General features: G+C 46.4%; 1 protein-coding gene across 1 annotated transcript; it reads left to right on the forward strand.

Moving 5' to 3' along the window:
- Positions 1–28868: 28868 nt before the first annotated feature.
- LOC144888511 (glutaredoxin-related protein 5, mitochondrial-like) lies at positions 28869–58597 on the forward strand. The gene is made up of 3 exons (XM_078766643.1): positions 28869–29255; positions 32797–32932; positions 57579–58597. The coding sequence occupies exons 1-3, from the start codon at positions 29127–29129 to the stop codon at positions 57746–57748; spliced, it is 435 nt and encodes a 144-aa protein (XP_078622769.1). The 5' UTR covers positions 28869–29126; the 3' UTR covers positions 57749–58597.
- Positions 58598–72089: the final 13492 nt, after the last annotated feature.

Here is a 72089-nt window from a genome sequence, read left to right on the forward strand (position 1 = left end):
AGTGGTTTTCAACGCCAGCTTAGTGTGGAAATTGGTTTTTGCACACTAACACAAATGCGAATAATGGTTTACAACAGTAGCACGAGTGCGGAAAGTGGTTTTCAACACAAGCGCAAGTGCGAAAAGTGGTTTTGCAACACCAACACAAGTGCGAAAAGTGGTTTTTAACACCAACATAATTGCAAAAAGTGGTTTTCAACACTAACCAAAGTGCGAAAAGTTGTTTTCAACACTAACACAAGTGCGAAAAGTCTTTTTGCATGACAAGCACAAGTGTGTAAAGTGGTTTTGCAACACAGGCATAAGTGCAGAACGTGGTTTTCAACACGAGCGCAAGTTTAGAAAGTGGTTTCAAAACACCAGCTCAAGTGCGGAGAGTGGTTTTCAACGCGAGCACAAGTGCGAAAAGTGGTTTTGCAACACTAACACAAGTGCAAAAAGTGGTTTTGAACACTAACAGGAGCGCGAAAAGTGGTTTTCAACAATGGCCGTAGTGCAAGAAGTGGTTTTCAATGCCAGCACAAGTGCGGAAAGTGGTTTGGCAATACGAGCACATGTGTGTAAAGTGGTTTTCAATGCCAGCACAAGTGTGGAAAGTGGTTTTGCCACACTAATACAAGTGCAAAAAGTGGTTTTCAATGCCAGCACAAGTGCGAAAAGTGGTTCTGCAACACCAGCTCAAGTGCAGAATGTGGTTTTCAATGCCAGCACAAGTGCGGAAAGTAGTTCTGCCACACTAGCTCAAGTGTGGAAAGTCGTTTTGCAACACGAACACAAGTGCGGAAAGTGGATTTCAACACCAACTCTTGTGCGAAACGTGGGTTTCAATGCTAGCACGAGTGCGAAAAGTGGTTATGCAATGCTTAACCAAATGCAAGAAATGGTTTTCAACACGACCACGAGTGCTGAAAGTGGTTTTCAATGCCAGCATAATTGCGAAAAGTGGTTCTGCAACACCAGCTCAAGCGCAGAAAGTGGTTTTCAATGCCAGCACAAGTGCGGAAAGTAGTTCTGCCACACTAGCTCAAGTGTGGAAAGTGGTTTTCAACACCAGCACAAGTGCGGAAAATGGTTTTGCAACACTAACACAAGTGCGGAAAGTGGTTTTCAACACCAACACTTGTGCGTAACGTGGTTTTCAATGCTAGCACGAGTGCGAAAAGTGGTTTTGCAATGCTAAACCAAATGCGAGAAGTGGATTTCAACACGACCACCAGTGCTGAAAGAGGTTTTCAATGCCAGCATAAGTGTGGAAATTATTTTTTGCAACACTAACACAAATGTGAATAATGGTTCACAACACTAGCACGAGTGCGAAAAGTGGTTTGCAACACGAACACGAGTGCGGAAAGTGGTTTTGCAACACTAACCCAATTGCAAAAAGTGGTTTTCAATGCCACCACAAGTGAGGAAAGTGGTTCTGCAACAATAACACAACTGTGGGAGGTGGTTAACAACACTAACACAAGTGCGAAAAGTGGTTTTGCAACACTAACCCAATTGCAAAAAGTGGTTTTCAACACTAGCACGAGTGCGGAAAGTGGTTTTCAATGCCACCACAAGTGAGGAAAGTGGTTCTGCAACAATAACACAACTGTGGGAGGTGGTTAACAACACTAACACAAGTGCGAAAAGTGGTTTTCAACACTAACACAAGTGCGAAAAGTCATTTTGCATTGCAAGCACAAGTGTGTACAGTGGTTTTGCATCAGGAGCACAAGTTTGGAAAGTGGATTTGCATCACCAGCACAAGTGTGGAAAGTGCTTTTGCAACACTAATACAAGTGCAAAAAGTGGTTTTCAATGCCAGCACAAGTGCGAAAAGTGGTTCTGCAACACAAGCTCAAGTGCAGAAAGTGGTTTTCAAAGCCAGCACAAATGCGGAAAGTAGTTCTGCAACACCAGCTCAAGTGTGGAAAGTGGTTTTCAACACCAGCACGAGTGCGAAAAGTCGTTTTGCAATGCTAAACCAAATGCGAGAAGTGGTTTTCAATACGACCACGAGTGCAGAAACAGGAGCGCGAAAAGTGGTTTTCAACACTCGCCGGAGTGCAAGAAGTGGTTTTCAACGCCAGCACAAGTGCAGAAAGTGGTTTTGCAATACGAGCACATGTGTGTAAAGTGGTTTCCAACACTAGCACGAGTGCTGAAAGTGGTTTTCAACGGCAGCAGAAGTGTGGAAATTGGTTTTTGCAACACTAACACAAATGCGAATAATGGTTTACAACACCAGCACGAGTGCGGAAAGTGGTTTGCAACACTAACACAAGTGTGGAAAGTGGTTTTCAACATGAGCACAAGTGCGATAAGTGGTTTTGCAACACCAACCAATTGCAGAAAGTGGTTTTCAATGCCAGCATAAGTGTGGAAATTGGTTTTTGCAACACCAACACAAATGTGAATAATGGTTTACAACACCAGCACGAGTGTGGAAAGTTGTTTTCAACACGTTCGCAAGTGTGGAAAGTGGTTTTGCAAAACGAGCTCAAGTGCGGGGAGTGGTTTTCAACGCCAGCACAATTGCGAAATGTGGTTTGCAACACGAAGACAAGTGAGTCAAATGGTTTTGCAACACTAACACAAGTGCAAAACGTGGTTTTGAACACTACCAGGAGCGCGAAAAGTGGTTTTCAACAATGGGCTAAGTGCAATAAGTGGTTTTCAATGCCAGCACAAGTGCGGAAAGTAGTTTTGCAACACGAACACAAGTGGGAAAGTGGCTTTGCAATACTCGCACAAGTGCGAAAAATGGTTTTGCATTGCTAGCACAAGTGTGGAAAGTGGTTTTGCAACACCAACACAAGCGTGGAAAGTGGTTTTCAATGCCGCCACAAGTGCCGAAAGTGGTTCTGCAACACCAACACAACTGTGAGAAGTGGTTTACAACACTAATACAATTGTGGAAAGTGGTTTTGCCACACGACCACAAGTGCGAAAAGTGGTTTTCAACACTAACACAAGTGCGAAAAGTGGTTCTGCAAAACGAGCTCAAGTGCGGAAAGTGGTTTTGCAACACCAGCACAAGTGTGGAAAGTGCTTTTGCAACACTAATACAAGTGCAAAAAGTGGTTTTCAATGCCAGCACAAGTGCGAAAAGTGGTTCTGCAACACAAGCTCAAGTGCAGAAAGTGGTTTTCAAAGCCAGCACAAATGCGGAATGTAGTTCTGCAACACTAGCTCAAGTGTGGAAAGTGGTTTTCAACACCAGCACGAGTGCGAAAAGTCGTTTTGCAATGCTAAACCAAATGCGAGAGGTGGTTTTCAACACGACCACGAGTGCAGAAACAGGAGCGCGAAAAGTGGTTTTCAACACTTACCGGAGTGCAAGAAGTGGTTTTCAGCGGCAGCAGAAGTGTGGAAATTAGTTTTTCCAATACGAGCACATGTGTGTAAAGTGGTTTTCAACACTAGCACGAGTGCTGAAAGTGGTTTTCAACGGCAGCAGAAGTGTGGAAATTGGTTTTTGCAACACTAAAATAAATGCGAATAATGGTTTACAACAACAGCACGAGTGCGGAAAGTGGTTTGCAACACTAACACAAGTGTGGGAAGTGGTTTTCAACACGAGCACAAGTGCGATAAATGGTTTTGCAACACCAACCAATTGCGGAGAAGTGGTTTTCAATGCCAGCATAAGTGTGGAAATTGGTTTTTCAACACCAACACAAATGTTAATAACAGTTTACAACACCAGCACGAGTGTGGAAAGTTGTTTTCAACACGTTCGCAAGTGTGGAAAGTGGTTTTGCAACACGAGCTCAAGTGCGGGGAGTGGTTTTCAACGCCAGCACAATTGCGAAAAGTGGTTTTGCAACACGACGACAAGTGAGTCAAATAGTTTTGCAACACTAACACAAGTGCAAAACGTGGTTTTGAACACTACCAGGAGCGGAAAAAGTGGTTTTCAACACTAACACAAGTGCGAAAAGTCGTTTTGCAACATCAACACGAGTGTGGAAAGTGGTTTTGTATCACTAGCACAAATGTGGCAAGTGGTTTTGCATCACCAGCAGAAGTGTGTAAAGTGGTTGTGCAACACTAACACAAGTGGGGAAAGTGGTTTTAAACGCAACCACAAGTGCGGGAAGTGGTTCTGCAACACCAATACAAGTGTGGAAAGTGGTTTTGCAACACGACCACAAGTGCGAAAAGTGGTTTTCAACACTAACACAAGTGCGAAAAGTCGTTTTGCAACACCAACACAAGTGTGGAAAGTGGTATTGTATCACTAGCACAAGTGTGGCAAGTGGTTTTGCATCACGAGCACAAGTGTGGAAAGTGGTTTTGCAACACTAGCACAAGTGGGGAAAGTGGTGTTCAACGCAACCACAAGTGCGGGAAGTGGTTCTGCAACACGAATACAAGTGTGGAAAGTGGTTTTGCAACACTAACCCAATTGCGAAAAGTGGTTTTCAACATGAGCACGAGTGCGGAAAGTGGTTTTCAATGCCAGCACAAGTGTGGAAATTGGTTTTCCAACATGAAGACAAATGCAAATTGTGGTTTTCAACACTGGCGCAAGTTCGAAAAATGGTTTTGCAACACTAACGCAAGTGCGAAAAGTTGTTTTCAACACTAACGCAATTCCAAAAAGTGGTTTTCAACACTAACCAAAGTGGGAAAAGTTGTTTTCAACCCTGGCACAAGTGTGGAAGTGGTTTTGCAACACTAGCTCAAGTGCGGAGAGTGGTTTTCAACGCCAGCACAACTGTGAAAAGTGGTTTTGCAACTCTAACACAAGTGAGACAAGTGGTTTTGCAACACTAACACAAGTGCAAAAAGTGGTTTTCAATGCCAGCACAAGTGCGGAAAGTGGTTTAGCAATACGAGCACATGTGTGAAAAATGGTTTTCAATGGCAGCACAAGTGTGGACAGTGGTTTTGCAACACTAACACAAGTGCAAAAAGTGGTTTTCAATGCCAGCACAAGTGTAAAAAGTGGTTCTGCAACACTCGCTCAAGTGCAGAAAGTGGTTTTCAATGCCAGCACAAGTGTGGAAAGTAGTTCTGCAAAACTAGCTCAAGTGAGACAAGTGGTTTTTCAACACCAACACAAGTTTGGAAAGTGGTTTTGCATCACTAGCACAAGTGTGGAAAGAGGTTTTGGAACACTAACACAAATGGGGAAAGTGGTTTTCAATGCAACCGCAAGTGCGGGAAGTGGTTCTGCAACACTAATACAAGTGTGGAAAGTGGTTTTGCAACACGACCACAAGTGCGAAAAGTGGTTTTGCATTGCCAGCACAAGTGTGGAAAGTGGTTTTGCAACACCAACACAAGTGTGGAAAGTTGTTTTCAATGCCACCACAAGTGCGGAAAGTGGTTCTGCAACACTAACACAACTGTGAGAAGTGGTTAACAACACTAACACAAGTGCGAAAAGTGGTTTTCAACACTAACACAAGTGTGTAAAGTGGTTTTGCATCAGCAGCACAAGTGTGGAAAGTGGATTTGCATCACCAGCACAAGTGTGGAAAGTGCTTTTGCAACACTAATACAAGTGCAAAAAGTGGTTTTCAATGCCAGCACAAGTGCGAAAAGTGGTTCTGCAACACAAGTTCAAGTGCAGAAAGTGGTTTTCAAAGCCAGCACAAATGCGGAAAGTAGTTCTGCAACACTAGCTCAAGTGTGGAAAGTGGTTTTCAACACCAGCACGAGTGCCAAAAGGCGTTTTGCAATGCTAAACCAAATGCGAGAAGTGGTTTTCAACACGACCACGAGTGCAGAAACAGGAGCGCGAAAAGTGGTTTTCAACACTCGCCGGAGTGCAAGAAGTGGTTTTCAACGCCAGCACAAGTGCAGAAAGTGGTTTTGCAATACGAGCACATGTGAGTAAAGTGGTTTCCAACACTAGCACGAGTGCTGAAAGTGGTTTTCAACGGCAGCAGAAGTGTGGAAATTGGTTTTTGCAACACTAAAACAAATGCGAATAATGGTTTACAACACCAGCACGAGTGCGGAAAGTGGTTTGCAACACTAGCACAAGGGTGGAAAGTGGTTTTCAACACGAGCACAAGTGCGATAAGTGGTTTTGCAACACCAACCATTTGCAGAAAGTGGTTTTCAATGCCAGCACAAGTGTGGAAATTGGTTTTTGCACACCAACACAAATGTGAATAATGGTTTACAACACCAGCACGAGTGTGGAAAGTTGTTTTCAACACGTTCACATGTGTGGAAAGTGGTTTTGCAAAACGAGCTCAAGTGCGGGGAGTGGTTTTCAACGCCAGCCCAATTGCGAAATGTGGTTTTACAACACGAAGACAAGTGAGTCAAATGGTTTTGCAACACTAACACAAGTGCAAAACGTGGTTTTGAACACTAACAGGAGCGGGAAAAGTGGTTTTCAACACGAACACAAGTGCGAAAAGTCGTTTTGCAACACCAACACAAGTGTGGAAAGTGGTTTTGTATCATGAGCACAAGTGTGGCAAGTGGTTTTGCATCACCAGCACAAGTGTGTAAAGTGGTTGTGCAAAACCAACACAAGTGTGGGAAGTGGTTTTGCATCACAAGCACAAGTGTGGAAAGTGGTTTTCCATCACTCGCACAAGTGTGGAAAGTGGTTTTGCAATACTAACACAAGTGTGGAAAGTGGTTTTGCCACACTAACACAAGAGGGGAAAGTGGTTTTAACCGCAACCACAAATGCGGGAAGTGGTTTTGCAACACCAACACAAGTGTGGAAAGTGGTTTTGCATCAGGAGCACAAGTGTGGAAAGTGGATTTGCATCACCAGCACAAGTGTGGAAAGTCCTTTTGCAACACTAATACAAGTGCAAAAAGTGGTTTTCAATGCCAGCACAAGTGCGAAAAGTGGTTCTGCAACACAAGCTCAAGTGCAGAAAGTGGTTTTCAAAGCCAGCACAAATGCGGAAAGTAGTTCTGCAACACTAGCTCAAGTGTGGAAAGTGGTTTTCAACACCAGCACGAGTGCGAAAAGTCGTTTTGCAATGCTAAACCAAATGCGAGAGGTCGTTTTCAACACGAGTGCAGAAACAGGAGCGCGAAAAGTGGTTTTCAACACTCACCGGAGTGTAAGAAGTGGTTTTCAACGGCAGCAGAAGTGTGGAAATTGGTTTTTGCAATACGAGCACATGTGTGTAAAGTGGTTTTCAACACTAGCACGAGTGCTGAAAGTGGTTTTCAACGGCAGCAGAAGTGTGGAAATTGGTTTTTGCAACACTAAAACAAATGCGAATAATGGTTTACAACACCAGCACGAGTGCGGAAAGTGGTTTGCAACACTAACACAAGTGTGGAAAGTGGTTTTCAACACGAGCACAAGTGCGATAAATGGTTTTGCAACACCAACCAATTGCGGAGAAGTGGTTTTCAATGCCAGCATAAGTGTGGAAATTGGTTTTTCAACACCAACACAAATGTGAATAATGGTTTACAACACCAGCACGAGTGTGGAAAGTTGTTTTCAACACGTTCGCAAGTGTGGAAAGTGGTTTTGCAACACGAGCTCAAGTGCGGGGAGTGGTTTTCAACGGCAGCACAATTGCGAAAAGTGGTTTTGCAACACGAAGACAAGTGAGTCAAATGGTTTTGCAACACTAACACAAGTGCAAAACGTGGTTTTGAACACTAACAGGAGCGGGAAAAGTTGTTTTCAACACTAACACAAGTGCGAAAAGTCGTTTTGCAACATCAACACAAGTGTGGAAAGTGGTTTTGTATCACTAGCACAAGTGTGGCAAGTGGTTTTGCATCACCATCACAAGTGTGTAAAGTGGTTTTGCAACAATAGCACCAGTGCGAAAAGTGGTTTTGCAACACTAACACAAGTGCGATAAGTGGTTTTCAACACCAGCTCACGCACGGAAAGTGGTTTTTGCAACAATAAGACTAGTGCGAAAAGTCGTTTTGCAACACAAGCAAGAGTGAGAAAAGTGGTTTTGCAACACAAATGCAAGTGTGATAAGTGGTTTTCAACACCAGCACGGGCGCGGAAAGTGGTTTTGCAATACTAAACCAAATGCGAAAAGTTGTTTTCAACACAATTGCAAGTGTGATAAGTGGTTTTCAACACCAGCACGGGCGCGGAAAGTGGTTTTGCAATACTAAACCAAATGCGAAAAGTGGTTTTTAACACCAGCTCGAGTGCTGAAAGTGGTTTTCAACGCCAGCTTAGTGTGGAAATTGGTTTTTGCACACTAACACAAATGCGAATAATGGTTTACAACAGTAGCACGAGTGCAGAAAGTGGTTTTCAACACAAGCGCAAGTGCGAAAAGTGGTTTTGCAACACTAACACAAGTGCGAAAAGTGGTTTTCAACACCAACACAATTGCAAAAAGTGGTTTTCAACACTAAACAAAGTGCGAAAAGTTGTTTTCAACTCTAACACAAGTGCGAAAAGTCTTTTTGCATTACAAGCACAAGTGTGTAAAGTGGTTTTGCAACACAGGCACAAGTACAGAACGTGGTTTTCAACACGAGCGCAAGTTTGGAAAGTGGTTTTAAAACACCAGCTCAAGTGCAGAGAGTGGTTTTCAACGCGAGCACCAGTGCGAAAAGTGGTTTTGCAACACCAACACAAGTGAGACAAGTGGTTTTGCAACACTAACAGGAGCGCGAAAAGTGGTTTTCGACAATGGCCGAAGTGCAAGAAGTGGTTTTCAATGCCAGCACAAGTGCGGAAAGTGGTTTTGCAATACGAGCACATGTGTGTAAAGTGGTTTTCAATGCCAGCACAAGTGTGGGAAGTGGTTTTGCAACACTAACACAAGTGCAAAAAGTGGTTTTCAATGCCAGCACAAGTGCGAAAAGTGGTTCTGCAACACCAGCTCAAGTGCAGAAAGTGGTTTTCAATGCCAGCACAAGTGCGGAAAGTAGTTCTGCCACACTAGCTCAAGTGTGGAAAGTGGTTTTGCAACACTAACACAAGTGCGGAAAGTGGTTTTCAACACCAACTCTTGTGCGTAACGTGGGTTTCAATGCTAGCACGAGTGCGAAAAGTGGTTTTACAATGCTAAAACAAATGCGAGAAGTGGTTTTCAACACGACCACGAGTGCTGAAAGAGGTTTTCAATGCCAGCACAAGTGCGAAAAGTGGTTCTGCAACACTAGCTCAAGTGTGGAAAGTGGTTTTGCAACACTAACACAAGTGAGGAAAGTGGTTTTCAACACCAACACTTGTGCATAACGTGGTTTTCAATGCTAGCACGAGTGCAAAAAGTGGTTTTGCAATGCTAAACCAAATGCGAGAAGTGGTTTTCAACACGACCACGAGTGCTGAAAGAGGTTTTCAATGCCAGCACAAGTGTGGAAATTGTTTTTGCAACACTAACACAAATGCGAATAATGGTTTACAACACTAGCACGAGTGCGAAAAGTGGTTCTGCAAAACGAGCTCAAGTGCGGAAAGTGGTTTTGCAACACCAACACAAGTGTGGAAAGTGGGTCTGCAAAACGAGCTCAAGTGCGGAAAGTGATATTCAACTTCGAGCACAAGTGCGAAAACTGTTTTTCAACGCGAGCACAATTGCAAAAAGTAGTTTTGCAACCCTAACACAAGTGAGACAAGTGGTTTTCAACACTAACAGGAGTGGTTTTCAACGTGGTTTTCAACAATGGGCGAAGTGCAATAAGTGGTTTTCAACGCCAGCACAAGTGCGGAAAGTGGTTTTGCAACACGAACACAAGTGGGAAAGTGGCTTTGCCATACTCGCACAAGTGCGAAAATTGGTTCTGCAACACCAACACAACTGTGAGAAGTGGTTTACAACACTAATACAATTGTGGAAAATTGGTTTTGCCACACGACCACAAGTGCGAAATGTGGTTTTCAACACTAACACAAGTGCGAAAAGTGGTTCTGCAAAACGAGCTCAAGTGCGGAAAGTGGTTTTGCAACACCAACACAAGTGTGGAAAGTGGTTTTGCATCACCAGCACAAGTGAGAAAAGTGGTTTTGCAACATTAACACAAGTGTGATAAGTGGTTTTCAACACCAGCACGGGCACGGAAAGTGGTTTTGCAACACGACCACAAGTGCGAAAAGTGGTTTTCAACACTAGCACGAGTGCTGAAAGTGGTTTTCAACGGCAGCAGAACTGTGGAAATTGGTTTTTGCAACACGAACACAAATGCGAATAATGGTTTACAACACTAGCACGAGTGCGGAAAGTGGTTTGCAACACTAACACAGGTGTGGAAAGTGGTTTTCAACATGAGCACAAGTGTGGGAAGTGGTTTTGCAACACTAACACAAATGTGGAATGTGGTTTTGCAACACTAACACAAGTGGGGAAAGTGGTTTTCAGCGCAACCACAAGTGCGGGAAGTGGTTTTGCAACACGAAGACAAATGCGAATTCTGGTTTTCGACACTGGCGCAAGTGCGAAAAGTGGTTTTGCAACACTAACACAAGTGCAAAAAGTGGTTTTCAATGCCAGCACAAGTGCGGAATGTAGTTCTGCAACACTAGCTCAAGTGTGGAAAGTGGTTTTGCAACACTAACACAAAAGTGTAAAAAGTGGTTTTCAACACTAGCAGAAGTGCGAAATGTGGTTTTCAACACCAGCACAAGTGTGGAAAGTGCTTTTGCAACACTACCACAAGTGCAAAAAGTGGTTTTGAACACTAACAGGAGCGCGAAAAGTGGTTTTCAACACTAGCAGAAGTGCGAAAAGTGGTTTTCAACGCCAATACAAGTGTGGAAAATGGTTTTGCAATACTCGCTCATGTGTGAAAAGTGGTTTTCAATGCCAGCAGAAGTGTGGAAAGTGGTTTTGCATCACTAACACAAGTGCAAAAAGTGGTTTTCAATGCCAGCGCATGTGAGAAAAGTCATTCTGCAACACTAGCTCAAGTGCAGAAAGTAGGTTTCAACCCAAGCACGAGTACTGAAAGTGTTTTTCAACACTGGCAGAAGTGCGAAAAGAGGTTTTCAACCCCAGCACAAGTGCGGAAAGTGGTTTTGCAATACTCGCACATGTGTGAAAAGTGGTTTTCAATGGCAGCACAAGTTTGGACAGTGGTTTTGCAACACTAACACAAAGGCAAGTAGTTGTTTTCAATGCCAGCACAAGTGCAAAAAGTGGTTCTGCAAAACTCGCTCAAGTGCAGAAAGTGGTTTTCAATGCCAGCACAAGTGCGGAAAGTAGTTTTGCAAAACTAGTTCAAGTGAGACAAGTGGTTTTGCAACACTAACTCAAGTGCAAAAAGTGGTTTTGAACACTAACAGGAGCGCGAAAAGTGGTTTTCAACACTAGCAGAAGTGCGAAAAGTGGTTTTCAACGCCAGCACAAGTGTGGAAAGTGGTTTTGCAATACTCGCACATGTGTGAAAAGTGGTTTACAATGCCAGCACAAGTGTGGAAAGTGGTTTTGCAACACTAACACAAGTGCAAAAAGTGGTTTTCAATTCCAGCGCAAGTGCGAAAAGTGGTTCTGCAACACTAGGTCAAGTGCAGAAAGTGGTTTTCAAAAGAAGCACTAGTGCTGAAAGTAGTTTTTGCCACACTAACACAATTTCAAAAAGTGGTTTTCAACACGAGCACGAGTACGGAAAGTGGTTTTGCAACACTAACCCAATTGTAAAAAGTGGTTTTCAACACCAGCACAAGTGCGGAATGTGGTTTTCAATGCCAGCACACGTGTGGAAATTGGTTTTGCAACACCAAGACAAATGCGAGTTGTGGTTTTCAACACTTGCGCAAGTGCAAAAAGTGGTTTTGCTACACTAACACAAGTGCGAAAGTGGGTCTGCAAAACGAGCTCAAGTGCGGAAAGTGGTATTCAACACCAGCACAAGTGTGGAAAGTGATTTGGCAACACTAACACAAGTGCAAAAGTGGTTTTGCAACACTAACACAAATGCGAAAGTGGTTTTGCAACAATAACACAGGTGCGAAAAGTGGTTTTGCAACACTAACACAAGTGCGATAAGTGGTTTTCAACACCAGCTCAAGCGCAGAAAGTGGTTTTTGCAACAATAAGACAATTGCGAAAAGTCGTTTTGCAACACAAGCAAGAGTGAGAAAAGTGGTTTTGCAACACAATTGCAAGTGTGATAAGTGGTTTTCAACACCAGCACGGGCGCGGAAAGTGGTTTTGCAAAACTAAACCAAATGCGAAAAGTGGTTTTTAACACCAGCTCGAGTGCTGAAAGTGGTTTTCAACGCCAGCTTAGTGTGGAAATTGTTTTTTACAACACCAACACAAACGCGAATGATGGTTTACAACAGTAGCATGAGTGCGGAAAGTGGTTTTCAACACAAGTGCAAGTGCAAAAAGTGGTTTTGCAACACTAACCAAAGTGCGAAAAGTTGTTTTCAACACTAGCACAAGAGCGGCAAGTGGTTTTGCAACACAGGCACAAGTGTGGAATGTGGTTTTCAACACGAGCGCAACTTTGGAAAGTGGTTTTACAACACCAGCTCAAGTGCGGAGAGTGGTTTTCAACGCGAGCACAAATGCGAAAAGTGGTTTTGCAGCACCAACGCAAGTGAGACAAGTCATTTTGCAACACTAACACAAGTGCAAAAAGTGGTTTTGAACAATAACAGGAGCGCGAAAAGTGGTTTTCAACAATGGCCGAAGTGCAAGAAGTGGTTTTCAACGCCAGCACAAGTGCGGAAAGTGGTTTTGCAATACGAGCACATGTGTGTAAAGTGGTTTTCAATGCCAACACAAGTGTGGAAAGTGGTTTTGCAACACCAACACAAATGCAAAAAGTGGTTTTCAATGCCAGCACAAGTGCGAAAAGTGGTTCTGCAACACCAGCTCAAGTGCAGAAAGTGCTCTTTCAATGCCAGCACAAGTGCGGAAAATGGTTTTGCAACACTAACACAAGTGCGGAAAGTGGTTTTCAACACCAAAACTTGTGCGTAACGTGGTTTTCTATGCTAGCACGAGTGCGAAAAGTGGTTTTGCAATGCGAAACCAAATGCGAGAAGTGGTTTTCAACACGACAACGAGTGCTGAAAGTGGTTTTCAATGCCAGCATAAGTTTGGAACTTGGTTTTTGCAACACTAACACAAATACGAATAATGGTTTGCAACTCTAGCACGAGTGCGAAAAGTGGTTTGCAACACGAAACAAGTGTGGAAAGAGGTTTTTAAGATGAGCACAAGTGTGATAAGTGGTTTTCAACACCAGCACAGGTGCGGAAAGTGGTTTTTCAGGACTAAACCAAATGCGAAAAGTGGTTTTCAACACCAGCACGAGTGCTGAAAGTGGTTTTCAACGCCAGCTTAGTGTGGAAATTGGTTTTTGCAACACTAACACAACTGCGAATAATGGCTTACAATAGTAGCATGAGTGCGGAAAGTGGTTTTCAACATAAGCGCAAGTGCGAAAAGTGGTTATGCAACACTAACACAAGTGCGAAAAGTGGTTTTCAACACCAACACAATTGCAAAAAGTGGTTTTCAACACTAACCAAAGTGCGAAAAGTTGTTTTCAACACTTGCACATTGCACAAGTGCGGAAAGTGGTTTTGCAACACAGGCACAAGTGTAGAACGTGGTTTTCAACACGGCCGCGCAAATTTGGAAAGTGGTTTTTCAACACCAGCTCAAGTGAGGAGAGTGGTTTTCAACCCGAGCACAAGTGCGAAAAGTGGTTTTGCAACAAAAACACAAGTCAGACAAGTGGTTTTGCAACACTAACACAAGTGCAAAAAGTGGTTTTCAATGCCAGCACAAGTGCGAAAAGTCGTTCTGCAACACTAACACAAGTGCGGAAAGTGGTTTTCAACACCAACTCTTGTGCATAGCATGGTTTTCAATGCTAGCACGAGTGCGAAAAGTGGTTATGCAATGCTAAACCAAATGCGAGAAGTGGTTTTCAACACGACCACGAGTGCTGAAAGTGGTTTTCAATGCCAGCACAAGTGCGAAATGTGGTTCTGCAACACCAGCTCAAGTGCAGAAAGTGGTTTTCAATGCCAGAATAAGTTTTGGAAATTGGTTTTTGCAACACTAACACAAATGCGAATAATGGTTTACAACACTAGCACGAGTACGAAAAGTGGTTTGCAACATGAACCCAATTGCAAAAAGTGGTTTTCAACACTAGCTCGAGTGCAGAAAGTGGTTTTGCAACAATAACCCAATTGCAAAAAGTGGTTTACAACACAAGCACGAGCGCGGAAAGTGGTTTTCAATGCCAGCACACGTATGGAAATTGGTTTTGCAACGCTAAGACAAATGCGAGTTGTGGTTTTCAAAACTTGTTCAAGTGCAAAAAGTGGTTTTGCTACACCAACACAAGTGCGAAAGTGGGTCTGCAAAACGAGCTCAAGTGCGGAAAGTGGTATTCAACGCCAGTACAAGTGTGGAAACTGGTTTTGCAACACTAACACAAGTGCGAAAGTGGTTTTGCAACACTAACACAAATGCGAAAGTGGTTTTGCAACAATAACACAAGTGCGAAAAGTGGTTTTTCAACACTAACACAAGTGCTATAAGTGGTTTTCAACACCAGCTCGAGCGCCGAAGTGGTTTTTGCAACAATAAGACAAGTGCGAAAAGTCGTTTTGCAAAACAAGCAAGAGTGAGAAAAGTGGGTTTGCAACACAATTGCAAGTGTGATAAGTGGTTTTCAACACCAGCACAGGCACAGAAAGTGGTTTTTCAATACTATACCAAATGCGAAAAGTGGTTTTCAACACCAGCACGAGTACTGAAAGTGGTTTTCAACGCCAGCTTAGTGTGGAAATTGGTTTTTGCAACACTAACACAACTGCGAATAATGGCTTACAACAGTAGCACGAGTGCGGAAAGTGGTTTTCAACACAAGCGCAAGTGCGAAAAGTGGTTTTGCAACACTAACACACGTGCGAAAAGTGGTTTTCAACACCAACACAATTGCAAAAAGTGGTTTTCAACACTAACCAAAGTGCGAAAAGTTGTTTTCAACACTAGTACAAGTGCAGAAAGTGGTTTTGCAACACATGCACAAGTGTAGAACGTGGTTTTCAACACGAGCGCAATTTTGGAAAGTGGTTTTGCAACGCCAGCTCAAGTGCGGAGAGTGGTTTTCAACGCGAGCACAAGTGCGAAAAGTGGTTTTGCAACACCAACACAAGTGAGACAAGTGGTTTTGCAACACTAACACAAGTGCAAAAAGTGGTTTTGAACACTAACAGGAGCGCGAAAAGTGGTTTTCAACAATGGCCGAAGTGCAAGAAGTGGTTTTCAACGCCAGCACAAGTGCAGAAAGTGGTTTTGCAATACGAGCACATGTGTGTGAAGTGGTTTTCAATGCCAGCACAAGTGTGGAAAGTGGTTTTGCAACACTAACACAAGTGCAGAAAGTGGTTTTCAATGCCAGCACAAGTGCGAAAGGTGGTTCTGCAACACTAGCTCAAGTGTGGAAAGTGGTTTTCAACACCAGCACAAGTGCGGAAAATGTTTTTGCAACACTAACACAAGTGCGGAAAGTGGATTTCAACACCAACTCTTGTGCGTAACGTGGTTTTCAATGCTAGCACGAGTGCGAAAAGTGGTTATGCAATGCTAAACCAAATGCGAGAAGTGGTTTTCAACACGACCATGAATGCTGAAAGTGGTTTTCAATGCCAGCACAAGTGTGAAAAGTGGTTCTCTAACACCAGCTCAAGTGCAGAAAGCAGGTTTCAATGCCAGCATAAGTGTGGAAATTGGTTTTTGCAACACTAACACAAATGCGAATAATGGTTTACAACACTAGCACGAGTGCGAAAAGTGGTTTGCAACACTAACACAAGTGTGATAAGTGGTTTTCAACACCAGCACGGGCGTGGAAAGTGGTTTTGCAACACTAACACAAGTGTGAAGAGTCGTTTTTAACATCAGCACAAATGCGATAAGGGGTCTTGCAACACTAACCCAATTGCGAAAAGTGGTTTTCAACACTAGCACGAGTGCGGAAAGTGGTTTTCAATGCCAGCACACATGTGGAAATTGGTTTTGCAACATTAAGACAAATGCGATTTGTGGTTTTCAACACTTGCGCAAGTGCAAAAAGTGGTTTTGCTGCATTAACACCAGTGCGAAAGTGGTTCTGCAAAACGAGCTTAAGTGCGGACAGTGGTACTCAACGCCAGCACAAGTGTGGAAAGTGGGTTTGCAACACTAACACAAATGCGAAAGTGGTTTTACAACACTAGCACCAGTGCGATAATTGGTTTTCGACGCCAGTACGAATGCGGGAAGTGGTTTTTCCAACAATAACACAAGTGAGGAAAGTGGTTTTGCAACACAATTGCAAGTGTGATAAGTGGTTTTCAACACCATCACAGGCACGGAAAGTGGTTTTGCAACACTCAAACAAGTGTGAAAAGTGGTTTTCAACACTAACACAATTGCAAAAAGTGGTTTTCAACACTAACCAAAGTGGGAAAAGTTGTTTTCAACACTGGCACAAGTGCGGAAAGTGGTTTTGCAACACAGGCACAAGTGTAGAACGTGGTTTTCAACATGAGCGCAAGTGAGGAAAGTGGTTTTGCAACACTAGCTCAAGTGCGGAGAGTTGTTTTCAACGCCATCACAAGTGTGAAAGGTGGTTATGCAACACTAACACAAGTGAGACAAGTGGTTTTGCAACACTAACACCAGTGCGATAAGTGGTTTTCAACGCCAGTACGAATGCGGGAAGTGGTTTTTGTAACAATAACACAAGTGCTAAAAGTGGTTTTCAACACCAGCTCGAGCGCGGAAAGTGGTTTTTGCAACAGTAACACAAGTGCGAAAAGTGGTTTTGCAACACAAGCACGAGTGAGAAAAGTCGTTTTGCAACACTAAAAAGTCGTTTGAGATATCCTGCTTTTTGTTGGTAGCCCTATCACTCAATGGTGAAGAATCACTTTAAAATTAAATAATTCTCAAATCCGAATCCATATTTAGATCTAGACCAAAATCGAATGTATTCTTCCTTGTCATACACACAACATGTCCACCAAGTTTCGTCCAAATCCGTCCACAACTTTTTGAGATATCCCGCAATATATAGTTTTTGGCCCCATCTCTCAATGGTGAAGAATCACTTTAAAAATTAAATAATTCTCATATCCGAATCCATATTCAGATCTTCACCAAAATCGAATCGAATCGTCCATGTAGGACGTCCACCAAGTTTCGTCCAAATCCGTCAACAACTTTTTGAGATATCCCACAATGCATAGTTTTTGGCTCTTTTCTCCCAATGGTGAAGAATCACTTTTAAAATTCTAGTAGCCGGATCCGAATCTGGATCTTAACCAAAATCGAATCATTTCGTCCTTGTCACATACGCTACATCTCTGCCAAATTTCGTCTGAATCCGTCCACAACGTTTTGAGATATCATGTTCAAAACGGACAAACGGACAAACAGAAAAAGAGACAGACAGACAGCGGTGAAAACATAACCTCCATCCACCTTTGGTGGCGGCGGTAAAAATTAGGACCTAAAGCCATCAGCCGAGATGAAGAGACCACAGAGAAAGTGATGGAAAAACTTAAAGAATGGAACAACCTGTTCTGTCAAGCCGATGCAACTCCATTGCTGAATAATGTCTCATGTTGCCAGATGATCGAGTAGAAAGGCTTTTAGGAGCTCATCCTTTAGGACACGAAGTCCTTTCTGAGTTTGTAGAGGAGCGGCGAGGAAAAGGTGAAAAGTTATTTGAAAGAATTCCTCGTAACAAAGTAACTACCTTTTCCAGGATAAACAAGCATTCTGAGTATTGCGCTGCAATACATGTCCCCTGCCGGCAGTCTGTCGTCCAGAAAACTGTTGTAGTCAGGTTCACTATGTTTTTTCGTTCACAATTTTGGTAGATTAGCAAAACTATACATTTCTGGAATACTCAGAGCATGAGGAATCCAAAAATTAATGTTTGCATTTGCGTAGACACCTTTGCGAAAATGACACTCAGGACAGTGATGAAGATCTGTAAAAGCATATTCCTGAACGGTGTGGACCTAGTAGATCCTGTGTATAGGACTTATAGTTCAATCTGATACTAACAAGGCTGCTTTCTTGCTTTATAAACCCATACCTATAACTTCAAAGGACTTGCAATATCATGTATTATGTAATACAGTTATATCACAAATATAAAGACAATGGTTTTCCATTACCTTTGTTTGTTGCTTTTCTATAATCCTGAGCACTATTTTGAGGCCTTTATTGGATTCCTTAACACAGAAAACATAGGATTAGCATATTTAATTAAGTTTCTAGGTTGACTAGAAGCCGAGATAGCGCAAAATATGTATTTTATGGCGGCCATTTTGAAAATCCAAAATGGCGGCCATGCAGGTGTCTGTGCAAATGCCAACATTGATTTTCGGATTCTCCATGCTCTGATGATTCCAAAAATGTACAGGTTTGCTAATCTCCCAAAATTTTGAACGAAATTATATTTGTTAACATAGTGAACCTGACTTCATCACTGTCCTGAGTGTCATTTTCGCAAAGGTGTCTATGCAAATGCAAACATTAATTTTTGGATTCCTCATGCTCTGAGTATTCCAGAAATGTATAGTTTTGCTAATCTACCAAAATTTTGAACGAAATTATATTTGTTAACATAGTGAACCTGACTATTGGGGAAAATTACCAAGGGTTATTTCTCCACAGGTTCTGAATCGTTCCCAATCGCTAATTACCTCAGGACGGGCTCACCTGTGATTCGCACTCGGGACTTCGATTTATACACCTTGCAGGCAGGTCAGCAGAAGCACGAGAAAACAAGTTGTTGATAAAGAACCTTTCGAGTCACTAAATATCAGTAATTTATTATATTTTCCGGTTCACGAACAATGATCGATGTGTATATATATGTTGCTTGGCTCCGCCCCGCCCCCCCCCCCCCCTCCCCCGAAAGCACGTGCTGTGTCGCGCTTTTGACGTTCACGAGACGAGGCTGAGGACGCGCAGTGCGACTTGAGGAGAACTCTCGAATGAACAAGAGATATCCATTTTAAAAAATATTTTCGTTTAATTAACGATATCTGCCAAACCACGTGCCCTATCGCAAATTCCAAAAGGACATTTTAGTAGACTGACATGCTGAACAGATCTGTGAAGTTTCCCCTCGATTGGATAAAAAATGACGGAGGAGCTCGGTTTTAAAGGTTCATGATTAAAAACGTCATAACTCTGAACAATGCGATGCATGACGTCATGCTCGCTGACTTTTTTGTTCGTCGTGCGTATGCGATTCTGCCTGCAATGTTTGGCCTCGATCTGTTCAGCCGTTGCAGAGAAAAAGGGGTTTTCGTGTTTTCATGAAAAATAATATGGCGGCCGAACCACGTGACCTGTGACGTCATATTCTACAGACCGAGTCCCCCCTTCGGTGAAAATTTGATCTCAATCGGTCCAATTATTGCAGGGAAAATCTTTTTTAAAGGAAATTAAAACTTAAAATGGCACTGAGTTAAGGATCATCAGAATTATCAGAATTTCCAAAGTTCAAAGTGCCATAACTTTGTCAAAAATGATCGAAACGTCGTGAGGTTCGAACTCGATCTGTAACTTATCATGAGGAAACCATGTACCAAGTTTGAAATCATTAGCATTAAGCGTTTAGAAAAAAAATCCGGAAAACTGTTCTTTGTGTGACGGACTGACGGACTGACGGACTGACGGACGGAGGGACTGCGTGCAAACCAATAGTCCCCTCCGGTGTACACCGGTACGGGACTAATAAATCAAAGCCAACAAAGGAACTGAGCACTTCCTCATCTATTACTGACCGAGAACCTTTGACGGATTTGGACGGAACTTGGTGGACAGGTTGTGTGTATGACAAGGAAGAATCGATTGAATTTTGGTGAAGATTCGGATTCGGATCCGGCTGGTAGAATTTTTTAAGTGATTCTTCACCATTGGGAGATAGGGCCAAAAACGATATTTAGCAGGACATCTCAAAACGTTGTGGATGGATGATTTTGATTAAATTTGTTCTGTATTCTGATTTTCTGGTCTACTCTGGGTTACAAAACGTAAACTGTTCACCTGGTGGAGGTGTGCTCTCTACTGAATGCCGTTCTAGTTTTGAAGATGGTTTCTTTTCCTCGCTCATTCAAAGCATCTCCTTTAAATGGGACAGAAGGTCTGCTCTGTAATGGGCAGTGAGAATCCAATGATGAACACTTTTCAGACTTGTTTAAAAAGCCAACTATGCCCCACTGGTCTTGCTATTCCGGTTCAAAGTTTGTTCTAAAGTCTGGTCTACTGGCAACTGCGCACATTTTTATGTTGATCTCGCAACTACAAACTCACCTTCTGTAAAACGTTTATGTACCTCTGGAGCTCTAACCTCAAGTTCCATCATCTGTGCATAGTGGAGCATTGCATATCGGGCATAGTTATGCCCGTCGAAGGCAAAACAAAATGGCAACATTGATCTTAAAGTTTCAAGATGCAGTCTCCAGTTATCGGTTCTCTCCGCTCCTATGACGCCTAAAAGAACATCAACCATCTGCATATACTTGAGCTACGTTGAAAATGTTGAACGCATTTTATAAATGTATACATTCTTGATTTCAATAACAGGGTCAAGCATTATAAGTAACTCATTGACTTTCTTGGGGATTTCAGTACATTCTGAAGGGCAAAGTAATCACATATGGACTTGAGTGCAGATGTAACACTGTTCTTGTACTGATTTTCCAGATCTGCGTACGACAGTTCATCGTGCATCAATCTTTCAAGAGCTTCTGAAACGCTGATGTATTTTATGTGCCCTTGCAGCTCTATTGTACCATCTCAAGAAAGCCCAGCCATTACTGCCGGGACAGAGCCCACTGCCTTTGCTGCAATTTCAACAAGCAGGTCTTTGAAACCACCGCCCTCCGTTATTTTGCCAAGGACACCAAGGAATGCAAGAATCATATGAACAGAGTCCATTTTAAGGATTATGTTCTCAAATTCTTCTTTCTTCTCTAGGATGATGTCAATGGCTTTTGCTGTAATTTTGAACAAGATCGTGTGCGAGAAAGTGCCAAACTCTGCATTCTGCGCTTCTTGATTGATTCTAGGGAACTATTACGACAACATGCAACATGTACAAAATTTCCTGAGACCAACAGATTATTTATTTTCCTTTGAATCAGAATCATGTTTATACAATTAGTTGTGTTACTCCCATCCACTGTTTCTTCCATCAAATCGTTGTTTGCTGCAATTTGAGTGAAAACATTGCTACGAAGTTTGTTGGAATAACAAAATCATAATCTGCGGTTGCTTGTTTCTGCTGATTTTCAGCTTCTGCTGTTTCTATCCTCAATAACTGATCATATGACATGCTGTGCCCACATCGATTCAAAACTGTCAGTAACTCTTTGCTGCGTGACAAATGGTGTACAGCGTTTGCCAACGACAAGTGTTAGGCAGATCATTTTTTACCTTTAGAAGTGACACAGACAATATGTCGTTCAATGGCAAGGATGTGATTGTATTGGGGATCATCCTCAGAAAGAGTGGGCACTTTTCCCCTTCCCCCAAACAAGAAATATCGTTCAAAGCATTAAATATCAATAAAGGAAAGTCGTTGCAAGAAAAAGCTCAAAATAAACTGCCACAGAGACTTGCACATCGGCTTTAAAATGGTATTTAGTTGTTTCTGGGATGACGTCATCAAAGAGACAAAAGTCACACCCAGCCACACCTTTTTGCTTGTCATCCACCAAAAATGACCAAAAAGTGACACCGTTTTGTCAAACGAAAGTTGCCAGGACTGGACCACGAACCCCAAAAAATCCAGATTGACTTCTGGACTAATAACTGTTTCTTTACTTCCTCCACTCCTACCCTGGACCTGACAAACCGAGTCGACAAAGCAATAACATTGCCTCTATAACTAGATGGTATTCATAGAATACTTACCCCGCACAGTCAACTTGGTGCAAGCCAACTTTTCTGTTTTGTAAGCATTTTTTTATTTGATCCAATATGGCTGCCAGACCATGTGACCGTCGATGACGTCATAAATTTACACTCCAATATAATTGTTGCGAAGATCACGCTCAAGAAAGTTCAAGCTGATCGGACTGTGCATTGTACTTGTGGAATCATGACGTCATAATTAAGGCACCAATGACGTCATCATTAACAATTATTCCCCATGCGCAGTTCTTTACAATGAGTCACGTTTCAAATTTTTCTACAGAGCTGTTTCAGAAATATAGAGGTTCAAAGGTTATTTCAATTTTCCCACGATGGCGCCCGTACCACGTGTCCTATGACGTCATAATTATCATTAAAAAAATATGCAGTCGGAGACGCATACTATGGTGAAAATTTCGTGTCAATCGGACCAAATGTTTCCAAGAAAATAAATTTTAAAAATACAGACACGTGAGACGTATGTATGCGCCGATCGCTTAACCTCGCTTTTCGCTTCGCGAGCGCCGGGTAATGACACAAAACATTAACTGTAACTATGTAAGTTGTAATTATAAAATAAAAATGATTGCAGTTATTTCCAGGTGTGACTTTGTTAATAATAATAATAATAATGCATTTATTTTATATAGCGCTTTTCAGGAAGCCCAAAGACGCTTTGACAGAGTGCAAAACATAATGCATAGCAAAACATAAAAACAATTGCAAAAAAAGAAGAATCAATAGGGAAATATTCAAAGCACAAAGGAGGGAGAAGGAGAGGAGATAGTCAGGGGTTAGATGCTGTGGGTTAAATGTTGAATGCAGTGTTGAACAGGTGGGTCTTGAGTGATGTTTTGAATGTGGTGAGTGAGGAGGAGTCTCTGATGGTGTGAGGTAGCGAGTTCCAGAGGGTGGGAGCAGCGATGGAGAAGGCCCTGTCCCCCCAGGATCTAAATTTGGTCCGGATGGGGGGGGGTCAGGAGGTTGGTACCAGCAGAGCGGAGGTTGCGGGTGGGAGTGTGTCTGGAGAGGAGGTCAGCCAGGTAGGATGGGGCCAGGTTATGGAGGGCTTTGTAGGTCAAGAGGAGGATTTTGTACTGGATTCTCTGGGAGATGGGGAGCCAGTGAAGCTTGTAAAGGACGGGGGTGATGTGGCCAATTCCGACCAATTCGATTCGACCAATTCGACCAATCGACCAATTCCATTCGACCAATTCGACCATTCGACCAATCGCTTCGATCGACCATTCGACCATTCGACCAATCGCTTCGATCGACCATTCGACCAATTCGATCGATTCGATTCGATTCATCGAATTCGATTCGATCGACCTTTCGACCAATTCGATTTGCCAATCAATTTGACCGACCTTTGCTTGTGTGGAACGGACTGTGAAAACGATGCGGACTATATTGTCGGATACGACACACGGGACAGTGATGACTGATGACGAACTCTAAATGGCATATTCTGTAATCGTGTATGTTTGATGCCATTGACTGCCTGTGTATATTTTGTCATTGACTGCCTGTGTAGATGTGAAGTTATACTGACTGCATGTGTATATTGTGGCGGACACAAAAGCCCACTGGCGTGGTGACATCATTCCACGCACCAAGTGGGCGGTGGCCACGCCCGAGGGGTAGGCGTGGCCTCATGATATACACCGGGCGACCAGCCCGGAGGAGTTCAGTGTTACAGTGTAGTCTTACAATAAAGACGTTTATATGTTACCGCTTGTCCGCTTCCTCCTTGCTCACAAGCAGCGCGCGTAACGCCGCGCTTTACTGGTGACCCTCGACGTTGGATCTGCCGGAGCGATCCTTCCACACGCGACGCCATCGCCATGGCCGACTTCGTCAAACTTCCGGAATTTTGGGAGGCTCAGGCCGAAGTCTGGTTCGTCCAGGCCGAAGCCCAATTTCAGCTTCGGCACCTCACCGGCGATGACACGCGCTATTGCCACGTCGTCGCCTCCCTCGGGCCCGGCACGGCCGCTCGAGTTGTGTCCGTCCTTCGCCACCCACCGGACGGCCACAAGTACGAGGCACTCAAGCGGCTACTCCTAGCCACGTTCAGCCTCACGGACGACGCACGGGCCGACCGCCTCCTGGATCTCCCCGAGCTCGGTGAGACGTGCCCGTCGGTCCGAATGGACCATATGCTGTCACTGTTGGGCGACGAAGCCCCCGGTTCGCTATTCCGGGCGCTTTTCCGTCGCCAACTTCCAGCGCAGGTTCGCCTCGCGTTGGCCGGGACCGGGCTAACGGAACCCCGAGCATTGGCGGCCGAGGCGGACAAGTACTTCACCGCTTCGGACACGCGGGCGAGCGTTGGCGTGGCCGTGGCTGTCACGGCCTTCGACGCGGATGTTCCACAGCATCATCCTCTACAGCACGCTGAGGTTCAGCAGCATGCTGATACGCACCTCATGAACGCCGCCACGCCCCGCCCACCGCCGCGGCGAAAACCGCCACCGCGGGGAAACCCGTCGACTCCACCGGCCTGGCGGAGCCAGCCGCGCTCCTCCAGCTCCACCACCTGGTGCTGGTTCCACGCCAAGTTCGGCCACGAAGCTCGGCGGTGTCATCCGCCGTACTCCTTCAACGGGTCGGGAAACGCCCGGGCCGGCGCTCAATTGTGGCGATGAGCGCCGGCCGTTCGAGCAGCCTGCTGTTCATAACGGACACCTTCTCCGGGCGCCGTTACCTGTGCGACACGGGAACACAGGTGAGTGTCATTCCCGCCGGCACGTCAGACAAGCACGCCGCGGGTGGGGGCCCCGCGCTGCTTGCCGCGAACGGGACGCCCATCCGTACGTACGGAAAACGCTGCCTCTCTCTGCGGTTTGGAGGGCAGGTTTTCCGATGGACGTTCGTCACCGCCGACGTGCCCATGGCACTGCTTGGCGCGGACTTCCTGTGCGCTAATGGGCTCCTGGTCGACGTCAAGCGCAGACGGCTTGTCCAGGCCGAGACGTTCAGCTCGCTCGCATGTGCGTTGCCCAGCTCAACGAGCGGCTTGCCAAGCGGCTTGCCGAACGATTCGGTTCCGGCCACGTTGGTCTGTACGCTTCCGGCAGCGGACGCATTCACCCGCCTCCTCGCCGGCTTCCCGGCCCTCACGCGGCCCACCTTCTCGGCGGGGGCCGTCAAGCACGGGGTGGCCCATCACATCCCCACCGTCGGGCCACCGGTCTACGCCCGGGCACGCCGCCTCGAGCCGACGAAGCTGGCGGTGGCAAAAGCGGAGTTCGCTACCCTGGAGCGACTCGGCATCGTTCGGCGCTCAGAGAGCGCTTGGGCGTCGCCGCTGCACATCGTGCCGAAGCCCGGCGGGGGATGGCGACCGTGCGGGGACTATCGCCGTCTCAATGACGCCACGACTCCCGACCGCTACCCCGTCCCCCACATTCAGGACTTTTCCACCCGTTTGGCGGGCAGGTCCTTCTTCTCGAAGGTGGACCTCATACGCGGCTACCATCAGGTCCGCGTCAGGCCGGAGGACGTCCCGAAGACGGCGGTCATCACGCCATTCGGACTCTTCGAGTTCCTGCGCATGCCCTTCGGTCTGAAGAATGCCGCTCAGGCGTTCCAGCGACTGATGGACAGCGTCCTGCGCGACTTGGATTTTGTCTACATCTACCTGGACGATATCCTCGTCGCCAGCGCGTCCCGCGAAGAGCACCTACGCCACCTCCGCACGCTCTTCGAACGCCTGGGCCAGCATGGCCTGATTGTGAACCCCGCAAAGTGCCGGTTCGGCGCCGCCACAATCGATTTTCTGGGGCACCGTGTCACCAGGCACGGAGCCGTCCCCCTGCCGGCCAAGGTGGAGGCGGTGAAGGGGTTTCCGCGCCCCCGCACGATCAGAGGGCTGCAGGAGTTCCTGGGCATGGTGAACTTTTACCATCGGTTCCTGCCCCGTATCGCCCAGCTCCTGCGCCCCCTGCACGAAGCTCTCCGAGGTAAGCCGGGCAAAGGCGACGTTACCTGGACCGAGCAGATGGACATGGCATTCACGGGCGCGAAGCTCGCCTTGGCTAACGCCACCATGCTCGCGCACCCGGCGCCCGATGCACCGATCGCCCTCACCACCGATGCCTCGGACTACGCGGTGGGCGCGGTGCACGAGCAATGGGTGCGTGGAGCTTGGCAACCGCTGGCGTTCTTTAGCCGGCAGCTTCGCCCGCCCGAACGCCGTTACAGTACCTTCGACCGCGAGTTGCTCGGACTTCACTTGGCGGTCAGGCACTTCCGCCATCTGCTCGAGGGCCGGGCGTTCACTGCCTTCGTCGACCACAAGCCGCTGATCTTCGCGATGGGCAAGGTCACCGAGCCGTGGTCGGCCCGGCAGCAGCGTCACCTCTCGGCCGTGTCCGAGTACACGACGGACATCCAGCACGTCGCGGGGAAGGACAACCCGGTGACGGATTGCCTTTCCCGGGCCGTCGCCCACGCAGTCCACCTCGGCATCGACTATGCCCGGATGGCAGCGGACCAGGCCGCTGACCCCGACGTCCAGGCCTTGCGGACCACCGTCACGGGCCTCCGCGTCACCGAAGTGCCGTTCGACGGCGCGGGCGCGGCCCTCTTGTGCGACGTCTCCCTCGGGCGTCCTCGCCCCATTGTGCCCGCGGGCTGGCAGCGCCAGGTGTTTGACGCCATCCACGGCCTGTCCCACCCGGGCGCGAGGGCCTCCCAAAGGCTGATCGCCGACAAGTTCGTCTGGCATGGCCTCCGGAAGGCCGTCCGCGGCTGGGCCAGGACATGCCTCGCGTGCCAGCGCGCCAAGGTGCACCGGCACACTCAGGCCCCGTTGGCCCCGTTCACGGTGCCGGAGCGCCGGTTTGACCACGTCCACGTGGACCTGGTGGGACCTCTGCCCCCCTCGCGGGGTTTCACCCACGTCCTCACCATGGTGGACCGCACCACCCGGTGGCCGGAGGCCGTGCCCTTGGCGTCGACAACGGCGGCCGATGTCGCGCAGGCTTTCATCGCCACCTGGGTCGCCCGGTTCGGCGCCCCCTCAGACATCTCATCCGACCGCGGCCCCCAGTTCACCTCGGAGCTCTGGGGGGCGGTTGCGCAGGGGCTCGGGGTCCGGCTGCACCGAACCACGGCCTACCACCCCCAGGCTAACGGCCTGTGTGAGCGATTTCACCGCTCATTGAAGGCCGCGCTCCGGGCCACCCTCCGCGACGGCGGCTGGGTCGACAGGCTCCCCTGGGTCCTGCTGGGCCTCCGGACGGCGCCCAAGGAGGACCTGCGCGCATCCGCGGCGGAGTTGGTCTTCGGGCAACCGCTGCGGGTGCCGGGCGAGTTCCTCCCCGACTCCACGGCACCATGGTCCGCGGCACAGCAGCGCTCCGCTCTGCAAGAGACCGCCCAGAGGTTCGCCCCGGTGCCAACGGCATGCCACGGGCACCCACCGACGCACGTCGCCCCGGAGCTTCGCACGGCGGAGTACGTCTTCGTCCGCCACGATGCCCATCGGACACCACTGCGGCCCCCGTACGACGGGCCTTTCCGCGTGCTGGAGACCGGGGCGAAGCACTTCACCCTGGACATCGGCGGTACTCCTGACCGCGTTTCGGTAGACCGCCTCAAGCCGGCCCACCTCGATGTGGACCATCCACCGCCAGTGGCCCGACCCCCACGTCGGGGCCGCCCTCCTGCGGGCGGACCCCCGGCACCGCCCAGCCCCGCCGCCACGGCGCCCCCCGGTCCTGCACCCATCCCAGGGGCAGCCAGGGGCATCCCACCTGGTATCCCTGCACCCCGGACGCCGCCGATCGCCAGGGGGCGCTTCGGCCGGGTCATTCGTCTGCCCCGCAAACTGGCCCCCCAGGTGCGCGGGAATTCTGGGGGGGCGCGTGTGGCGGACACAAAAGCCCACTGGCGTGGTGACATCATTCCACGCACCAAGTGGGCGGTGGCCACGCCCGAGGGGTAGGCGTGGCCTCATGATATACACCGGGCGACCAGCCCGGAGGAGTTCAGTGTTACAGTGTAGTCTTACAATAAAGACGTTTATATGTTACCGCTTGTCCGCTTCCTCCTTGCTCACAAGCAGCGCGCGTAACGCCGCGCTTTAATATATGATTTTGCTGACTGCCTGTGTATGTTTGGTGATATGAATTATTGTGACACATTTTGATGTTATTAACTGCCTGTACAAAATGATAACATGTATTTGATTATGCAACCTATCGCGAATATAAAGACAGTATTTTGCAATTCAAAACCTTTGATTCGTGTCTTACCATTCCCCATAGCACTAATTTGATACTTTCATTGGATTCCTTGTCCCTGAAAATATAGGTTTAGTATATTTTTTAAAGTTTTTAGGGTAATTAGAGGCAGAAATAGAACAAAATATGTCTTTTACAGTGGCCATTTTGAAAATCCAAAATGGCCGCCATACAGGTATCTCTCCAAATGTAAACATTGATTTTTAGTTTCCTTATGCTATAACCTTTCCAAAAATGTATAGGTTTGCTAATCTACCATGATTTTGAACGAAAAAACATACTGAACCTGACTATAATCCAACCTGTTTACCCAATAACCCCTCTGTTCCAGCTTCGAATTTCGAAATAATTAATCCTGGTATTAAAAATCCTGAAAATTTTTCTTCTAAACTGAAATTGTTGCATTTTGCTTTCAACAATAGCTTCATTTATAAAACGCTTTTGTTGCATTTTTCACCATTCACCTGTCGTTTCTACTTCAGTTATTTTATTCGGTTATTCATGTCACGACGGTATAGTTAGCAGCAGTAATTATTATTATTATTATTATATGTTTTTTTTAAGGACGTAAGTCTATTTTATTGTTAGTTCCCAAATGATGTGTCATAATTACCAACTCAAGTTCGTTTTCAATTTCCGTCGATTTCTTTTGTCCTGTTTTCCACCCGGCGATTATTTCTCATTGCCTTCGCCGTTTGTGCGTGTCGACAATAGGTGAGGGCGATACTACCGGAAGTAAGCTGTAACACGTGCCCTTTTGTGGTTTGTTTTCAACGTATCCAATCACGTGACTGTTGTCGCGAAGGGTGCACTAACCGGAAGTTACGGTGTTCCGCGGGCGCCTATACTTTACTGCTATCGCAAGTGTTTTCGCAGTAACCTGTGAGGCGTTTTTAAATTACCTTAGTACATATTCATTTTACAACAGCACGAACTTTCTCCGATTCCACTGACGTTTTGTGAAGGACGCGTTTATTATTTCGTAAACTTCCGGGTTTGAGGTCAGGCCGAACCTGAGGTGTTGTAATTGCTTACTGTTTTGACCCACGACGTAATGAGTCGGTTAATGGGAGCTTGTCGTGCACTTCTTGGGGCCCGGGCCGGCCTAGCCCAGGGCCAGAGGGCTTTTTCCGAAGGAGCTTCTGACATGGAGCGAATCGCCGAACTCTTACACAAGGATAAGGTGAACTTGTACAATGCGTCTGAAAAATCCCTCGGCCGGAGCAGAGAAAACGGGCAGTCGTTGTAAGAGTAACGTGAACACTGCAGGGATAATCGTATCAATGTGATGCCCTATCGGGGACTTGCTTGTGAGTTCGCTCGAACCAGACCGATACGTAAAAGTGCGATGTTTGAGATCAATCGGTGGGTGCAAGCAGACTGGACAGCCAGCTTAACGTTCATGCCGAAGGACCGGTGTGTAGGCCCTCTTGGCACGACACCAGAGAGTAGCCGATTTGTAACGTCTTTCACAATGCGGTCCAGGACTGGTGTTGCTTGTGGAAGGGCACGTGATCATGGCGTCACTGCCTCTTTTGAGTAGTGGTCGTCGTGGTCCATGGTAATGGCGTCACGTGATAGCATGGGACGCCTCGGGAATTAAACACAGGACGAGACAGCTCGGTGGATAATAATCATTTATAATCATCTTTGTAGGTGGTCCCATGATGAGAGGATATTACAGTAATATAATGAGTTAGAATGTTTTCTTGGAGAAGCCTGGTGTTGGCTTAGCGGTTAGGGTGCCGGCTTGGGATCCTGGGCTCGAATCCCAGTTGGTCGTTGAATTAACGCCAGGGAGGTTGACTCAGCCTGTCATCCTTCCGAGGTCGGCAAATTGAGTACCACTACCAGCTCACTGTTAATTCTCTGTGTGTCGCAAGAGGCGACCAACACGGTTGGTGACAGGAAGGGCATCCGGCCGTAAAACATTGCTTCAAAAAGGTGACCACGGTGCCCAAAAAAAGGCCAACCCCTGCACTGCGGGAACAATGGCCTCTAAAGGCGTTTCTTGGAGTACAGGGGCGGATCCTGGATTTCCAATAAGGGGGGGCGCAACTGATGAGGGCGAAGCCCTAACGCGAGGGCCGAAGGTCCGAAGCCTGTAGCGGAGGTCTGGGGGTCCTCTCCCAGGAAAATTTGAAAATTCTACTGCTCTAGATGCGTTTTCCTGCAATCTGGGGAAAAATATTCATCCCTCAATTTAGGCCAGCCGCGACATCAAAGCTTAGGCAGCTAGGCAAAAACGGCACTTTCTAAAATCAAAATAAGGGGGGGGGGGAGGCACGCCCCGCTTGCGCCCCCCTCTAAATCCACCTCTGGAGTGTATTCCTGTTCCCAAATGTTGTCACAACGGAAACTAGAAAGCATCTGAAAATGCAAAGCCCGTCTGCGTCCTTTTGTATTCATATGTCTTCTTCTTCTTCCGTATGCTCAAAATAACGACGACTTAAAAATATAAAGATAAATTGAAAATTTATGATTTTATACAGCTTTGACCTTTGAGCTTTAGATCTAAAAAATAATCAACTTCTAGCTTTTGATTGGTGAACCAATTTTGTAACCCAATATGCAAATTCTTCAAATTTTAGGTCCAGAGCATGGAAATTGATGATTTATGTGACACTGACTTTTGACCTTTTGACCAAATTATTAATTCACCTTCTCCATATTCTCATAATAAAGCTTTATTGAATATTTGATGACTCCACTCTTCATGGAGTTTTAGCCTGGCTTATATATGGAATTATGGAATCCAATTATGGAATATTTTAGCCTGGTGTTGGCTTAGCGGCTAGGATGCCAGCTTAGGATCCTAGGATCCTGGGTTCGAATCCCGGTCGATCGCTGAATTAATGCCAGGGGGGTTGACTCAGCCTGTCATCCTTCCGAGGTCGGCTAATTGAGTACCAGCTCACTGGTAATTCCCTGTTTGTCGTAAAAGGCGACAAACAGGGTTGGCGGCAGGAAGGGCATCCGGCCGTAAAACATTGCTTCAAAAAGGGGACCAACAAAAACAACAACAACCACGGTGCCCGAAAAAGGCCAACCCCCGCTTTGCGGGGAAAAATGGCCTCTAAAGGTGTTTTTTTATTTATTGAATATTTGATGACAAAACTCAAATGGTAAATTTAAATTTCAGGTCAATTGGATGTAAATTTATGATTTTATGTGATGCTGACCTTTGACCTTTTGACCAACTTATTAATGCACCTTCTACATATTCTCATAATAAAGCTTTGTTGAAAATATTGGATGACAAAACTCAAATAGTAAAAAAATTATGGCCTAGACAGACACACAGACACCAAAACCCGACAGGCCAACTAGAACGTTACTCGAGAGCAAACCTCCACCAGGCTGAACAGTTTATGTTTTTCTATCCCACTGATAGGCCGGATCTGGATTCGGACCTGAACCAAAATCAAATCTGCTTGCTCTTGTCACCTAACCAACTCATCCACAACTTTTTGAAATATCATGCTGCATATCGTTTTTAACCCGATGCTGGCGGGAATTGCGTTTGTATCACAAAGTAAAGGATCTGCATTCATTTCTGAACTTGCATTGGTGGATTGTTATACATCTGCATTATTTTTCATAAAAAAACTTTATGTTGAACTTGAAGGCTCCAAGCACGGACTATATATATAGCCCTCATTGAGGTAAAAATAAAAGGAGGGGGGGAGGGGAGGGGGGAAGGGGGAGTGGAGGGGGAGGGGGGAACGGCTAGCTTGGCAAGTGATAGCAGGCTTTTTACTTTTATTTTTACCTCAATGAGGGCTATATATATAGTCCGTGCTTGGAGCCTTCAAGTTCAACATAAAGTTTTTTTATGAAAAATAATGCAGATGTATAACAATCCACCAATGCAAGTTCAGAAATGAATGCAGATCCTTTACTTTGTGATACAAACGCAATTCCCGCCATTTCCACTCACGATCGAGGCCTCCACAGTGACCGCGCCTCTTCTTCCTCCTACAACTTCGTCTCACTTCTTTCACTCAAAATGCACGAAATTCTGCCGCATGAAATTATGTAGAGGCCTCGTCGGGGGGATATAAGGTAGATAAGGAAGGCGTTGTAACAGAAGAATCAAAATAAAAGTGGAAGAACATAAGGAAATGGGAGCTATTCTGGACCCACAGCCAAACCCGACAAACCATTGCAATACACCCCGAACGTCTAGCGCCGCCACAAACTACACCATGGAATTGCAGCTGGTGCGGTTTTTTAAAACCATTGATATTAAAATAAAACATAGCCTAAAACCACCGGGATTTTATGCTGATTCCGAATGTGTCTAAAACTTTTCTCCGATGTGTAGTTCTTGAGTTATAAGCAGACATCCAGACAGACAGACACACACACACACACACAGACGCTCCTTCATAGATATATATATATATATATATATATATATATATATATATATATATATATATATATATATATATATATATATATATATATATATATATATATATATATACAGTATATATATATATATATATATATAAATATATATATATATATATATATATATATATATATATATATATATATACGTATATATATATATCTATATATCTATATATCTATATATATAGATAGATAGATATACACACATATATGCACACACACGCTCGTGACAGATGTATCACAATAAGATAATTACAGACGTGACAATGACAGGAATAACTACAGTGACGGCTTTTCTACAGGTGGTGGTATTTATGAAAGGGGTTCCAACACAACCGCTGTGCGGTTTCAGCAACGCTGTGGTGCAGATTCTACGCATGCACGGTGTGGAGAATTACACGACGTACAACGTGCTGGAGGACGAGAGTTTACGAGAAGGTGAGCTTTATTGACTTTACACTAGTGTACTTTAAGTTTCAACGTTGTCCGTTTTGCAGAAGGTGAGTCTAAAACCACATGTTGGCAATCAAGGTTTGCTGATTTCTTAATAAATATTGAAAGGTCTTTTTACCATATTTCTTCAAACTCGGGCCAAGATTGATTGATTGGTTGATTGATTCATTCATTCATTATCTCCGCTGATGAAGGTGGACAGAGGTTTTGATTTCTCCCCTGTCTGTTTATCTGTTTGTTTGTCTGTGAGCACTGAGCAGGATTTCTCAAAATGTTGTTGACAGATTCGGACATAATTGGTGGACAGGTTGGGGGGTGTGACGAGGACAAATTGATCAGATTTTGGTGACGATCTGGATACGAGAATTAAAGTTTTTAAATGATTCTTCACAAATGAGAGATAGAGCCTGAAACGACATATAGCACGATATCTCAAAACGTTGTGGATGGATTCAGACAAAACTTGGTTGGCAAGAAGAACATGCCGATTAGATTTTAGTTGAGGTCCGGATGCAGATCCGTGGGATACAAAATGTAAAGTGTTCAGCCTGGTGGAGGAATGCACCAGTTAATCCATACAGTGCCCTGCAGATTGAACTGATCACGCAGTCACTGTTACAGGGCCTGCAAATAATCAAGTTAAGCTGTACGATTACTTATTTAAAGGACCCAACTACATCCCCATTTTTGTCGGGTCGGCTGGATATATATATATTTACTTGTAGGTTCGGATATGTATATATCTCTATATATATATGTATGTGTGTGTATATATATATTGTTGCGAATATGGAATTTGGCCTCCATATCCGCTTGTAAATATTCCCCTATTTTCTCCGATACTCCCCAACTCTCCCTTACCCCATTCCCTAGTCCCATTGTCTGTAAACAACACCCATTAGAGCCGATCTTCCCCTTCATCCCCCCATTAAATGTCGTGCCCAGGTCCCCCGCACCACACGTAGACAATTATAGGACATCTTGCTAGTTATTCTTAATCTATGTCAGTTAAGGACTTGTTTCCATTAATTATGACTCTTCGTTGCACCAGAATGTGATTATATGGCACCTGTTAGGAAGTTTAGGACCTCCCCATACCTCTCCGCATCTCTTCCCCATGAAGAAGCGCCAACTACAACAACAACAACAAAAGAGGGGGGCGGCGCGGTGACGGCATGGGGAGTGGGCGTCCTCCTTCCGGCTCGGTTAGCCGCCATTGACCACGCGCTCCACGGGGTTACCACGAAGGGGCTCCCTGTCGGCCCCTCGTCAAGGGCGGAGCCGGTAACCCCCGCACCCAATGAGAAGCCATGGGCCGATGCCATATGGGGCGGAGCTAACGAGCGAGGGCGTGACTCCCCGCCGGATATACGCGGCCCCGCGCCGGATGTGACGTTAGATGCGCCCCGAGCTGGAGAAAGACGGACCTGCGAGCGCTGAAACAGATGCGCCCCCAGCTTGAGACGACAAGACGCCACCTCGAGCGCTGAGAGACCTCCTGCATCTGTTGGGCCGCGCCATCCTGTCCCTGAGCACAAGGTGCACCTTGTGCTGGCCATCGAATACCCGCTTTCCTTGTCATCAATCCCCGTGTGAGTCAGTTTTTGTCCTGTTTCTCTGTGGTCTGTCGGGAATAATATAAGGTTGTGTCTAAGTGCCTGTCTTCCTGTAATATACCTCTAGCCCCTGTAATCTAACCTTTTTCCGTACGAATATACTTGAGAATCGAAACGTTGGTGTCGTATTGTGTCATTATAACCCAGCCGGGTGTCTTCTTTTTCCTTCATTGGTCTAGCATAGCGCGATTAGTCAACCCCGGGTGCAATCGGGGTAACTTGTACGGATACGGCGGCCATCCCGCTCGGCCCACCATACCATCAAAGTCGTATCTGTAACAATTGGTGTCAGGAGTGGGATTCGAGGCCCGACCAAATTTTGAAAAAAAAAAAAAACGAATAGAGGAAAAAAAAAAATTTGGTCAAAATTTGGAGCGGCCGAAATTTGTTTTGTTTTACGAAACTCGAATTTTGCAAGTCGCGCTATGGCGGATCAAGACGGCTGGGGTCCGGTAGGGGAGAGTGAAGCAGGGTCGGTCCAGGACCAAATTGAGGGACGCGAGGAGAGCGAAGCAGTGAGGGCGGCAGGGTCGCAAAATAGCGTTGTCACGCACGAGGTGGCCACGGCGTCCACGCCCGCGGCAGCGCCCCTGGTGGATTCGAACCTTTTCCTCCTGCAAATGAGGGCCCTTATGGAACAAATGGTGGGAATGAGGGCTGATAGTGAGCGGTTGGGAAACCAAATGGGGGTAATGAGGGACGAAGCGAGGGCTCGGAGTGAGCAATTGGGGGTAATGAGGGACGAAGCGAGGGGTACCAGTGAGGGATTAGACAATAATTTTAAGGGATTAGACAATAATTTTAAGGGATTAGACATGAAATTTGAGAAGTTAGACAATAATTTTGAGAAGTTAGACAAAAATTTTGAGGGGTTAGACAACGGGATAAAAGAAGTGAAAAATGGGTTAATGGGGGTAGAAAATAGAATGGCTGCCCAGGAGAATCAGATAGAGGGAGTGAAAAATGGGTTAGAGGGGTTAGAAAACAGTATGGAAGGCAAATTGAGGGACATGAGGGACCAAGCGGAAAGGGAAGTTAAACAAATGGAGCAGCAGATAGAGGGGGTCAGAGTGGGGGTAGAAACCAAACTGGATGCTCACAGGGAGGAAATGGAGCAGATGAGGGTGGCATCTGGGCAGGAGATGCAAGTGATGGGAGAGGAGATCAGAAGAGGAGTGAGTGAGGAGGTCGGAGGAGTGCGCGAGGAGGTGAGGCACTGTAAGGAGCGCATGGAGAAAGAGGTGAGAAAGGGGACTGTAAAATTGCAAGGTGGTATAGAGGAGTTGACGCTGGGAGTAGAACAACTGACAGTGGGACAAAAGGAGCTGGGGGACCAGGTAAAGAAGAACACAGCGGTAATAGAGGGTTTAAAATCGACACAGAAGGAGATGAAAAAGGACGTAGGGGTAATTAAAAAAGAGTGCCAGACGGTACATGAGGACCTGACGAGGAAAATGGACAAGGTGGTAGAGGTAATGGAGGTTAAAGAGCGGGAGGTGCGGGAGCACATAGAAAAAAATAAAGTGGAGTTAGAGGAAGAACTTAAAGGGGCGCACGAAGAGATGAAGGAGATGAAGCAAAAATTAGAAGAAGTGGAAGAAGGGGTGAGCGAAATTAAGAAGCGACGGAGAGAGGATAAGAAAGAGATAAAGGAGGAAGTAAAAGAATTGGTCCAAAGTCTGTGTTCGGATCGTGATGATGTGCTCATTAACCGGATGAGGGATTCGCAGGTGATGGAGGAGAAGCGAAGAGAAAGAGGACCCGGTGTAAGTGGTGACCAATATGGTCGTGCGTATGATGCGCCAGGTGATTTAATAAGCTTGGGGGTCGAGATAGACCCGGATGTTCGTGAGAGGCCAAGAGTGAGGTGTATGGCTGGTCCGGAGGGTATGGAACGAGAGGTGCGAGGTGTGGGTGAGCAAGGTTGTGGTGGTGGTGGTATGGAATGGGTAGCGGGTTGCGGAGGTGTGACCCATGCATCGACACCAACAGGGGTAGTTGTTGGAGGGACCGGGGAGGCACGAGAGCCCCTTGGGGGTAGTGTACTGTGGGGGCCCGGCCGGTTCGGCCCCGCGCTGACCCCGCAAGGGGCGACGCACGGGGTCCGGCCGGCGGGCAACGACTCGCATACGAGGTGGTCCCACAAGGTCCCACTCGCGCCGTATGACGGCAAGAGTGATCTACGCGCGTACCTGGCGCAGTTCGACTGTGTGTGTAAGGGTAACGGTTGGGGTGAGGACGAAGGTGGAGTACACCTGGTGGCCGCATTGCGCGGCGCGGCGGCGGAGGTGCTGACGGCATTACCAGCGGGTGCTCTCACCCTGCCAGCCCTCCGCGACGCCCTAATTAATCGATTTGGAATAGAACAGCAGAGCGAGCTTGTTAAAGCTCAGCTCGCGCTGCGAAAGCGCAAGCCCCAGGAAGCCATCGGGGAACTTGCCCACGACATTCGCCGCGCAGTGGGGATCGCACATGCTAGCATGGCAGCGGATTCCCGGGAAAGCCTGGCGCTGGACCATTTTATCCAGGCCCTCCCGGATATTGAGCTCCGGCAACAGCTCGCCATGTGGCGCCCGCAGACTCTGAGCCAGGCGGCTGACGCTGCGGCCCGTTGGGAAGCAGCGAGGCCCCTGGCCCGGGGGGGCGAGCGTCTCGCAATGGCGGTCCGCCAGATGGGACCCCCGATGGAGGGCGGACCCCTTAGGGGGCCCGCCCCCGACGTGGGTCCTGACCTGGCGGGCATGGTCCGGAGGCTGGTGGACCAGCGCCTGGCAGGACCTGGACCATGGCAGGCGGCCCCGGAGGTGGCCCGCGGTGGACCACGAGCGGGTAATCCAATTCGGACCTACAGGGGGGGGAATTTGGAATTCCGGAGGCAAGCACCTTATCAGGTGAGGTGCTATACCTGCAACCGCCTGGGTCACCTGGCGCGGCACTGTCGAAACGCGCGCCGGGATGATCCCCGGCAGTTGAGGTCCTCAACTCCGCCCAGGGGGGAGCGGGTTAGCCGACCCCAGACACCCCCCCGCCAGACCCCGGGAAACTAGAAGGTGTCGGGCACGTAGGGCGGTGTTCGGCAGCAGAGGATGGAGGAGAGCCCTCATTGACGCGACAGGTCATTTATTGTGGCCAAATTGGAACCGGTAGCCTGACAATTAGATGCAAAATTGCCGGCGTGGGGGTAGACGCCGTCGTGGACACAGGAGCTAGCGCCACGATCATCAGCCCTGTGGTCCTTGATTCGAGCGCAGGTGGCTGGGATAAGATCCAGCGCCTGCAAAATTATAGTTTGCAGCTTGCTACCGGGGTAACGGCCCCGATCATAGGGCGTGGTTCTGTGACCCTCAAGTTAGGGTCGGTAAGGAGGGAGATAGATGTTTGGGTGGCGGAGGTGTGCGACCCATGTTTAATAGGGTTGGACCTGTTGACTGCCAGCGGTTGTAAAATCGACTTGTGCCGGGGGATCCTGCAGGTGGGAGTAGAAGAGCTGCCGTTAGGGGGAGTGAGCACGGCCGAGAGAGCGGAGCTGGAGGCTTCCGAGGCCGTGACCATCCCCCCCAGGGCCGAGGCGATAGTGCCGGCCCGGTGGGCAGCTCGCCCAACATGGCAGGAGTCCTGCGGCCTGGTCGAACCGGTGGCAGCGCAGTCCATACCGGGTTTAATCGTGGGCCGCACCCTTGTAAAAACGGACGGACCGGTAGTGGCCGTCCGAGTAGTAAATGTGAGTACAGAACCACGCACTATAGTAAGGGGCACGAGGGTAGCTGGCTGCACCCCAGTTGAGGAAGTCGCGACAGTGAGGGGCGAGAACGTCCAGCCGAGCCGACCCCGGGGGGAGCCTTCAATAACAAGTAGGAATTGGCCCGATCCCATTTGCGAGATGGTAAATCGTAGTAGCGTAGAGTTGGGAGGTACCCAGAGGGAGGCCTTACACAAACTGGTTGGGTCCCATTTGGACCTCTTCTCCCTGTCCACCGAGGATATTGGACGTACGGGCCTGGTGAAACATCAGATCCACACCGGTGAGGCCCGGCCTATTCGTCAGGCCGCCCGACGGCTCCCTTGGAGCAAGAGGGCGGAAGCTGACGAGCAGGTTGCAAAAATGCTCGACGCAGGTGTGATCGAGCCCTCGGGAAGTCCTTGGATGTCACCTGTTGTGCTGGTCAAAAAGAAGGATGGGACCACGCGGTTCTGCGTGGACTATCGCCAGCTAAACAACGTGACACTCAAGGACTCATATCCCCTGCCAAGGATTGATGACACCCTCGATGCCGTTGCGGGCTCAAATTGGTTCACAACTTTGGACCTCAAGAGTGGGTATTGGCAGGTGGAGATGGATAGGGCAGGGAAGGAGAAAACGGCATTTTCCACAGGTAAGGGACTGTATCAGTTTACTGTGATGCCGTTTGGTTTGTGTAACGCCCCCGCCACCTTTGAGAGATTGATGGAGCATGTACTAGGCGGCATGCCATGGCAGTCATGCCTGGTGTACCTGGATGACGTCCTGGTACATGCCCAAACGTTCCCCCAGGCACTAGCTAATTTGGACCAGGTGTTCGGGTGCCTCAGACAGGCAGGGTTGAAGCTGAACCCGAGTAAGTGCACTTTGTTTGCAAGAGAGGTGGCCTATCTAGGTCACGTGATTGGCCGCGAGGGGGTAAAAACAGACCCAGACAAAATTAAAGCGGTAGAGGAGTGGCCCGCACCACGTACCATCAAAGAGGTGCGGGGATTTTTGGGACTCTGCTCCTACTACCGGCGCTTTGTGGCGAAATTTGCGGAGTTGGCCCGTCCCCTCCACCGGCTTACGGAGAAGGGGACGCGATTTAATTGGACACGGGAGTGCCACGAGGCCTTCCAAAAATTGAAGGGGTGTCTAACATCCGCACCCCTTCTAGCTTACCCCACTAGTGACGGGACATTTACCCTGGACACGGATGCGAGCCAGGAAGGATTGGGCGCAGTTTTGTCTCAGACACAGGAGGGCGTGGAGAGAGTGATTGGTTATTATAGTCGGGCCTTAAGTAGGCCCGAGAGAAATTATTGCGTCACTCGCAAAGAGTTATTGGCTATGCTGGCTGCCATGAACCATTTCCACCCGTACTTGTACGGGCGGAAATTTTTGGTTAGAACTGACCATTCCTCCTTGCAATGGCTCCTTCGGTTCAAGGAACCGGAGGGCCAAATTGCAAGGTGGTTGGAAAAGTTGCAGCAGTACGATTTTGATGTGGCCCATAGGGCCGGGAAGGCCCATGGTAATGCGGACGCACTCTCTCGGCGTCCTTGTCTGGGGGAAAACTGTAAATTTTGTGCGAGACACGAGGAGAGGGAGCAATTGGGCGATTCCGCCCCGATTCTCGTCGTCCGGGCAACCCGGGTGAGAGGGCCAATTTTGCCACTAACCGCGGACGAGGAATTTGGAGAGTTGGCTTGGAGCACGGCCCAGCAGGAGGATCCTGTTCTGGGGCCGGTGTTCCAATGGGTCAAATTGGGGCAAAGACCAAGGGGGGAAGAGGTCACCCCCCTCGGGGCGCAGACAAAGGCATATTGGGCTCAGTGGCAGACCCTGGAATTGAAAGGCAACATCTTGTATCGCAAGTGGGTGGAGGTTCCCTCTGATCGAACTTCCTGGCTGGTGATAGTCCCTGACAAATTCAAGAACGTCATATTGCAACAGGTGCATGGTACCCGCTCCGGCGGCCATTTGGGCAGGACAAAGACAATATCTCGGGTCCGCCGGAGGTTCTATTGGGTGAATATGGGGCGCGACATACAGGACTGGTGTCGGAGATGCGACGCCTGTTCTGCCAAAAAGGGACCAGCACGGAGGATGAGGGCCCCCCTTCAATTACATCAGGTGGGGGCCCCCCTTGAGCGGGTGGCTATGGATATTCTAGGACCGCTGCCCCGCACCCGCCAAGGTAATAAGTATATCCTCGTTGTGATGGACTACTTCACCAAGTGGCCGGAGGCCTACGCCCTCCCCAACCAAGAAGCAGGGGTGGTAGCGCAGGCCTTCGTGGAAGGATTTGTGTGCCGGCATGGGATTCCACAGGAGTTGCACACCGACCAGGGACGAAATTTTGAGAGCAAATTACTAAAAGATGTGTGCAGTCTCCTGTCAATTCGAAAAACCAGGACAACGCCTTTAAGACCTCAATCTGACGGGATGGTGGAAAGATTCAACCGAACTTTAATCCAACAACTGGCACTGTTCACCACCACCCGTCAGGATGACTGGGACGAACATCTCCCTTACTTGCTCATGGCCTACCGAACCAGCCAGCACGGGGCCACCGCATGCAGTCCAGCGTTGCTTATGTATGGGCGGGAGTTACGGGCTCCCGCCGACTTGCTATGCGGTCCCGTGCCAGACACAGTGGTTAACCCGCCGAGGGAGGGGTACGCACGTCACCTAGAGGAAGGCATGGAGCTAGTCCATGCCTTCGCCCGCCGCCAACTCCATCTGGCGGGGGAAAAGATGAAGCGCAGGTACGACGACCGGAGCCAGGGGAGTCAATACGCTCCGGGGATGAAGATTTGGTTCTTTAATCCCCGGAGGCGGAAGGGAAGGTGCCCAAAACTCACCTCCCCCTGGCAAGGCCCAGGAGTCGTCCTGTCGCAAATCTGTGACGTGGTCTTTAAGATCAAAATGGGGCCACGAGCCCTCCCTCGGATCGTCCACGCCGACCGGATAAGACCTTACACCGGCGAGCAGGCGCCCCCGTGGATCGCCTCGGCTTTAGATGCCGAGGCGGGACCCAGTACCTCTGAATAAGGGGGGCTTATTAGTGCCAGAGGACTGGGGGATTGAGGAGCGATAGGCCCGGTGGGAGAGGGTGGCATCCCTGCCACCTTTCCCATGTGAGTGGGGCAAAGGAGCTATAGTTTATGGGGTGTATGGCAGTGAAAACTAGCCCGGGTGGGTTAGGTTATATTGTAGGGATCTAGAAGAGATTGACATTAGGTAACGTTAAGGTTAGTTAGTGACTGATACCTGTAGTGGGGACGCAGGTAGATTAGTGTGGATGATAATGACGTGGGAGCGCAATAGTTTAAAGGGACGACTGGGAAGCGCAAGTTTCAGAAGGGAGTAGTTAGCTGAGATGATGCTGTGTGTGTGAGAATTGAACAGGTGTGATTGCACAGGTGTGCAACTGGACAGGTGTGTGGAGCAGTGTATGAGTAGTGAGTGTTGTGGATCAGCGCGAATGCGCTTGGGGAGAGAAGGGTGCAGGTGGCACCAGGTGTGAGAGCACAGGTGTGCAGGTACAGGTGTGTGGAGAGAGTTGGAGTGAGTGGTACGGAGTGGTGTGCATGGTGCGAAGGTGTGGATGGGGGAAGAGTGGACCCCTTTCACGAGCACCCGGGGCGGGTAGTGTAAGTGTTAGGTAGAGGGTGCAGGTAAATTGTGGTTGGATATTGGCATTTGTGGTGCGGTTGCAGAATGGTGTTGTGAATGGGTGCATTAGTGTTGTGGAAATGGCTGGGCGTGTAGCCTGTTAGTGTGTGTAGTTGGTTGGGCACTCCACCACTGTGAGGATGTCGGCCAGGTGAGGCCGCAGGTGGGCTCTGGGAGCCGGTAGTTGTGAGTGGGTGCCTGAGGGTCCCGGGTGTGGATCGGGCAGCCCAGTGCCAGAGAGGGCACGGAGTGGGGAGAGAGCCAGAGGGCCTTCCCCAGGTAGTTAGGTTAGGGTGAGGAGCAGGTAAGCTCGGAGGCAACTGCAGTGGTGGAGGTGTGCAGGTGGGTAGACCCACTGGGAGAGGTACACGCCGCAGCCCAGAAATTGTGCGAGGGCACCGGGAGATGAATCGGGGGAGTGAGACCCCAAATCGAAGAGCACCACAGTTTGGCCAATGGGAATTGGTTTTTAGAACCCATAGTGTAAGAGGGCCAATGGTTTGGCCGGAGAAAGCCCCCGGGTAGTGTAAAGTTGTTAAAGTCATTTAGGAGATAGTTGGGATTGATGAACCTGTCGCACCATACGCAGCCACTTACCTGTGGTGATGATGATGACTCCACACCTGTGTTTTCTTTGTTTGTTGCAGGAAATGAGATTGCTGTGAGGATTTGTGAGACGCATCACGACGTGGATGAGACATTGGGGTGATTCCATCTCTCCCTCCCTAGGAGGGACTGATGATGAATTGGTGATGGCAAATTTTGATGTTCAGTTGGAGATGGCAAATTTTGATGTTGAGTTGAAAATGGCAAATTTTGATGAGAGTTGAAAATGGCAAATTTGATTGGTTAGGAGGGAGAGAAGACGAATTTGGTATATGGGAGGAACGGGGAAGACAGTAGGGATGTTTGTGGATTTGTAAAGTAGATGTTTATGGGTAGTGTTGTGTTTTGTTGATACAGTAAGGGGTAAGGGAGGGGCCATGTAGGTTACCTGGTGGGGGGGGCGTACGGTAGGAACGTACCTGTCTCACCTGGTTCCCATGTGCCCCCAGTGTGCATCACCTTGCATTGCGTGCACTTTTGCGCCCTTACCACCTTGCTCACTTGTCTTGTTTTTGTCTCCCACCTCCGAGGATCTGGCTTTGGGGTAGAGAGAGAGGAGAGAGAGGTGCTGGCGACGCAGTTGTGGGCCTGCACTTTCGCTGCTTGCTGCCGGGATCGATACACCATATGGACCGCAATGTTTGTGGCCACCCACGATGGACCGCAGTTCGTTTGCGGCCAAGCACCACCCGGGGATGGACCTATGGGTCAACGTGGCACCTATGCCATACAGGTGAACCACTAATAGTTAACACCACCAAGTGCACCACAAGAAGAGCAAGAGACACCTGCAGGGTTAGGGGTTGTTGAAGTTATTTTTATTCCAATGAACAATGGTGACTGCACCGATTGGTGGTGGGGTGGTGCTTTTGATGCGCGGGAAGGGTGCTCTGCCCGTTATTAAAGGCCGTCGGCCACGGAGCACTCGTGGGTTGGTGTATCGATGTTGGCAAGCGCGCTCTCTCTATGCATAACATCTGCATGTGTTCCTCCAAAGACAGGTCCTGGATCGTAGTGTAGATATCAGCGTAGTCTTGTAAATAATGCTCCCTACCGGCTGTATGTTTAGTTTGAGAATTCTTTCCGGATTCGGTTATCCTGTGGGTGTGTTTCTGTGAGGAGAAGGGTGCAACGTCGCAGGGGGACATATTTACTCATTTGTGAATATCTGTAAAACTGTCGCACTCAGGGTAGAGTTAATAGTAGAGGGAACTACATTGCGTGCCACACTAAAGTAGGTAAAAATTTATCGGGTCGGGACGCCCCGAGGGTAGAGAAGGGTGCAATGTTGCGAATATGGAATTTGGCCTCCATATCCGCTTGTAAATATTCCCCTATTTTCTCCGATACTCCCCAACTCTCCCTTACCCCATTCCCTAGTCCCATTGTCTGTAAACAACACCCATTAGAGCCGATCTTCCCCTTCATCCCCCCATTAAATGTCGTGCCCAGGTCCCCCGCACCACACGTAGACAATTATAGGACATCTTGCTAGTTATTCTTAATCTATGTCAGTTAAGGACTTGTTTCCATTAATTATGACTCTTCGTTGCACCAGAATGTGATTATATGGCACCTGTTAGGAAGTTTAGGACCTCCCCATACCTCTCCGCATCTCTTCCCCATGAAGAAGCGCCAACTACAACAACAACAACAAAAGAGGGGGGCGGCGCGGTGACGGCATGGGGAGTGGGCGTCCTCCTTCCGGCTCGGTTAGCCGCCATTGACCACGCGCTCCACGGGGTTACCACGAAGGGGCTCCCTGTCGGCCCCTCGTCAAGGGCGGAGCCGGTAACCCCCGCACCCAATGAGAAGCCATGGGCCGATGCCATATGGGGCGGAGCTAACGAGCGAGGGCGTGACTCCCCGCCGGATATACGCGGCCCCGCGCCGGATGTGACGTTAGATGCGCCCCGAGCTGGAGAAAGACGGACCTGCGAGCGCTGAAACAGATGCGCCCCCAGCTTGAGACGACAAGACGCCACCTCGAGCGCTGAGAGACCTCCTGCATCTGTTGGGCCGCGCCATCCTGTCCCTGAGCACAAGGTGCACCTTGTGCTGGCCATCGAATACCCGCTTTCCTTGTCATCAATCCCCGTGTGAGTCAGTTTTTGTCCTGTTTCTCTGTGGTCTGTCGGGAATAATATAAGGTTGTGTCTAAGTGCCTGTCTTCCTGTAATATACCTCTAGCCCCTGTAATCTAACCTTTTTCCGTACGAATATACTTGAGAATCGAAACGTTGGTGTCGTATTGTGTCATTATAACCCAGCCGGGTGTCTTCTTTTTCCTTCATTGGTCTAGCATAGCGCGATTAGTCAACCCCGGGTGCAATCGGGGTAACTTGTACGGATACGGCGGCCATCCCGCTCGGCCCACCATACCATCAAAGTCGTATCTGTAACAATATATATATATATACACAAAGAATTAAGTTAAGCACCCCTACACAACGAATTAAGGTAAGCACCCCCTAATATATATTCTTTGTGTATATATATACATTGGCATATATTCTAAGGTATGTGAGATCAAATAATGATTGGTATGACATTAGCAATTATCCATTGATGAAATTGAGTGATCAAAGTGAAAAAAAGTGATTGGTTGAGTCAGTGATCCGATCACGTGGGTCCTACACACGTTATTGACGCAAAGATCGCTAGAGGTCTTCTCAGAACAATGACTGTACGTTAGAAAACATAAACGTCATCCACACTGTCCGTGATGGACCTATAGCTCCATACTTAAATTGAGGTGAAAATATGCCTAAAATTCCCAAAAATTTTCACCTTAAATTATTCAGAATAAAATATTGAAAACGGCATGATTGTTATGTTTTTATGTGACCATAATATCACTTCTCCAGAAAATATAGCAATATCATGGGTATATTACACTGTTTTGACGACAACAAACTTGTAATGTGCGAGGTTGTAAAAAAACGGGGGGGGTGCTTAACTTAATTCTTTGTGTATATATATATATATATATATATATATATATATATAATTATATATATATATATATATATATATATGTATATATATGTATATATACATACATATATACATACATATACACAGACTTGGCATTTAATATGGAATTATTTTTTTTTCTTGACTTGGGTTTACTTTCTTAACTCAGTATATCAATCTGGTGAGTTTCTTTTACACTTTGGTGATTTATTTGTTAAATGAACCATGTCACTGATTGTCTGTCGCAGCAAGAAGTCAACAACAGGATTATATCACAGGTGGTGTGGCAAAATGTACGGACAGGTGCATTTGATGATTGGCTTCACAGTCGGGTATACAAGGGTTGTTGCGTTCTGTATTAGTGGAAAACAACTGCTGCACGTCTCCAAAAGTTATTGCCGCTTCCTCTGGAGATGGTCCGTCAACTCGACAATGCTGTTTGTCATGGAGTGGTGGCTTTACGAAATTACGGCATGAAACAGCGTGCTATTGCTCGGCAGTATGGCATCACTCAAGGTCAGGTGTCAAAGATCCTGAAACGAAATGCTCAGAGTGGTGTCCCTACTCCAATACCGAGGCCAGGACGTCCCCGCAGAACCACAAGGAGGGATGATCGCCAGCTGCACCGGTTAGTCCGCAATGGCCGTACCAAGTCAGCTAATCGGCTTAGGGCTGAGTGGCAGCAACTGACAAATGTGCCTGTATCCAGAAGGCTAGTCAACCAACGACTGGTTCAAGCAGGCTATCGTGCCAGTCGTCCCCTGAGAAAGCCATGCCTGACCAGACAACACCGCCAGCGCCGATTGCAGTGGGCCAGAGAGCACCGTCAATGGCAGCCAGGACACTGGAATCACGTGACCTTCAGTGACGAGTCTAGATTTCTGGTCTATCGTCAAGATGGCCGCGTCCGAGTGCGCAGACAAGTGCATGAAGCCTACAACAAAGATTGTATAGTGCCAAGAGTCCAAGCTGGAGGTGGTGGGGTGACCATTTGGGCTGCTTTTCATGCAGGGGGCAAAACTGAGGTGGTTGTTCTGAATGGAAACCTGAACCAGTTAAAGTACAGGGCCATTCTGGAAGAAACATTGCTTCCATTTGCTCGTGCAGCCTTTCGAGGAAACTTTGTCTTCCAAGATGACAATGCACGGCCTCATCGTGCTCGCAGCCTCGCATGATCCAACACTTTCTTGCTGACCGTGGTGTCGAGAATATGGAGTGGCCTGCCATGTCCCCGGATATGAATCCGATAGAGAACTTGTGGGCAGAATTAACGCGTCAAATCGACCACTTGGACCAGCAGCCGACCTCTGTGCATGAATTGCAGCAGGCTATTGTCACTGCATGGCAAGCGATTCCTGTCCAAACCTTGGCAAATCTCGTGAACAGCATGCCTCAACGTGTACGTGCTCTTCTGAATGCTCGTGGGGGTTACACGAAGTACTGAACTGGAATTTTCCTGTCCGTAATCCCAGTCGTAATTTAACTTTTGTTTTTGTATAAAAAAAATTTGGCTAATGTGCAAAATAAAGAGATACTTCTGGAAAACGTACAGAAGTTGAACACAGTACTGTCCATGAATTGAGTTCGATATCAGTTTACATCACTTTCAAGGATCAATTTATGTGTTTCGAAATGTCAAATGTGGTTTTTGTTTCTTTTAAAGGTCACATTAACAAAATCTAGAATAATTTCAACATAATTCCAATGAACTTTTGGTTCTAAGACATCTTGAAAAGTAAGTTCACCCCAACAACAAAAAAATTCCATATTAAATGCCGTCTCACACCACTTAACTGATCTCTCCATACAGGTTGCTTCTGTCAAACCAGACGTGATCTGCTTAACAGAAACTTTCCTCCTTTATGATGTCTCTGATTCCTTAGTATCTCTCCCGGGCTACTCCCTCCTCCGGTATGATAGACCTGAGCCTCGTCCTGGAGGCGGGGTTGCTATCTTTATCAAAAACTCTCTTCCTCACTCGCCCTGCACTGCACTCTGTCCACCTCACCCCCAGGAATACCTCTGGCTACGGCTTCTCCTTCGCTCCCACCTCTTGTTCATATGTGTGTTGTACCGTCCACCAAACAGTGATGACTCCATCTACATCTCGCTGTCTGATAATATGGACCAACTTCTATCTACTCATCCCAACTCTCTCTTCCTCATATGTGGTGATTTCAACTGTCATCATGCCAGTTGGCTGGGTGTGGGTACCTCTCTCACCAGCCATGGCTCCTCAGCAAAGGACTTCTGCGACTCACTGGGACTGACACAATCTGTCAATTTCCCGACCCCGATCTCAGTCAACGGAACATCTTCTCTTCTGGACTTGGTTCTGACTAACTTCCCTGAAAATGTCTGCTGCTCTTCTTCTGCTCCAATCGGATCATCTGATCATGTCCTTGTTAAAGTGGACATCTCTCTGACCATCCTCAGGGAGCCTGCTCAGCGTCGACGAGTCTGGCATTTCACTCAGGCCAACTGGCACGGTCTTCAAGCAGCCATCAATCATCTGGACTGGTCTCCCATCTCTACCACCTCTGACATCAACTCATCCTGGGAATTCTTCCAAAGTAAATTGCTCTCTCTCATGCACAGATTTATCCCATCTCGTCTTCAGTTGTCATACCCTTCCTCCCGTCCATGGTACACGGAATCTTGTGGTGAGGCTGTTGCCCAGAAACAACTTGCCTTCGTCTCCTGGAAAGCAAATCCAACGGAAGGAAATCTCATTTCCTTTCACAAAGCCCGAAACAAGTGTGTGTCCACCCTCAGGAGAGCCAGGAAACAATATCTCTCCGTTCTCAAGACCCAACTCTCTTATCTGTCTCCCTCTTCCAAATCCTGGTGGCGTCTGGTCAAATCCGTTTCTGGTGTTTGTTCCCCCTCCATCCCCTCCCTTACCTCAAACGGCTACACAGCTGACTCCGCACGTGAAAAAGCTGAATGCCTCAACTCTGTGTTTGCCTCTAAATCTTGTGTCCCAAACCCATCCCTCTCTGTACCCACCATACCCAGTCGTACCCTGCTGCTCCTGGACTCCGTGTCCTTTCCTCCTGACAAGGTGGAAAAGTTTCTGTCAACCCTCGACTCTGATTCTGCAACTGGACCCGACGGCATCAGCCCACGGGTCCTAAAATCCTGCTCTGCCGCTCTATCTCACCCTCTCTCTGTTCTCTTCACCCTCTCTTTTGCTCAAGGTCAACTGCCATCTGCTTGGAAATCAGCCAACATCACCGCTTTGCACAAAAAAGGTGCAAAAACAGATCCTAGCAACTACAGACCAATCAGCCTTCTCCCAATTATCAGCAAAGTCATGGAATCCATCATTGCTTCGGATATGAAATCTTTCCTCTTCTCCAATGGCTTGATCTCTGATCATCAATTTGGTTTCAGACCAGGTCACTCTACTCTGGACATGCTGCTTCTGCTGTCTCAACAATGGATGGAGGTCCTCAATGCCAAACAGGAAATTAGAGCTGTCTCCCTCGACATATCACGTGCCTTCGACACGGTCTGGCACCCCGCTCTGCTCACCAAACTCTCCTCCTTTGGTATCCATGGAAATCTCCACGCATGGCTGGCGGACTTCCTCTCTAGTCGTCGTCAACGTGTGGCCCTGAATGGGTTTCTCTCATCTCCTCTTCCTGTTCAGGCTGGAGTTCCCCAAGGCAGTGTTCTGGGCCCCGTGCTTTTTCTGGTCTTCATCAATGATCTCTCTGACTCTCTTGAAAATCCTCTCTATCTCTTTGCTGATGACTCCACTCTCTGCCGCTCCATTCCTCTTCCCTCAGATCGGCAGTCTGCAGCCTCCTCACTCTCTGAAGACTTGGACAAAATCACAGACTGGTCAAACAAGTGGAACATGTCTTTCAATCCTGACAAATCTCACACTCTTACTATGTCTCTCCAAAAAGATCGACTGGACAACCCTCCCATCTACTTTCTCAACAATCCTCTCCAAGAAGTTCTGTCGCTCAAGCTTTTGGGTCTCACTATCTGCCATGATCTTTCTTGGGAAAACCACATTTCCAAGCTGGCCTCCAAAGCCAGTCGCCGACTGGGCATCCTCCGTCGTGCGAAGTCTTTCCTCGGCACACCTGAGCTCACCACATACAAGGCTTTCATCCGCAGCTCAATGGAATACTGTTCTCCCCTATGGGCCGGTGCTCCTGCCTCACACCTAGCTCGGCTTCACACTGTTGAAACCAAAGCTTTCAGAATTATTGGAATCTCCCGCGATGAAGCTATCTCTGAGGGCCTTTCACTCACTCACCGCAGGCAGGTAGGTGGTCTTTCTGTCTTCTACCGACTCCTCTCCGGCCTTGCACCCCCAGCTCTCTCTGTGCTCTGTTCCCCAAATATTCCTACAGGTCGCACAAGATCTGCCAGCAACCCTCTGATGGTTAAACTGCCGAAATCTCAGATCTCTGCTCACCTTCACTCTTTCATTCCTCTTTTCTCCCGCCTCTGGAACAAACTCCCTCACTCCCTTCAATCCCTCCCTCCAGGTCTTTAAAACAGCTGTTCACCACCATCTCTTATCTTCCCCCATCCAAAACCTTGATCTTTTCTACCCCCGCTAATTCACCCCAGATCCACCTTGTTTGAAATTCCAACTTCTTTCCTGGAAGTCCTGGCAGTGTCCATATGTTTTATACCTCTCCCACCGCCCCCTTCCCATGCCCCCCCCCCCCCCCCCAAAGCCCTCGCCCTCTCTCAGATCTCTCGATGTCTCCATGTCTCTCGGTCCCTGCTCTCAAATGTTGTGTTTGTGTCCTTCCCCCTCTCTCCCCATCTTGTCTCCCGCTCCCGATGTTATATGTTTTATGTGTCGGTTTGTCTTTCTGTGTGATTAATGTTCGCTCTTTCACGAGACTCGATCTTGTATACAAAAAAAAAAAAAAAAAAGTCTGTGTATATAATATATATATAGTAATACCCCGGCCTACGTCATTAATTGGTTCCATAAGTAACTCGGTTTTTGACGTAAACCGGACGTAATGCCTTTTAGCTCTTTCACGAGCCTCGATCTTGTATACAAAAAAAAAAAAAAAAAAATCCTTTAAAATGCCTTAAAATGAAGACAAACACCATAAAACTAGAGTAAATAACTCTCGAAAGTATATAACTATCGCTAAACCTTAAAGGGGAACGGACTTGAGTATAGACATCAAATGCTTCAGATTAATTAATTGTAGCAACAAAAAAGATTAAGTTTGGCGCAAAAATTGTTGCTCTAGCTTGCGTGAATCGTGAGATATCCAAGTTTTAAAATGCCAATAGCAGACGATTTCTCACGCGCCGGCCAGCATCTGGTGATGACTATCATCATCATCGTGACGTCATCGGAGGAAGCTGATGTGACTGCGCAATAGTAAACAATGGTAGACACCGACTCCGATAGTTGCGTAAGTCTGGATATCAGCGATATTTCTGACCAATCTGATGCGGAAAATGAAGAGAAAGTTAATAATCTTGAGGCATCACACTCGATTCTCCCATACAGATTCAAACCATACCGTCCAGAGAGTGAAGAAGAGAAATCGTCGGACACAGACACAATGGCGATCGATTTTGATCTCGGGCGCCTCCAAAATACTGAATGGTATTCATTTTTATGTCTCTTTTTTAATTGAAAAAGTTTCTTTTTCTAGTCAATGGAATACATAACTAATATTTAATTAATATTCGGTGCCGTGAGGCAAGAAATGGATAGAAACACAGAAACGAAATACGACTTTATTGACTTAGTGCAGCACTGCAGGTGTATCAGTTGTAATTGTATCATTATAGCACTCTCTATAATGCAAGCAATCTCTGTGTGTCTGTGTGTATGTCTGTGACCGCTGTTTCTCGACAACCACTGGTCCGATCTAAGTGAAACTTGCCAGGTATATTGCTGGGGACCTGAGGATGTGCCTTTTCAAGGTTTGCTATTAATCGGACAAGTGGTTACCAAGTTATGGCCATTTATTTAGCAAACACATACGTTTTGTACGTGAACGAAGGAACAGCGAAGGACGAGAGTGAAGGAACGGCAAAGGACGAGAGCGAAGACCGAAGGAACGATGCAAGTTTTAATTTTTCTTTGCACGTACGGTCAAGCGACAGCGAAGGAACCGCGTGTGTTTGTTGTTTCTGCCTCGCGGTTTGAAAATTGAATACTTGGCCATTAAAACTAATTTGCGATTAATCGTAACTGCGATATGCGAACTTCCAGACAGTGAGGCCTTATTTTTGGTACGTACATCAACGTACGTATGTCCACGTACCTCCCCGCACGTACGGGCACACACTAGCAGCATCCACACAACGAATGGGCATGATTCCAACTGATCGTAACGAAAACAAAGCGATGTTCTGATCGTCACAAAGCCAACAAGGCTTTAAGAACGAAAAACTGGGTTACTTCGCAAACGTCATTTCCGGTTTGCGGTTTTGACAAAACGGATTTTGCTTGTTCGGCGATATTTTGACAAATTCTAATAAAACCGCGAAGGTACTTGTGAAATGAACTCAATAGAAGTGTTTAAGATATGTTTCTGTTTCGAAATCTGCAAAGTTGTTTTGCTCATGTCCGTTCTCCTTTAAAGAACACTAAAAACACATTTTAGTCATATTTTTTAATGAGTAATGAACACAATTAATAAATGAATTTGTAAACAATAATAAATAAAATTAATAAGATTATGTTATTCACCTTAAACATGGCGTCTCTTCTGAACACAAACACACATTTTAGCAGTCTGAGCCGGCGGCGCTTTTTCAGTGACATATGCGAGAATACGTTCCCTATCATGAATGATGGTCGATACCGTCGACCGTGGCAGCCCTAAGGCATAGACCTTATCGTGAATTGGTAAATATCAACAGAGAGCGCTCCACCGCAAAGCATGATGGGATCGAAAAGGGGGCAAAGGTAAACACGAACCCAGAAGAGGAAGCGTCTGTCTACGATCGACGCTGTGTTTACGGAAAGGAAGATGGCTAATGTGAAAGATATTCAGCGTTTTTTGGCATTAAAATCCAGCGATTTAAAGAAATATTTGAGGGAAAGGGGGGTTCCCATTGGAGAAGAGAAACAACCTGCTTATGCAAGAACAGTTCCTGAATGTTGAAACCTCGATCGGTCATACAAATATCGCCGGGCTGGAACTTGTCTACAATGTTCGTCATCTTTACAATTTTTTTGTCCGACGTGTTTCCTCCTGTAGGTTTGGAAATGTATGAAATTGTTCCGCTAGGTGTAATACCAAGCAGTCTGTCAAAGTGACAGCGACCGCCGGCTACGCTATTGCCCCTTTCCAATCCTATGACGCATTGCGGTGCCGATTCGCGATAAGGTCTATGCGCTATCACCAACACTTTTTCATCTTTTTCATACCTTTTAATCAGATTTAACTTATCTTCCATCGTAACCACATTACGCTTGGAAACACTAGCATTATCCTTCTTCGGACCCATGGCTAACAGACACAGTAAAGGAATACTGTACGTCGCCTCTGTTTTGAATGAGAACCAGCAGCTGCTCGTACGTACATTTTTATATTTTTTTAATGTGCTTTTTATTGCATTTTAAATTGTTTTTTTAGCTTCTTTTATTGTTAATTTATGTACTATTTTATTTATTTTAAATATATTTTTAAGGAAAATGTTTTTTTTCACGTCCGTAGGAGTGACGTAAAGTCGCACATAATGATGTTTGCTGAACTGAAATTTACTCTAGAAGAGTGGCGTAAAGTCGGATTTGACGTAGGTCGAAATGGCGTAAAACGTATATATATATATATATATATATATATATATATATATATATATATATATATATATATATATATATATATATATATATATATATATATATATATACAGACTCTCATCGAGTTACGACGGGGTTACGTTCCGACAAGCAGGTCGTAAGTCGAAGTAGTCGTAAGTCGAATCACCCTCATGGACTTATTATATATTACTTATTACATATTTCCAAGTCCGTATTCCACCATAGTATCATTTGTTAAAAGTCATACAGCCTAAATCCCATAATCCAATCCAATCCATACACTGTACAATAAGTAAAAAAAAAAAAAAAAGGTTGAAATAAAAGACTTTATGACATCACAATGCGTTTTACAGTACAAAAAAAAAGCTTACAAAAATACAGGTACATAATGAGGTACACAAATAATGTGGCACTGTAATATGTGATAAAGTACCCTATAACATAAACACACAAATCAGTCCTTTGAACAAGATGGCTGGTCATCCATCAGTGCTCCTTTAGGGTCTCAAAGATGCTCCTAGCCTTCGCCTGGATCATCAGCAAACTTAGCGGCACACGTTTCTGCAGCCTCCATCCACGTCAACAACAACTTCTCCATTTCATGGATAGGCCCTTGTCGCTTCTTGGTGATGATGGTAGCTCCCATGAGCGCTGATCCCTTCACAGCTTCTCGGATGCGGTGTTTATCCTTCAAGATGGTGGACACCGTCAAATTTGAGAGGCCTAAGTCATGTGAGATGGCGGCCACGCTTTTACCGTTCTCGAGCTGCACGATTATTTTCATCTTTAACTCCAGGTCGATTGCCTTCCTCTTCTTTTTCTCTGATCCATCAGTGGATGCACTCTTCCTCTTGCTAGACATGATGATGGCAGTACGGGACACACACACACCTATAGGCGATGGAGCGTAAGGGATGTTGTCAGCGTGAGGCACAAGGAGCAACTGAGATTTTTGCGACGGTCGTAAGTGCGAGTCGTCTTAAGTCGCCTACGTCGTAACTCAAGGAGAGTCTGTATGTATGTACAGTATGTATATATATATACTACTGTGTTCAAAAAGTATCCGACTTTTATTTTTCATGCGTAAAAAAAAAGAAGCTAGGGAGGCGTTGATTGGTGCACGTATGTAGGCGATCCTAATGCGCACGTGTGAATTTTTTCCCACCTACAGAAGCTGTCATTCGACGGCAGACCGCCGATGAACAACGCTACTGCATCACGCAGTAGCGTTGAACTACTGCGTAGTTCACTACTGCAGAATTGAACAACGCTACTGCATCAAATTTTGTGTAAAGCTTGGCGATTCCCAAGTGGAAACGATCCGCAAGATTCAACACCGTTCATTCCATTATGAAGGAGGATTTGGGCTTCAGGAGAATCTCAGCGAAGTTCGTACCAAAGCTGCTAACGATTGAGCAGAAGCAACTCCGTTTGGAGATCGCACAGGACATGCTGGAGACTGTGAACAGCGATCCCAGCTTCCTCAACACAGTGATCACTCGCGATGAGTCCTGGGTTTATGGGTACGACCCAGAAACCAAGTTGCAGTCATCACAATGGAAGCATCCAACATCCCCGAGGCCAAAAAACACAAAATTTGATGCAGTAGCGTTGTTCAAGTTTTTCCGTCATTTTGTCAAAAACGAAAATCCGACGGCGCTCACTTACATGTCCTCACTCATCGACGGTCTGCCGTCGAATGACAGCTTCTGCAGGTGGGAAAAAATTCACGCGTGCGCATTAGGATCGCCTACATACGTGCACCAATCAACGCCTCCCTAGCTTCTTTTTTTTTACGCACGAAAAATAAAGGTCGGATACTTTTTGAACACACTGCGTATATATATATCCAAATATATCTTCAGTTCTCCAGCTTTCAATGAGCGCACGTAATGACGTCACTGCCATGTACATACGCTCTGCCTGTCAAGCTCTCAAGAGAACCCTCCGACAGAGCAGAATTTTGATCTTAGTTCAGATACTGTCATAAGTGTATGTAAAACTCACAGTTACCGACCTGGTTTCGCCCTTTTGGGGCTCATCAGGGCAACACAGTGAGTCCTGCATATACTTATGACTCTGAAAACCTTTCGGCTATATACCAGTTACTATGCAATTTCATACCATCAGTGGTGAACCGCCATTAAGGTATCCCATCCTGCTATGCTGTACCTTAATGGGAGCGATAAGTACCATCTGCCACATGGCACATTATCTCTGGTATCCACTCATTACATGGAATCGCCTGGATGCAGCCGGGAGCAACCAATCCAAATAGCCTGATCCGCGCTATTAGTAACTAATAATAGCGCGATCACGTGTACGCAAACCGCTCGGCGTATCACTATTACACGTGGTTCATGCGAGGCTTATTTCCTCGCTTCCAGGGCAGCGCTAGTACTTAGGTAACAGCGAATTTGGTCCTGAAACCCTATTTAGCGCTGTCCGGAAGGGGCGTAATAGGTCTCGGGTCACGCCAGGTCAGTAAAGACAAGGGGATTAATCCCCCCTTGATAAGGGGAAAAGGCCGGTGACAGATCCACAACAATATATATATATATATTGCAAAATGTCCGCAAGCTGGCTGGGTAGGCCAGGCCTGGCCTTCGACTGGAGGTGATTTGGATAGGAATGTGGGTTCCAGCGATAACTCACCTCCTCTTTACAAAATATACTGTGGGATCTTTCACGTCCACCAATTAACGCTAGCAGATGGGACACCCGGCTTAATGTCTATTCGAGGGACAGATTTTGTGATGTAACGCACTGCCTGTGAAGCGCCAATCAGATAGTTTATCGTTGGGTCTGGAATCAAACCCAGGCAGGACAGCTTCAAGGTGAGTACGCTACCTCTGCATCAACCTCTCAGCCCGTTACAAAGAGTTAATGCATTACAAAAGAGTAATTCCTTTGATTACTGTGTTAGACGTGCCTTGTGCAAACAGGACACTTTTATTGGTCGACTCTGTGCATCTGTAGGATGCTTTGCGTCGGTCATTTCTCAGTTTTAAACTTTCTTTGAATTGTTCATTTCTATTATTTTTAAGCGGTGAAGCCGCTTCAATATTTGGCTATGTCCTTTCATCCATCATTCCGTCAAAATTAAAGAAGAACCTTTCTAACCCACCGTGTTTAATTCTAATGGGTTCCGAAGTGTAATTCTAGGGGGTTCTAAAGGGTAATTCTAGAGGGTAATTCTAATGTGATCTCAAGGGTTCTAAAGTGTAATCCTAGAGGGTTGAAAAGGGTAATTCTATAGGGTACTTCTAATGGGTTCAAAAGTGTAATTCTAAATCGTTCTAAAAGGTAATTCCAATGGGTTCTAAAGGGTTCTAAAGTGTAATTCTAAAGGGTCCTAAAGTGTAATTCTAATGGTTCCAAGGGGTTTCGTTAGTTTCTAGGCTTTGCCTGTTTTAAAATGTTCATATTAAAAATGCCAAACTGAACCACTTCCTTTGGAGATGGGTGCGATTGTTTTTATTAATATCAGAAATATAAACAAATATATTTCGATCATTCTGTATGGTACATTGAGCAGGTTTTTGTATATGATATTGAGTATGAAGGTGATTTATTTTATTTTCAATGACAATAGGCAAGATCATTATGTATTAAAGTGCTTTGTGTCGAGATAAATGAGGGAAGAAACGTTACTTTGGAAGAAGGGGAGGGTGGAGTGTTATCACTTGTTGCTGCAAGAAATGATTTCACCATAGTTGTGTTAGAACTGAGCAACGAAAAGCCAAGAGATGAAATCTCCTCCATGATGGAAAACCTTTCCTTGTAAATATTAACACAATTTGAGCTTTTTATTTTCCATCTCTTTTGACTTATCTGTTATCATCAATTGGCGGTTAATAAACAAGAGACGTTTTTATTTCTTTTTTTCAATGAGGTTAACATCCTGGCTACAGAAATCACTTTTTCTCGATTTGCTTGCTTGTTCCCCTTCATTCTGCTCGCTTGTTTAAATTAACGCAAATAAATGGGACATAGTAGAAGGTAGTTTGTCCCATTGTGCCCGTTTTGCACTCCATCCAGGCTTTTTCGTGTAACATCGGTCCTCTCCTCGCCTTTACACATTAAAAAGAATCCTAGCGCTAAATCCGGATGTACGTTCGGTACTACCTCGAGGGACTTTTTGGGATCCGTCTTTTCTGAAGCTTTAGCCATCCGAAACCAGCAAAACCGAGCCGGTTCCGAACTCTGACGTGAAGCATCATTTTCTGGTCGTGTTTTGCCTCGCAGGGATCAAGGAATTTTCCAACTGGCCGACCATACCGCAGGTATTCTTCAACGGCGAATTTGTAGGCGGCTGTGACATTCTGCTCCAAATGCACCAGAATGGGGACTTGGTGGAGGAGCTGCAGAAGGTAGGTATCATGTCAGCTCTCCAGCGTGATGAGACCAAGAATTAGCCAGGGTGGCATGGGGATGGAGTGTGGGTCTGCATAACCATGGAATTTGGTTACAATTGGATATTTTTGTGAATAAATGTGCTGATCTTATCCAAGAGTATAGCTCAAGCCTTAGGATTTCCAAAGTTTGAGTACAAATATATTATTTTACTTCATGGTGATATCCTGCAATCCTATTCCTCATTATTCTATTTGTTCCATTTGCCACACGAGATGTTTATTGTTACAAGTCAGCTTCTTGGACTGTTTCTGGATGGAATGTCACGTGAATGAAGAACCACGCGCCTTCCTCTGGCCCAGCCTGTGTATAGAATGTTGTTGGTTTAATTTTTAGTACCATACGTGTGTAAAAATAAATAAATAAAAATACCAAATTCACAATGGTCTAACATTATGGGTGCCTTGTGAAAATGCTCCTTTGCCACTTGTATTTCTGGACATTGTTTGACCGGACGGGTACATTTTGTTCATTTCATCCACTAATTTGAGGCTCATCTTGCGAGAAGTTCGCAAGATGAACAGGGACCATGCTGGTTGTTGGTAGCTCGTTAGCACTGGTTGGTGATGGCATATTGTGCGATTCAAACGGAACGCGTTACCTGTTTTGAGGGCTTGCCTTCTTGGATCTCATAATTTAACGGAAGATGGCTGCAAGTTCAGGGATGATGCATTTTTACTGATGGCGGACTATTTTCTCAGCATTTGTGCGTGATAATTTTGCCGTAGTTTCTGGTGGCAACATCTGGCTCTTCAGAAAGCATTCAAGTGTGTAACAATCAAACTTTATCCGCAACTGAAAGTGTTTTATACCTTGTTTAACAAAGGTCAATAAAAGTTGCCGTCACTTCATATTGTCTTGTCTCGCACTATCTTTCCACCTGCTGGTTATGTTTTGAGCTAACAGGTTGCTTCATGTTGTGAATTTAGTGAGCATTGCTGTGAGAGGTAACTTGCCAGGCCTCAGGGAGCAAACAGTGTTGAGGAATTCCTCATGTTACGTTCACTGCCATTACACTCTTACATGAACTTTAAAAATGTAAAAAATGTATATTGTTACGGCGCCAGGTTCTGGGGTTTACCACGAGGGGAACTTCTCGGGCTCCTCCCAAATTCTCGGCCTTGAGGCCACCGGCCATGGATAACTCCATGGTCTGGTACTGATTGATACCGCCAAACCTGACAGGGTCTTCACGACGACACGTGTTACCTTTCCAGTGGGTTAGCAATGCCAATTGGGGCATGTATCCTCGATTCGCATTGCGCACTTGTCTAATCGGGTACGGTCGAGTGGAACCGACAAGAATGCACCGGCTAACTTATGGACGGAGCCAATCGGTAGGAAAAATTTTTCCAGCTATCTACTGTTGCACACTTAATTTAGCCAATGAAACGGGCAGGTTGGAAATGAAAGGAGACGAAATGGGCAGGTTGGAAACAAACTGTTTACCAAAGAGCCAGTATTTACAAGGATCAATCAAAGGAACACATTCACAAAAGCTGTCATCATTAAAAGAAAAGGTACAGTGATTAATTCCAGTGATCAATGACACCACATGGTCAGAGCGTCTTACCATATCTCCTTGTGCAATATTACTTAGCACGATACATATGACATGGGCCTAGCTGAATCATTCTGAGGAAGGCAGAGAGGAAAAGAAGAATATGGTAGAGTTCAGATCAGGGTGTGCTGATGACCCTTCGCTTACTGGGAGCACCGTCGATGGACAGATACCAGTCCTGATACAGGTACGAAAAGGGGGGAGAGTAAGGTCTGTGTGATATAGTGGTGTGGGTGTATGCTGTGTGTGTGTAGAGGAAAGGTGTGGGGTGCGAATCAGTAAGCCTGTCCTGAACAGGGGACCATGCTGGTTGTTGGTAGCTCGTTAGCACTGGTTGTTGATGGCTAAGTTATTAGTTTGTGTTAATACTTTAAATAAAAGTAGTAATTAGATCAGTTTGAATGAGGATATTGCATTGCTGTGTTGAGTAACTGTCTGGACACAACTTTGAGGTTCTGGGTCCATTGATGCTGAGTAATCTTCTGATGTGGCCCTGCAGTCAGGTTTGTAGATCTGTCGTTTGGAGAGGTTCTGGGCTGAAAGGATCGAAACCTTGATGAAAAACGGTGCCCAGCTGAAGATCCGGGCAGTTGGAAAACCAGTCATTTGCTTATAGGTTAAGGTTATAACTTCAAATATAAATAGCTTTCACAAGTACTTACAAGTACATAATATATCTGTGTGTGTGTGTGTTTGTATAGGTGCGTTTATATGTACATGTGTATGTATATGTATTTATGTATGTATGTGTTTATATAAATATATACGGTATATGTATATATTGTGTGTGTGTGTGTGTGTGCGTTTGTGTGTATGTACAGTGCATTCAGAAAGTATTCAGACCCCTTCACTTTTTCACATTTTGTTATGTTGCAGCCTTATGCTGAAATCGTTTAAATTCATTTTTTTCCTCATCAATCTACACTCAATACCCCATAATGACAAAGAGAAAACAGGATTTTAGAAAGTTTTGCAAATTTATTGAAAAAAAAAAAGCTGAAATATCACATTGACATAAGTGTTCTTACCCTTTGCTATGACACTTGAAATTTAGCTCAGGTGCCTCCCATTTCTCTTGATCATCTTTGAGATGTTTCTACACCTTGATTGGAGTCCATGTGCGGTAAATTCAATTGATTGGACATGATTTGGAAAGGCACACACCTGTCTATATAAGGTCTCACAGCTGACAATGCATATCAGAGCAAAAACCAAGCCATGAGGTCGAAGGAACTGCCTGCCGAGCTTAGAGACAGGATGGTGTCGAGGCACATATCTAGGGGAAAAAAAAAAATTCCTGCTGCATTGAAGGTTCCCAAGAGCACTCCTCCCAAGAGCCTCCATATTTCTTAAATGGAAGAAGTTTGGAACAACCAGGACTCTTCCTAGAGCTGGCTGCCCGGCCAAACTGAGCAATCGGGGGAGAAGGGCCTTGGTAAGAGAGGTGACTAAGAACCCGATGGTCACTGGCTGAGCTCCAGAGATTCTGTGTAGAGATGGGAGAAACTTCCAGAAGGACAACCATCACTGCAACACTCCACCGATCTGAGCTTTATGGCAGAGTGGCCAGATGGAAGACAAACAGTTCAATCTTGGTTTCATCAGACCACAGAATCTTGTTTCTCACAATCTGAGAGTCCTTTAGGTGCTTTTTTGCAAACTCCAAGCGGGCTTTCATGTGTCTTTCACTGAGGAGAGGCTTCCGAGCTGGCTTTCTACAAGCAACAAGCTTTTCTACAAGCTGGCTTTCAGAGATATAGAGGTGCAAAGTTTTTGGGTTTTTCAAAGATGGCGCCCCACTATGTGACCTATGACGCCATAATTATCATTAAAAAAATATACAGGTGGAGTTGCACCTATGGTGGAAATTTCCTGTCAATCCGACCAACAGTTGCCGAGAAAATCATATTTATTCTGTGTGGACAAACAAACTAACAAACAAACAGATGAAAAATCACTCATGGAGCGACACTTGGCAAAACAGAACAAAGTAGAATGTCACAGTACAGCATCCTTTTGACCACAAAAATAATTAGTGGTTGAATTCAGTGACCTGATATGCAAATCGTCTTCAAAGTTTAAGTTAATCCGATGAAAATTGACAATTTTGGAAATTTGGTCTATGTTGACCTTTTGGCCTATGTTGACCTAAAATAGTTGGTGGTTGGTTTCAGTAAGCTGATATGACAATCCGTTTCAAATTTCAAGTCAATCGGTTGATAGTTGAGGATTTTAGAAATTTCAAAAAAGTGGTTGATCTTTGGCCTATGTTGACCTTTTGGCCTATGATGATCGCAAAAATAGTTGGTGGTTGAATTCAGTTCCCTGATATGAAAATCCCATTCAAATTCCGAGTTAATCGGATGAAAATTGAGGATTTTAGAAATTTGAAATTGTTGTTGACCTTTGGCCTATGTTGACCTTTTGGCCTATGCTGATCTCAAAAATAGTTGGTGGTTGAATTCAGTTTGCCAATATGCAAATCCTCTTCAAATTTCAAGTCAATCGGATGAAAATTGAGGATTTTAGAAATTTGAAATTGTTGTTGACCTTTGGCCTCCTCTATCTCACAAATAGTTGGTGGTTGATTTCAGTTAGCTGATATGAAAATCCTATTCAAATTTCCAGTCAATCGGAAAAAAATTGAGGATTTTAGAAATTCGTAAAAAAGTGGTTGACCTTTGGCCTATGTTGACCTTTTGGCCTATGCTGATCTCAAAAATAGTTAGTGGTTGATTTCAGTTAGCCGATATGTAAATCCTATTCAAATTTCAAGTCGATCGGATTAAAATTGAGGAGTTTAGAAATTTGAAAAAAAAGTGGTTGACCTTTTGCCTATTTTGACCTTTTGACCTCATAAATATATAGGATTTTGTCGGACCATGAACTCCACCATTTGGTGAAGTTTCATGAAGATTGGTTTAAAATTGTGACCTGAAGGCAAGTATCAGTGAGCAGACAGACAAACACACAAACCGGAGTGATCAACATACTTGCAAAAAAAATTTTTGGTTTTTGTCAATTAACAAACACACAAACGGGCCCAAATGCATTACCCTCTCCTCCTGCGAGGTAATAACGAGGGCACAGCAAGAGGCAGTCATGTAGCCGGTGTAGGTCAGTCTGGAGCTTTTTATTCCTTGACAAGGAACTCCTGCCTTCTCTCCCTCTCTCCCTCTCTCCCTCTCTCCCCCTTGGAATCTTCCTACTGCGGTCTTGGTCCAACGCAACCTCAATCTCAGCTCACCGTGTCCAGGTCCCACCACTCTCTGGTCTGGGTTGGGAGGCAGGTCTTTTCCTTCAGTGCAGCAGGTCTCTGGTTCGACAAAAAGTGACGAATGCCTTCACATTCAGTAATCGTAAAATAATTTCTTAATCAATTGGCTGATAGCATACCTAAACCACCAGTGTTTCATCCAAATCTGTAACTTTTTGAAAAATAATCAAGTAATTAATCGATTAACCGATTAATCAATACATCAAAAATATCCTTTATAGCCAAATCACTTGGTCACTATCGTGTCCAAATATTAGCTTCCGAGCTCAAAAGGTGCCTGAGTATTGCCCAGATAAGAAAGAAAATAAATAAGTGATTAATAATTAAAATGAATAAATAATAATCATAAAATAATTGATTTCTTAATCAAATGGCTAATAGCATACCTAAACCACCACCGATTCATCCAAATCTGTATCTTTTTGAAAATTAATCAATAGTCATTAATCGAGTAATTAAATAATTAATCGATTAATTCATTAATCAGTAAATCAAAAATATCCTTTATAGCCACATCACTTGGTCACTGTCATGTCCAAATATCAGCTTCCTAACTCAAAAGGTGTCTGAGATATTGCCCAGATGAGAAAGGAAAGTAATACGTCATTAACAAATCGATTATAATTAAGTAATTAATCGATTACGGTAATGAAAAAATTTTAAAATCCTGTTTCTCCCAAAGCACGTGCGCACTATTGTACTGAAATTTAAACTTCCGAGCTCATTCTCCCTACTTCGGCTCTGTGCTTTTTCTGTTCTTCATCAATGATCTCTCCGACTGGAAAATCCTCTCTACTTCTTTGCTGACTCCACTCTCTGCCGCTCCATTCCTCATCCCTCAGATCGGCAGGCAGCAGCCTCCTCGCTCTCTGCAGACCTGGACAAAATCACAGACTGGTCAAACAAGTGGAACATGTCTTTCAATCCTGACAAATCTCACACTCTCACCATGTCTCTCCGAAAAGACCGACTGGAAAACCTTCCCATCTACTTTCTACTTACGATGTCTCTCCGAAAAGACCGACTGGAAAACCTTCCCATCTACTTTCTGAACAATCCTCTCCAATAAGTTCTGTCACTCAACCTTTTGGGTCTCACTATCTGCCATGATCTTTCCTGGGAAAACCACATTTCCAAGCTGGCCTCCAAAGCCAGTCGCCGACTGGGCATCCCCCGTCGTGCGAAGTCCTTCTTTGGCACACCTGAGCTCCTCACCACATACAAGGCTTTCATCCGCAGCTCAATGGAATACTGTTCTTCCCTCTGCGCTGGTGCTCCTGCCTCACACCTAGCTCGGCTTCATGCTGTTGGAACCAAAGCTTTCAGAATCATTGGAATCTCCCGCGATGAAGCTAATTGCGAGGGCCTTTCACTCACTCACCGCAGGCAGGTTGGTGGTCTTTCTGTCTTCTACCGACTCCTCTCCGGCCTAGCTCCCCAGCTCTGTCTGCTCTGTCCCCCAAATATTCCTACAGGTCGCACAAGATCTGCTAGCAACCCTCTTATGGTGAAACTGCCAAAATCAAGACTCTCTGCTCACCTTCACTCTTTCATTCCTCTTTTCTCCCACCTCTGGAACAAACTCCCTCACTCTCTTCAATCCCACTCCTCCCTCCAGGTCTTTAAAACAGCTGTTCATCACCATCTCTTATCTTCCCCCATCCAAAACCTTGATCTTTTCTACCCCCGTTAATTCACCCCAGATCTACTTTTTTTGAAATACCGACTTCTTTCCTGGAAGTCCTAGCAGTGTCCATGAGTTCTATGCCTCCTCCCCCCAAGCCCTCTCCCTCCCACAGATCTCCCGATGTCCCTGTTCTCTACTGTTGTACTTGTGTACTTCCCTCTCTCTCCCCATCTTGTCTACCATTCCCTTTATCATATAGGGTGTTGAAAAATAAATGATACTTTTCCCCACCAGATTGTATTAACCACATGTCCGCGATTTTTTAATGCAAATTTCGTGTGCGTCATGACGACGTGTCACACTCGTTGCCTGTGTGTTGTCTCCGTCATATATGCGACGAATGTTCGTATCTTTGCTGAAATCTTTTAAAAGTAGACTTCAAATGGTTTCTGAAGCTAATGGTGGACATATTGACGCGTATTAAACGTGAGGTTTTAATTATTGAATGAAATAAAGCCTTTGGTTGGATTTTCATCCGATTGAAACTTCATTTCATCTTTGGGAAAAAAGTATCATTTATTTTGCAACACCCCTTATGTTTTATGTCAGTTGTTTTTTGTGATTAATGTTAGCTCTTACACGAGCCTCGATCTTGTATACAAAAAAAAAAAACGAGTGAAAACGGAGTACTCCCTTTCGGCATGTCATCGCCGGGCCCCCTTCGGTGCCCAACAATGACGTCATGCAGCGCCTGGAGATGGTATAGGAAAGGAGAGGTGTACAATACAAAACTAGAATATCTTGGTTGGATAAGTGTCCCCCCCCTTATAATAGCAATTGTAAATTTGCTCAGGTGTAACCAATCACCTTCAAAATCACACACCAAGTTAATTGGCCTCCACCTGTGTTAAATTGTAGTGATTATTTCAGAATAAAATCAGCTGTTCCTGTAGGTTTCCGCTGCTGGGTAGTGCATTTCACAGCAAAGACTCAATCATGAGCACCAAGGAGCTTTAAAAAGACCCCGGGGATAAAGTTGTGGAAAGGCACAGATCATGGGATGAGTATAAAAATATTTCAAAGGCCTTGAGTATCCCTTGGAGCACAGTCAAGACAATCATTAAGAAGTGGAAGGTGTATGGTACCACCAATACCCTGCCTAGTCAGGCTGTCCCTCCAAACTGGATGACCAAGTAAGGAGACTGAACAGAGAGGCCACCAAGAGGCCAATGGCAACTTTGAAAGAGCTACAGGCCTTTATGACAAAGACTAGTCACTGTGTGCATGTGACAACAATATCCCAAGCACTCCACAAGTCAGGATGGCAATAAGGAAGCCATTACTCAAAAAAACCCACCTTGAGTCCCATTTGAAGTAATGCAAAAAACCATTCCGGAGATTCTGGAGCCATGTGGGAAAAAAGTTTTGTGGTCTGATGAAACCAGGATATAACTTTTTGGGCTAAATGCAAAACGTTTTATTTGGTGCAAACCCAATTCAAAGAACACCATCCATACCGTGAAGCATTGTGGTGGCAGTATCATGCTATGGTGATGCTTTTCAGCAACAGGCACTGGGAGACTTGCAATGATAGAGGGAAAAATGAATGGAGCCAAATACAGGCAAATCCTTGAGGAGAACTTGCTTCAGAGTACAAAAGACCTTGGACTGTGACAAAGATTTACTTTCCAACAGGACAATGACCCCAAGCGTACAGCCAAAGCAATGCTGGAATGGCCTCAGAACAAGAACGTAAAAGCCCTTGAATGACCCAGCAAAAGCACAGACTTGAATCCCATTGAGAATCTGTGGAAAGACATGAAGATTGCTGGTCACCGATGCTCCCCATCCAACTTGACCGAGCTTGAGCAAATCTGCAAGGAAGAATGGGAGAAACTCCCCAAATCCAGATGTGCAAGGTTGATACAGACATACCTCCTCCCTACCCCTTTCTCCCCTCCTCACCTCCCCCCTCCTCCCCCCCCCCCCACCACAACCCAAGGTTTCTGCAGGGCACACATGGTGTACCATCATCCCCCTTCTGGTGACACTACCTAATTCCAGGATCACTGCACATCTCCACTCATTTGTTCCTCTTTTTTCCTGCCTGTGAAACCAACTTCCACATCCTCTTCAATCCCATTCTTCCCTCCAGGTCTTCAAGGCAGCTGTTTACTGGCATGTTAGATCATCCCCAATCCAAAACCATGATCTTTTGTACCCTCGTTACTCCCCCTCAACTGCCATACCCCACCCAAATCCCTCCTTCCAAATTTCCAGTTTGCCTCCTGAGAGTTTCTTTCTGTCTTAATCTTGTTCATCCCATGCATCCTCTCCTGCCCTCAATTCCTCCCCACACCCATTGTTTGTCCAGATCTGCCTCTATCTTGTCATTCAACCCCACTATTGATGCTTCCCCCTCTCTCCACTGTTTTGTCTTGTTACATCTTGCTAGCTCTCCCACGAGCCTTGACTATGTATACAAAAAAGTCTGCCTGGATGTTGAGAATAATCGGCTTTCTGATTGAAGACTCCATTAAATAAATCACCAAGCCTACTATGTTCATACGAGCTAAGCCCACAAGATTCAAAGTCCATTCAATGGCAAGGGTGATCGGGGAGGTCGGATAGAATGCACCCCTCCACAGGCCTTGCACTGGCCCACATCATCGGGTTTTGCTGTACAAGCTGCAAGTTATCAACATTTTGGGCGAGCTGATCAGAAAGTTCTCAAAATCTTTCGTTGTGCAGAGGTACGCCCCTTTCTCGCAGGTACTTTTCCAAGTATTTTCGTCTTATTTTAGAAGCCTTGTGAGTCATTTTATGTTATAATCCTTATGTGGCGCGCTTGATTATACGTCCGCTACTTTCCTTCCCCGATAGCATTCTGGGGCGAATCGCATCATTTTAAAAGTCCAGTATTGATTCTCATGCCAGATTTCCATTAATGGAATAAATTAGAGGAAATGTTTGAATTGTTGGCCATTAACTTGCATTCAATTTTCATTTCATCATCTCTTATCTTCCCCCATCCAAAACCTTGATCTTTTCTATCCCCACTAATTTCACCCCAATTCCACTTTTTTGAAATACCAACTTCTGTCCTGGAAGACCTTGGTGTCCTTGTGTTTTATACTTCTCCCACCCCCCCCCCCCCCCCCGTTCCCACGCCTCCTCCCCCCAAGCCCTGTCCCTCCCACACATCTCCCTGCTCTTAAATGTTGTGTGCTCTCAAGTGTTTGTGTGCTTCCCCTTCTCTTGCCTTCCGCTCCCTCTTTTTATATATTTTGTTTGTCTGGTTGATTTGTTTGTGAAGTAAATGTCAGCTCTTTCACGAGCCTCGATTCAGTATACCAAAATAAAAATTCTAGATAAATCATCAAAACAAACTCTACCTTCTTATATATTGTTAATTTTGCTGCATTCACTTATCTGAAAAGAAAGAAGTAATTATTTTTCTTAAATATATGTTTAAAATACAATAATATTGCATTAAAATTAATAAAAGGTAAAAAAAAAAAATTGCTGTAGAACAATGGCCAAATCAGATCTCACTCCCGACTTTTTGACCACCAAGTGCAAGATGTGGGTTAGTCTGATTGGTGTTCGTGTTCCCATCCAAGCACTAGGCTCATGATGTTTAAATGTCATGCCAAATCTGAACTGAACCTGCGAGGGATTTCAAGTTCTGTGTTGAGATCACTGGAGGAGGAAACATGTTCTTTTTGCGAGATTCACTCAAGCAGTCTCGATGGTGTGAATGGCGAGAGTGAGTGTGTCCGTTTCAAAACTCAAATTATATTTGTATACCGACTGTATTATCATGAGTTTAATAAAAGGTAAATATGGTAAAAAAAAGTAAAGGTAAAAAAAAAAGGTTTAAAAAGTAAATGCAATACCCTCTCCTCGCCAGAGGGGAGGGTATTGCATTTGAGTCCGTTTGACTGTTTGTCTGTCTGTTTCTTGGTCTGTTTGTCCGCACAGAATAAATATGATTTTCTCTGCAACCGTTGGTCCGATTGACAGGAAATGTTCACCATAGGTGCAACTCCACCTGTGGAATTTTTTAATGATAATTATGACGTAATAGGTCACGTGGTTCAGCCGCCATCTTGGAAAAAACAAAAAACTTTGCACCTCCATATCTCCGAAAGCGCTGAATAGGAAAAATTGAGGCATGGCTCATTGTAAAAAAACTCTGCATGGGGAATAAAATATGTTAATGATGATGTCATATGTGCCTCCATTATGACGTCATAATTTGACAAGTACAAAACGTCATCCGATCAAGACGAAATTTCTTGAGCATAATCTAGGAATAAATTAGTGGAGAAAAAAATTAATGATGACGTCATCAGTCACGTGGTTCGACCGCCATATTTGTTTTAACACAAAAGCCTTAAAAACCACTGAAAATACTTCCTGGCGAGGGTTTGCAATCTCTGATTGCTCTTTTTTTAGCCATTGTAAAAGGATTTATTTAGTTTGTCCATTTGGTGCCATAAAGCGTGGGAAACAAGCATTCTGAGTATTGCGCTGCAATACATGTCCCCTACCGGCAGTCTGTCGTCCGGAAAACTGTTGGGGAAATTACCAAAGGTTATTTACCCACAGGTTCTGAATCGTTACCAATCGCTAATTACCTCAGGATGGGCTCACCTGTGATTCGCACTCGGGACTTAGATTTATACACCTCGCAGACAGGTCAGCAGAAGCACGAGAAAATACGTTGTTTTTCAAGATCAATGATCGATGTGTGTAGATATGTTGCTCGGCTTGGCTCTGCCCCTCCTGAAAGAGTGCGCTATGTCGCGCTTTTGACGTTCGCGAGACGAGGCTGAGGGCGCGCGTTGCGGCTTGAGGAGAACTCTAGAATAAACAAAGTGCCGTAACTTTGTCAAAAATGATCGAATATGCAAATTTATGCACGGTTGATGCTGGTTTTCAAACTTGATCTGAGGTATGCTGAGACACATGTGTCTCATGCCTCGCCTCGTTGATAAGCCCGCAAGGTTGCTCTGTGGAGCGGCCTGCACGTATTGCACTGTGTGAATTATATAATTACCAACTCACGGTCTGAGGTACTAGCGATTCAAGAGATATCCTCTTTTTTTTTTTTTTCGTTTAATTAACGATATCGGCCAAACCACGTGCCCTATCGCAAATTCCAAAAGGACATTTTAGTAGACTGACATGCTGAACAGATTTGTGACGTTTCCCCTCGATTGGATCAAAAATGAGGGAGGGGCTCGGTTTTAAAGGTTCATGCTTAAAAACGTCATAACTCTGAAACCATGTGATGCATGACGTCATTTTGTTGACTTTTTTGTTCGTCATTGGTATGCGATTCTGCCTGCAAAGTTTGGCCTCGATCTGTTCAGCCGTTGCAGAGAAAAAGGGGTTTTCGTGTTTTCACGAAAAACAATATGGCGGCTGAACCACGTGACCTGACGTCATAATTACCATTAAAATATTCTACAGACCGAGTCCCCCCCTACGGTGAAAATTTGATCTCAATCGGTCCTATTATTGCAGAGAAATTGGTTTTTAAAGGAAATTAAAACTTAAAATGTCACTGAGTTAAGGATCATCAGAATTATCAGAATTCCCAAAGTTCAAAGTGCCATAACGCTGTCAAAAATGATCGAAACGTCGTGAAGTTCGAACTTGACCTGTAACTTATCATGAGGAAACCAACAAACCTTGTGCCAAGTTTGAAATCATTAGCGTTAAGAGTTTAGAAGAAAAGTCCGGAAAACTGTTCTTTGCGTGACGGACTGACGGACTGACAGACGGACAGACTGACGGACGGACGCGCGGAGGGACGGCGTGCAAACCTATAGTCCCCTCCGGTGTACACCGGTAGGGGACTAATAATGGGGATGTAATCAAGCAGATCTCTTGGTTTGATTATTAGAATACGGTCCATGGGAAGACCACGAACTCCATGTTAACTTACTGATGTTATAAGAGTTGTGGAGCCTGGCAGGATGCGTTAGATGTACTCATGCTCGCCTCAAAGCTGTCGACCCTGGGTTAGAATCCTGACGCGGCTATAGACTGCCATCCTGGTGTTTCACAGGTAGGGTGATTCATCAATGTATGTGCCGTCCCTCGGATGGACTTTAAACTGGGAATCCTGTGTGCTAGCAATAGTTTGTGGACATTAAAGATCCCACGGTGTGCTTCGAGAAGAGTAGGCGAGCTATCGCCGGCACCCTGAACAAATTACAAATTACTGCTCTAACTTCCTGAGTCAGTGGTGGCGACCTGACCAGGATTGTGGCCTAGTAAGTGCCAACTGCTTCAGCAGCACCAATGCTTTGCATAGACCATAGGTCATGGCACAAGATGATGATGATTATCAAAATGATGATGATCATGATGATAATCATCATCATCATGATGCTGATGATGATGATCATGACGATGATGATGATGATCATGATGATCATGACGATGATGATGATCATGATGATCATGACGATGACAAGACGTTATTCTAAGTTTGATTTGTTACCAACAGAGATCAAGAGCGCTTCGTCCCAGCATTTTAACATTCTTATGGATTTATCAATCGATTAACCTTAACGATAAGAGTGCAAGTTAGTTATCTTCACGTTAAGCTCCCCCTCCTCTCTCCTCCACGAGGAAAGCAGAATATGGAATTTCCCTCTGATCAAGTTACTTGTGGAAGGTGATTAGATCACCCGCCATTTACAGGTATGGAGCACCCCCGACTCCAAGAGTCATAGCATCTCCGATCTGCCCCCCAAGCGAGCTGGTGGTGCCTCCCATAATCCCCCCTGTCCGGCTCCCAAGCGAGCTGGTGGTGCCTCCCATAATCCCCCCTGTCCGGCTCCCAAGCGAGCTGGTGGTGCCTCCCATAATCCCCCCTGTCCGGCTCCCAAGCGAGCTGGTGGTTCCTCCCATAGTCCCCCCTGTCCGGCTCCCAAGCGAGCTGGTGGTTCCTCCCACAGTCCCCCATGTCCGGCTCCCAAGCGAGCTGGTGGTTCCTCCCATCGTCTCCCCTGTCCGGCTCCCAAGCGAGCTGGTGGTTCCTCCCATAATCCCCCCTGTCCGGCTCCCAAGCGAGCTGGTGGTTCCTCCCATAATCCCCCCTGTCCGGCTCCCAAGCGAGCTGGTGGTGCCTCCCATAATCCCCCCTGTCCGGCCCCCAAGCGAGCTGGTGGTTCCTCCCATAATCCCCCCTGTCCGGCTCCCAAGCGAGCTGGTGGTTCCTCCCATAATCCCCCCTGTCCGGCTCCCAAGCGAGCTGGTGGTTCCTCCCATAGTCCCCCCTGTCCGGCTCCCAAGCGAGCTGGTGGTTCCTCCCATAGTCCCCCCTGTCCGGCTCCCAAGCGAGCTGGTGGTTCCTCCCACAGTCCCCCATGTCCGGCTCCCAAGCGAGCTGGTGGTTCCTCCCATCGTCTCCCCTGTCCGGCTCCCAAGCGAGCTGGTGGTTCCTCCCATAGTCCCCCCTGTCCGGCTCCCAAGCGAGCTGGTGGTTCCTCCCATAGTCCCCCCTGTCCGGCTCCCAAGCGAGCTGGTGGTTCCTCCCATAGTCCCCCCTGTCCGGCTCCCAAGCGAGCTGGTGGTTCCTCCCATAGTCCCCCCTGTCCGACTCCCAAGCGAGCTGGTGGTTCCTCCCATAGTCCCTCCTGTCCGGCTCCCAAGCGAGCTGGTGGTTCCTCCCATAGTCCCCCCTGTCCGGCTCCCAAGCGAGCTGGTGGTTCCTCCCATAGTCCCCCCTGTCCGGCTCCCAAGCGAGCTGGTGGTTCCTCCCATAGTCCCCCCTGTCCGGCTCCCAAGCGAGCTGGTGGTTCCTCCCACAGTCCCCCCTGTCCGGCTCCCAAGCGAGCTGGTGGTTCCTCCCAC

This window comes from Myxine glutinosa, chromosome 12, assembly GCF_964187855.1.
Source record: "Myxine glutinosa chromosome 12, kmMyxGlut1.1, whole genome shotgun sequence".
Classification (NCBI taxonomy): domain Eukaryota; kingdom Metazoa; phylum Chordata; class Myxini; order Myxiniformes; family Myxinidae; genus Myxine; species Myxine glutinosa.

Coding starts and splice junctions, on each gene's coding strand:
- LOC144888511 (XM_078766643.1), top strand. CDS start 29,127: ATGAGTCGGTTAATGGGAGCTTGTCGTGCACTTCTTGGGGCCCGGGCC. Junction 29,256..32,796: donor AACTCTTACACAAGGATAAG/GTGAACTTGTAC, acceptor GCTTTTCTACAG/GTGGTGGTATTTATGAAAGG. Junction 32,933..57,578: donor GGACGAGAGTTTACGAGAAG/GTGAGCTTTATT, acceptor TTTGCCTCGCAG/GGATCAAGGAATTTTCCAAC.